This window comes from Leiobunum rupestre, chromosome 1 (assembly GCF_980474605.1).
Source record: "Leiobunum rupestre chromosome 1, qqLeiRupe1.1.hap1, whole genome shotgun sequence".
NCBI classification, from domain to species: Eukaryota; Metazoa; Arthropoda; class Arachnida; order Opiliones; family Sclerosomatidae; genus Leiobunum; species Leiobunum rupestre.
The window spans coordinates 44,642,069-44,714,157 of record NC_143384.1 but is presented as its reverse complement, the minus strand read 5'-3'; the positions used below and the strand labels follow the sequence as shown (position 1 = coordinate 44,714,157).

Below are 72,089 nucleotides of genomic sequence, written 5' to 3'. Positions count from 1 at the left end.
TTTCCAGTGTTTAGTAATCGAACACAAAGAGCGTTTTCGTTAGTGGTAACCAGCGATCTTCCCACAGCCAAGGTGTTCGATTGCCGAAACCCCTCCACGGGTTCAACAAGACCGAATGAATTCTTAAAAGCATCAAGTTTCAAACCATTTTCTATTCGTCCACGAACTATCATTTCATTTTGAGCTGGTATTTCGACGATTTCAACAATAGTTACACGACATATTACAGGATCGTTTGAGTGTTGAGATCGAATCAATGGTAGAGTAATATCACCAAATGCCAAAGTCTTTTCCCGAAATTCCAAAACTGCTCCCAAAGACTCGAGGAGATCACACCCAATAACGCAGTCATTGACCAATCCGTCGGCAATTAAAACATCCCAACGCTTTTTGAACGAACCTAATTCATATTCTACCTCTGTCACTCCTATAACTTGTATAGCTTCACCAGTGATCGAATATATTTTTGGTCTAGTTTCCTCATTAGGCTTATTGATGTTATCTAAGAGTCCAAGGTCACGAGCTAAAGACGCGTGAATAATACTGATCGAGGATCCGCTATCGATAAGACCAGACGATTTAAATCCGTTGATCTTCACTGAAACGTAATACGTCACTGCATTTCGACCTTTGACTTGACTAGCTTGATTTGAATTATTAGTTCGCGAATTTCTATCTTGCCAGCATACTGATCCGGGCGTCGCTGAAAAATGTAGCGATCTCCCCTGTTAAGATTTTCGTCAACTTGACGTTTAAAACATTATCTCTGTAGATGACCCTTTCTTCCACAATAGTAACAGGTTGGTCTCGAATTGCCATACTGCAGTTGCTCAAAACGCGGTTGATTCCAATTGGGAGCTGGGTAATACTGTACCTGCTCAACAAACTGAGGACCATAGTACGGTTGATGGTTTAAAGGATAAGATGATTGATGCTGACTGAATTGTGTCGCTTGCTCATACGGAGTCGCGTAGTATTGTGGCGGATGAATTTCGGGTGTATTGGCATTCATTTCCTGGCGAGACAATGATCCAGACTCTTGGCGGTATTTCTGAAGACGTAGTTCAGCAACTTCAACCACCAGTTTCGAGACGGTATGCTTCAATGATTCTATTTCATCGCTGGAATTATTCTTGGGTTCAGATGCGCTAACGGTTGGTCCTTGGATGGCATCCTGGCAATGGTTGTACGCGCCGTACGGACGAGATTCATTTCGTCGTAGTTCATTTAACGTTTCGAACCGCTTCGCAACCGACAAAGCTTCAGTCAAATCGCTTTGGTTTTCTTGAAATACTCGGTCTTGCAATTCCGGTCGAAGGCCATACAAAAATTGCTCCAGAATTAACGTATCGTACGCAATAACTTTTATTCCTGGCATGGCTCATTCTACCAATCGTCGAAGATCCTGACAAAAATCATCCAGGTGTTCTCCCGGCTGTTGAAATTTGGCTCTAAAACCTGCCACGTAAACTCGTTGTCGTTCCGGCTGAACGAAAGCGTCTTTAAGGGCATTAAGTAGATGAACGTACGATCCCTTCTGGTGCCCTGTGAGCCCATCATAAATATTGAAGGCTCTTCTTGTTAAAAATGTCGGCAGGATTGTTCTCTTCTTTCCGTCATTCCATTCATTATCGATAGCGCACACCTCGAAGTACTTTATCCGTGTTCCAAAATCACCATCACCATTGTACTTTTCGGGGCCGATAAATGGGGGCAGGATCAACATCGGGGTCCGGTTGTCTTCGTGGCATTGCTTCTAAAACTTGTTATGTGTACGTAAAACTTCCTAAATAACACGACTTTCCCACTTCTGCCACAAAAATGTGAAATTGTTTACGTGTGGGAAAAGTAAGACCAAACTATTTAAAACAAGCCTTTATTTTACATATCCAAAATAAACAATTTCATAACAACCGCGGGCGTTAACAAATATACTTTCAAAAACTCACATCTCGCGTCGCGTAACATTCTTGAACTAATTTAAATCTACTCTCACGTTTAATAATAATTTTGACGGTATTCCCATAGCCAATATTTTACAACGCTATCATTATTATCTGGGGCGGCTTTCTTGGTCGTTATAACAGGCCACGGGTCTTACCCTCAGACCTTTCACACCGTTTAGTGTCATCTAGTTTATTACCAATCTAGGTGTGCATTTGATGATAGACCCTTAAGGCCTTTTCACACGAGCCAACTTTTTGATCCAACTAGATGAGTCAACTTGAGTTGAGTAAACTAGTTGGTTCGTGTGAATAAAAGTTCGATGAGTTGATCCACCAAAAAAGTACGCCAGAAAGAAATGGATCACTGATCCATTTTTGCTGACTCAGCATTTTGATTTGAAAAGTTGGCTCGTGTGAAAAGACCTTTAGAATATGTTGTCAAGCTGAAGCGCTAGTTGGTGTAAGTGGGGTGGCGGAGTGGTTAGCACTTTCGCCTCGCAGCAAGAGGAGCCGGGTTCGATCCCAGCTTGTGGCACTGGGTGAAAAACTCGGAACTACTCCTTCTGCGTTGAGTTTGCAAGTCCTCTCCCCACTGTTTTAAGGGGTTTTCCCCCGAGATCTTCGGTTTCCCCTTCCATAAAAACTTGTTGAGGTTAACGGTAATAGTTAGTGTAGGGAGCTGTTGGCTCGAACGCGTGGCATGCAGGGCTTGCCACCACCCTCCTACGCATTGTAACCCGGCCACCTGAATTAATGGCTTCAAAAGTCGCTTGACGACTAAGGCCTAAGGTGGTGCCTTGGGTATTAGCCTAGCTGATTATTATTATCGCGATTTTGAAAGAAGATAAGATTGACGATTTTGCTGTAGTTTAAGTAAAAGCGTTCAATCTCTCCACATCAAGAGGTCGGCTCTCGGTAGCTACAAAAAGGGCCAATGGTCACATTTCACCCGCTTCTCGATTTCATTCTTCGTCGAATTTGCGTTATTTAAAATTGAAATTTTATTTGGCAGTGTCATATCTTTGTGTATTATATCAAATGCCTTATTTTTCCACTAACGGTATAACGCTGAATTAGTATCGCAATTTGTAGCTGGCATAAAGGATGAGCAACACTTTCTTCGTGCTTCCAACTATCAGTTAGTGTGGCACTGGCCAGGTTTGGAATAAAAGCAATCAGTTGTTTTGGAAGGATTCCACAAAGCTTAAAGTAATGGAAAAACAGCGAGGATCCCCTTGGTAGAAAACTTGGTAAGGTCAATAGCCATTTTTGCAATGCATGTGTCCTAATCGCTCGCTTGACAGTGAAACCAGTTTCATTGAGTTTTTGAGTTATTTTAGTGGGGTAAAGGAGTGTTAAGCACTTTCGCTTGTGGAATTGGGTGAAGACTCGGAACAACTCCTTCTGCGTTGAGTTTGCAAGTTCCCTCCCCCACTGGTTTAAGGGGTTTCCCCCCAAAGCTATACGGTTTCCCCTTCCATAAAAACTTGTTGAGGTTAACGGTAATAGTTAGTGTAGGGAGCTGTTAACTCGCGTGGCACAAAGGGCTTTCCACCACCCTCCTACGCATTGTAACCCGGCCACCTGGATTAATGACTTTAAAAGTCACTTGATGACTTAGGCCTAAGGTGGTGCCAAGAGTATTAGCCTAGCTGATTATTATAGGAGACTCTTTATTCTTCTTAATTCGAAGGAAACTTTCTTGACTAATAGGAGTTAAAAGATTATCCTCGACGGTTATTTGAGCTGCCATTGCTTTAGAGGATCTGCTCTTTTGTTGCGAGTTCTTCCGTAGACCCAACAACAACAGCATTGGCTGTGAAATATGCTTTCACATAATTAACGTAGAGTTGATAGATATCGTTGAAGGTGATTGGACGCTACCATACAACGTCAAAGCCTAGTTTCAAATTGCTCTGAAAATTATATACAAAGTTAACCAAACTATACAATTCCCGAACTATCATTAATCAACAAAATCTTAAGTTAACCACTGATCGTAGAAATGGAGGTACTGAAAATTTCCACCCTTTATATTAATATTAATATAAATATAAATATAAATATATTAACCCATGAGTTTTAGCATTAAAAATGGAAAAATGAAAAGACTAATATATCGATGATCAAATTTCTGAATATTTGTTTCCGTAGAAAAAATGACGAGGGCGTTACTCTTGTCGCTGGTATTGACTTCGATTGGACTGGTGTTGATCACCGAGGTCCCATTGTTACTCTTCGAAAAAGCGGATGAAGTTTTCAAAACAGTTGGCAACAAGAATGGACTGATTTACGCTGTGGTGACGATGGTCATGTTTTCGATATATACAATTATCTCGTCTAAGCTGAAACAATATTATTGCGCTGTCCTGACATTCCAGGGCGGCTGGATGTCGACTCTGATGGGTGTGCTTGTTACGTACTTCTCGGGCAGGGCGGTCATTCCCGACCCCTCTTCATTGCAGCCGATATACTGCCTCGCCATGTCCGTCTGTGGCTTCTTTGCCGTGTTATTGCAAGTAGCCTCACTGGGCTTCGAAGGCGCATCATTTTCTTTAATATGCATATCAATTACCGAAATTTCTCTCTCTTTTCTTTTTCAAGTGTTTTGGTTTCAGGAAGCTGCAGGGCCCTTAACCATCAGCGGAGCAGTCATCATTACTCTCAGCGGTGTTTCTTTGACATTCTTCAAATGGCTCAGTTTTCAACCGAAAGAGAAACGTCTATATAAAATGTTCCGTTTCATGAAATTATAATTATAACGAATAAAAGTTTAATGGATATCAGTAGTTTTTATATCGGTCTTAACAACGCTGGTCAGCAGTAGCGTACAAAAGTGATAACTAGTAAAACATTTCAGGCACGTACGAAGGTTATAATTATTAAAGTACATGGAATAACCACCACATTAAACTTTGTTTCAGTAAGCCACTTTGCTAAAATATCACATGCATGTGCACTATTAGGAAGACCCTTTACCCCGAAGTTTCTATGATCCAGATTTCTGTTGGTTTCGACCTTGATGGAGATGGTTGGAGCTCCACTTTTAAAGAAAGTCACCTTGTTTATTTAGAAATCAAAATATAAATAAAACAACCGTTCATACAATCATTCTTATTTATCGACGTATCTCCGACGATTTACTTATCATAAAAGTCGCTTCTGCAAATCAAAGTAAACTCCGAGCTATAAATGAACAGTATTCTAATACTGTAATATAGCAGCATTGCTATCGCAAACGGGAAAAGTCGCTTGAAGACTTGGCCCTCCAACATCTAATGCAATTTGGATATAAAATAAAAAATTGGAATGAATTTATCTCTGTGATTACAATTTACCCATTTAGTTTTGATACTAGTGACCAATAATATCTCGTTTTATCAGAACCCTAGCACTATTTATTCTTCTCAGGATTCAGTTATGTGAATTATAATTAGACTTGAAAAACTTTGATAAAATTATCATCCTTTACAATGCAGTCCATAGGAGGTTCCTTTTAACTTGAAAAAACTTTGACTTTTATACGCTGTTTTAATAAAAAAATAATGTAGGTATTATTATTAATACTTTACACTTCTTAGCATTCAAAAGTCAATTTATAAACTTAAAGGAAAATGATATTGTTTCGTTGCTATAGCTTCTCAGTTTTTAAATCTATTATAATAGAAAACTAAATATTAAAATTTTATAAATTACTCACATAAAATAAACCTAGATGGAACTATGCCGATAGTTTTTGAGTGGGTGGAACTTTAAAAGAAAAACTAGTAGACAGTAAAAAGATTTGTGACATCACAAATTCTACTTGGTTTCTACCAGACTTTACTAAAGTACTCTTTCATCCTGAATTAAAATTGAGAAAAACGGAAGGAGGTACTCAATAACGCTGAAGAAATGGACTCTTTCCCTATTTTATTGTAGCCCTCAAGCGTATAGAATGTGGCAAGCTGTTTTATGTCTTCCAACAAAACGAAAATTAGAGAAATGGCTGGCTCACGTGGACCCTGATTTTGACCATAAAAATGAAGTTTCAAAATAAAAAAGTCACTGAAAGAGTAGTCATTTTTCTTTTGATGAAATGAGTCTAAAAGAAAACTAACTTACGATCATGGATATAACATCATTGAAGGCTTCTTTGATTTTAGTCCAAATGTAAGATCAAAGCAGTGCGGTAATCAGGATCCCGTCTTTATGGTTACCGGTATAAACTTCAAATTGAAACCACCAATTAGTTACTTTCTTACAAAAGATCCTTGCCCTGGACAGACTTTAGAGGTTTTGCTTCAAGAATGCGTAACAAACCTAAGAAATATTGGGCTCATTGTCAAAGCTCTTGCTTGTGACCAAAGGACAGGCAATAAAAATGTGTTCTGAAGTAATAATAATCAGCTAGGCTAATACCCAAGGCACCACCTTAGGCCTAAGTCATCAAGCGACTTTTGAAGCCTTTAATTCAGGTGGCCGGGAGATAACGGTGGAAAAGAGGAAATTAATTATTAGACCAAAAAATGTTTTGAAGAGCTCATAAGCTAAAACGTAAACACATTAAATTACCCGCTTTTTCTAACATGAGAGTCATTTTAGCAGCTCAAAATTTCAGCCGTAGTGTCGCCAATGGCATTCAAACAGCGTGTGCATTGGGGTTAGACGACATGACATTAAACAGCACTTTCACCGCAGAGTTTCTTTTATACATGAATGACCCTTTGGATTTGTTCAACAGCACGACTCTTCATTACGAAACAGCCGGTAAGAGAGGAATGTCTGATAAATCAATCATTGGATTGGTTCAACACATGGAAGCCACAAAACTGCACATTTAAAAACCCCACATTGTATCGAAGGGTGGAAGCTCTGAATTCAATCTTTGCTATTCCTGTGAAAAGATCTTTAGTAGAATTTCAGTATTGAGTTTTTGTTAACTGGAAGAATTAGTCAAGATTTTTTAGGTAACTACTTTGGTTCTATTCGGCATAGAGGAAGAAACAGAGATCATCCTAGCTCAGAACAATTCCGGGCAGCATATAGAGCTTCATCAGTGAGTATATCTCTTAAGACCACCAGATTCAAATTTTATCGAGGATTTGGATTATTTCATTTTAAACAGTGATTCCTTTAAAGGACCAGCTCCAGGACTCGATGAAGATTTGTAGGATTTTGAAAATCATAGGGTCTTGTAAAGTCGAGGGGCAAGGCTTGGAAGACGACATAGAAATTTGCAATTCAATTGAAAGCCCAAACCTACTCAAAGAAAACGAACTTAGTTATATTTCAGGACATACTTAATCCACCACTGATTTTCAAATCACCAATGATCTTGCATCAGTAAACTCAAAAAATATCATCCAATTCTTGATCCCACCAATGTTCTTGCCTACTATAAGGCATGCAAATTAACGGCGAGCTCCTCTTTTGGGGACATAATTGTACCCACTGAGAATTTCCTGAAATTGGTCTCAGAGGCCAATGAGAAATTGGACAGCAGTTTTAAACTTCTGTCACACATGACAAATATTAAAAACACAAATGCAAAATTTACATTTTTTTGTTCATGGATAAAATATTTTGACTTTTGCCGTAACGTATTTCAATATTAAACAAGACATACGACGGTCAGAATACACACAATCCTTCTAATGTGTTAAGTTTGTTTGAGCTATTCACAGCAACGCCGGTATCACAACCAAAATATATCCACGGTCACATATATATATATATTTACACTTATTTGTTACTTCTAGTCATACTTTGAAAGCATCGAAGATTCCTTCGATCAGTGTCACTCTTATTTTTTACTTCTGATCCCACCTATTTGTTACTACTAGTCAGCCGTTGAGTGTCACACTTATTTCTTCTGGTTAATAATAATAATAATAATAATAATAATAATAATAATAATCAGCTAGGCTAATACCCAAGGCACCACCTTAGGCAAAGACTGGTTCGATCAGTTTCATACTTATTTGTTACTTCTGGACCTACGTTGAAAGCGCGGCGCACTCTGAACGGCCTTGAAAAACGCCACAGAGAAACCTCTATAAAAACGCGGATTTACAATGTTGGAAATTGCGGGGCTCCGTATACGCTGCCCAAAACACCTTACTTAGAATTAAAATTAAGGAACGTATTTGCAACTCTTGGTTATATGTAAACCACAGCTATTCAAAAATATAACTTTCATGAAATCGGACTTAAATTAAGGAAAGTTATGCCGACTTTCAGGCGCAAATATAAGTGTCACACTTATTTGTTACTTTTGGTCATATTAGAACGGCCTCCGATAAGTGGCACATTTATTTGTTACTGCAGGTCACACATTGTAAGCATCGCGTATTACTCCGATAAGTGTCACACTTATTTGTAATTTTGGGTCATATTAGAACGGCCTCCGATAAGTGGCACATTTATTTGTTACTGCAGGTCACACATTGTAAGCATCGCGTATTACTCCGATAAGTGTCACACTTATTTGTAATTTTGGGTCATATTAGAACGGCCTCCGATAAGTGGCACATTTATTTGTTACTGCAGGTCACACATTGTAAGCATCGCGTATTACTCCGATAAGTGTCACACTTATTTGTAATTTTGGGTCATATTAGAACGGCCTCCGATAAGTGGCACATTTATTTGTTACTGCAGGTCACACATTGTAAGCATCGCGTATTACTCCGATAAGTGTCACACTTATTTGTAATTTTGGGTCATATTAGAACGGCCTCCGATAAGTGGCACATTTATTTGTTACTGCAGGTCACACATTGTAAGCATCGCGTATTACTCCGATAAGTGTCACACTTATTTGTAATTTTGGGTCATATTAGAACGGCCTCCGATAAGTGGCACATTTATTTGTTACTGCAGGTCACACATTGTAAGCATCGCGTATTACTCCGATAAGTGTCACACTTATTTGTAATTTTGGGTCATATTAGAACGGCCTCCGATAAGTGGCACATTTATTTGTTACTGCAGGTCACACATTGTAAGCATCGCGTATTACTCCGATAAGTGTCACACTTATTTGTAATTTTGGGTCATATTAGAACGGCCTCCGATAAGTGGCACATTTATTTGTTACTGCAGGTCACACATTGTAAGCATCGCGTATTACTCCGATAAGTGTCACACTTATTTGTAATTTTGGGTCATATTAGAACGGCCTCCGATAAGTGGCACATTTATTTGTTACTGCAGGTCACACATTGTAAGCATCGCGTATTACTCCGATAAGTGTCACACTTATTTGTAATTTTGGGTCATATTAGAACGGCCTCCGATAAGTGGCACATTTATTTGTTACTGCAGGTCACACATTGTAAGCATCGCGTATTACTCCGATAAGTGTCACACTTATTTGTAATTTTGGGTCATATTAGAACGGCCTCCGATAAGTGGCACATTTATTTGTTACTGCAGGTCACACATTGTAAGCATCGCGTATTACTCCGATAAGTGTCACACTTATTTGTAATTTTGGGTCATATTAGAACGGCCTCCGATAAGTGGCACATTTATTTGTTACTGCAGGTCACACATTGTAAGCATCGCGTATTACTCCGATAAGTGTCACACTTATTTGTAATTTTGGGTCATATTAGAACGGCCTCCGATAAGTGGCACATTTATTTGTTACTGCAGGTCACACATTGTAAGCATCGCGTATTACTCCGATAAGTGTCACACTTATTTGTAATTTTGGGTCATATTAGAACGGCCTCCGATAAGTGGCACATTTATTTGTTACAGCAGGTCACACATTGTAAGCATCGCGTATTACTCCGATAAGTGTCACACTTATTTGTAATTTTGGGTCATATTAGAACGGCCTCCGATAAGTGGCACATTTATTTGTTACTGCAGGTCACACATTGTAAGCATCGCGTATTACTCCGATAAGTGTCACACTTATTTGTAATTTTGGGTCATATTAGAACGGCCTCCGATAAGTGGCACATTTATTTGTTACTGCAGGTCACACATTGTAAGCATCGCGTATTACTCCGATAAGTGTCACACTTATTTGTAATTTTGGGTCATATTAGAACGGCCTCCGATAAGTGGCACATTTATTTGTTACTGCAGGTCACACATTGTAAGCATCGCGTATTACTCCGATAAGTGTCACACTTATTTGTAATTTTGGGTCATATTAGAACGGCCTCCGATAAGTGGCACATTTATTTGTTACTGCAGGTCACACATTGTAAGCATCGCGTATTACTCCGATAAGTGTCACACTTATTTGTAATTTTGGGTCATATTAGAACGGCCTCCGATAAGTGGCACATTTATTTGTTACTGCAGGTCACACATTGTAAGCATCGCGTATTACTCCGATAAGTGTCACACTTATTTGTAATTTTGGGTCATATTAGAACGGCCTCCGATAAGTGGCACATTTATTTGTTACTGCAGGTCACACATTGTAAGCATCGCGTATTACTCCGATAAGTGTCACACTTATTTGTAATTTTGGGTCATATTAGAACGGCCTCCGATAAGTGGCACATTTATTTGTTACTGCAGGTCACACATTGTAAGCATCGCGTATTACTCCGATAAGTGTCACACTTATTTGTAATTTTGGGTCATATTAGAACGGCCTCCGATAAGTGGCACATTTATTTGTTACTGCAGGTCACACATTGTAAGCATCGCGTATTACTCCGATAAGTGTCACACTTATTTGTAATTTTGGGTCATATTAGAACGGCCTCCGATAAGTGGCACATTTATTTGTTACTGCAGGTCACACATTGTAAGCATCGCGTATTACTCCGATAAGTGTCACACTTATTTGTAATTTTGGGTCATATTAGAACGGCCTCCGATAAGTGGCACATTTATTTGTTACTGCAGGTCACACATTGTAAGCATCGCGTATTACTCCGATAAGTGTCACACTTATTTGTAATTTTGGGTCATATTAGAACGGCCTCCGATAAGTGGCACATTTATTTGTTACTGCAGGTCACACATTGTAAGCATCGCGTATTACTCCGATAAGTGTCACACTTATTTGTAATTTTGGGTCATATTAGAACGGCCTCCGATAAGTGGCACATTTATTTGTTACTGCAGGTCACACATTGTAAGCATCGCGTATTACTCCGATAAGTGTCACACTTATTTGTAATTTTGGGTCATATTAGAACGGCCTCCGATAAGTGGCACATTTATTTGTTACTGCAGGTCACACATTGTAAGCATCGCGTATTACTCCGATAAGTGTCACACTTATTTGTAATTTTGGGTCATATTAGAACGGCCTCCGATAAGTGGCACATTTATTTGTTACTGCAGGTCACACATTGTAAGCATCGCGTATTACTCCGATAAGTGTCACACTTATTTGTAATTTTGGGTCATATTAGAACGGCCTCCGATAAGTGGCACATTTATTTGTTACTGCAGGTCACACATTGTAAGCATCGCGTATTACTCCGATAAGTGTCACACTTATTTGTAATTTTGGGTCATATTAGAACGGCCTCCGATAAGTGGCACATTTATTTGTTACTGCAGGTCACACATTGTAAGCATCGCGTATTACTCCGATAAGTGTCACACTTATTTGTAATTTTGGGTCATATTAGAACGGCCTCCGATAAGTGGCACATTTATTTGTTACTGCAGGTCACACATTGTAAGCATCGCGTATTACTCCGATAAGTGTCACACTTATTTGTAATTTTGGGTCATATTAGAACGGCCTCCGATAAGTGGCACATTTATTTGTTACTGCAGGTCACACATTGTAAGCATCGCGTATTACTCCGATAAGTGTCACACTTATTTGTAATTTTGGGTCATATTAGAACGGCCTCCGATAAGTGGCACATTTATTTGTTACTGCAGGTCACACATTGTAAGCATCGCGTATTACTCCGATAAGTGTCACACTTATTTGTAATTTTGGGTCATATTAGAACGGCCTCCGATAAGTGGCACATTTATTTGTTACTGCAGGTCACACATTGTAAGCATCGCGTATTACTCCGATAAGTGTCACACTTATTTGTAATTTTGGGTCATATTAGAACGGCCTCCGATAAGTGGCACATTTATTTGTTACTGCAGGTCACACATTGTAAACATCGCGTATTACTCCGATAAGTGTCACACTTATTTGTAATTTTGGGTCATATTAGAACGGCCTCCGATAAGTGGCACATTTATTTGTTACTGCAGGTCACACATTGTAAGCATCGCGTTTTACTCCGATAAGTGTCACACTTATTTGTAATTTTGGGTCATATTAGAACGGCCTCCGATAAGTGGCACATTTATTTGTTACTGCAGGTCACACATTGTAAGCATCGCGTATTACTCCGATAAGTGTCACACTTATTTGTAATTTTGGGTCATATTAGAACGGCCTCCGATAAGTGGCACATTTATTTGTTACTGCAGGTCACACATTGTAAGCATCGCGTATTACTCCGATAAGTGTCACACTTATTTGTAATTTTGGGTCATATTAGAACGGCCTCCGATAAGTGGCACATTTATTTGTTACTGCAGGTCACACATTGTAAGCATCGCGTATTACTCCGATAAGTGTCACACTTATTTGTAATTTTGGGTCATATTAGAACGGCCTCCGATAAGTGGCACATTTATTTGTTACTGCAGGTCACACATTGTAAGCATCGCGTATTACTCCGATAAGTGTCACACTTATTTGTAATTTTGGGTCATATTAGAACGGCCTCCGATAAGTGGCACATTTATTTGTTACTGCAGGTCACACATTGTAAGCATCGCGTATTACTCCGATAAGTGTCACACTTATTTGTAATTTTGGGTCATATTAGAACGGCCTCCGATAAGTGGCACATTTATTTGTTACTGCAGGTCACACATTGTAAGCATCGCGTATTACTCCGATAAGTGTCACACTTATTTGTAATTTTGGGTCATATTAGAACGGCCTCCGATAAGTGGCACATTTATTTGTTACTGCAGGTCACACATTGTAAGCATCGCGTATTACTCCGATAAGTGTCACACTTATTTGTAATTTTGGGTCATATTAGAACGGCCTCCGATAAGTGGCACATTTATTTGTTACTGCAGGTCACACATTGTAAGCATCGCGTATTACTCCGATAAGTGTCACACTTATTTGTAATTTTGGGTCATATTAGAACGGCCTCCGATAAGTGGCACATTTATTTGTTACTGCAGGTCACACATTGTAAGCATCGCGTATTACTCCGATAAGTGTCACACTTATTTGTAATTTTGGGTCATATTAGAACGGCCTCCGATAAGTGGCACATTTATTTGTTACTGCAGGTCACACATTGTAAGCATCGCGTATTACTCCGATAAGTGTCACACTTATTTGTAATTTTGGGTCATATTAGAACGGCCTCCGATAAGTGGCACATTTATTTGTTACTGCAGGTCACACATTGTAAGCATCGCGTATTACTCCGATAAGTGTCACACTTATTTGTAATTTTGGGTCATATTAGAACGGCCTCCGATAAGTGGCACATTTATTTGTTACTGCAGGTCACACATTGTAAGCATCGCGTATTACTCCGATAAGTGTCACACTTATTTGTAATTTTGGGTCATATTAGAACGGCCTCCGATAAGTGGCACATTTATTTGTTACTGCAGGTCACACATTGTAAGCATCGCGTATTACTCCGATAAGTGTCACACTTATTTGTAATTTTGGGTCATATTAGAACGGCCTCCGATAAGTGGCACATTTATTTGTTACTGCAGGTCACACATTGTAAGCATCGCGTATTACTCCGATAAGTGTCACACTTATTTGTAATTTTGGGTCATATTAGAACGGCCTCCGATAAGTGGCACATTTATTTGTTACTGCAGGTCACACATTGTAAGCATCGCGTATTACTCCGATAAGTGTCACACTTATTTGTAATTTTGGGTCATATTAGAACGGCCTCCGATAAGTGGCACATTTATTTGTTACTGCAGGTCACACATTGTAAGCATCGCGTATTACTCCGATAAGTGTCACACTTATTTGTAATTTTGGGTCATATTAGAACGGCCTCCGATAAGTGGCACATTTATTTGTTACTGCAGGTCACACATTGTAAGCATCGCGTATTACTCCGATAAGTGTCACACTTATTTGTAATTTTGGGTCATATTAGAACGGCCTCCGATAAGTGGCACATTTATTTGTTACTGCAGGTCACACATTGTAAGCATCGCGTATTACTCCGATAAGTGTCACACTTATTTGTAATTTTGGGTCATATTAGAACGGCCTCCGATAAGTGGCACATTTATTTGTTACTGCAGGTCACACATTGTAAGCATCGCGTATTACTCCGATAAGTGTCACACTTATTTGTAATTTTGGGTCATATTAGAACGGCCTCCGATAAGTGGCACATTTATTTGTTACTGCAGGTCACACATTGTAAGCATCGCGTATTACTCCGATAAGTGTCACACTTATTTGTAATTTTGGGTCATATTAGAACGGCCTCCGATAAGTGGCACATTTATTTGTTACTGCAGGTCACACATTGTAAGCATCGCGTATTACTCCGATAAGTGTCACACTTATTTGTAATTTTGGGTCATATTAGAACGGCCTCCGATAAGTGGCACATTTATTTGTTACTGCAGGTCACACATTGTAAGCATCGCGTATTACTCCGATAAGTGTCACACTTATTTGTAATTTTGGGTCATATTAGAACGGCCTCCGATAAGTGGCACATTTATTTGTTACTGCAGGTCACACATTGTAAGCATCGCGTATTACTCCGATAAGTGTCACACTTATTTGTAATTTTGGGTCATATTAGAACGGCCTCCGATAAGTGGCACATTTATTTGTTACTGCAGGTCACACATTGTAAGCATCGCGTATTACTCCGATAAGTGTCACACTTATTTGTAATTTTGGGTCATATTAGAACGGCCTCCGATAAGTGGCACATTTATTTGTTACTGCAGGTCACACATTGTAAGCATCGCGTATTACTCCGATAAGTGTCACACTTATTTGTAATTTTGGGTCATATTAGAACGGCCTCCGATAAGTGGCACATTTATTTGTTACTGCAGGTCACACATTGTAAGCATCGCGTATTACTCCGATAAGTGTCACACTTATTTGTAATTTTGGGTCATATTAGAACGGCCTCCGATAAGTGGCACATTTATTTGTTACTGCAGGTCACACATTGTAAGCATCGCGTATTACTCCGATAAGTGTCACACTTATTTGTAATTTTGGGTCATATTAGAACGGCCTCCGATAAGTGGCACATTTATTTGTTACTGCAGGTCACACATTGTAAGCATCGCGTATTACTCCGATAAGTGTCACACTTATTTGTAATTTTGGGTCATATTAGAACGGCCTCCGATAAGTGGCACATTTATTTGTTACTGCAGGTCACACATTGTAAGCATCGCGTATTACTCCGATAAGTGTCACACTTATTTGTAATTTTGGGTCATATTAGAACGGCCTCCGATAAGTGGCACATTTATTTGTTACTGCAGGTCACACATTGTAAGCATCGCGTATTACTCCGATAAGTGTCACACTTATTTGTAATTTTGGGTCATATTAGAACGGCCTCCGATAAGTGGCACATTTATTTGTTACTGCAGGTCACACATTGTAAGCATCGCGTATTACTCCGATAAGTGTCACACTTATTTGTAATTTTGGGTCATATTAGAACGGCCTCCGATAAGTGGCACATTTATTTGTTACTGCAGGTCACACATTGTAAGCATCGCGTATTACTCCGATAAGTGTCACACTTATTTGTAATTTTGGGTCATATTAGAACGGCCTCCGATAAGTGGCACATTTATTTGTTACTGCAGGTCACACATTGTAAGCATCGCGTATTACTCCGATAAGTGTCACACTTATTTGTAATTTTGGGTCATATTAGAACGGCCTCCGATAAGTGGCACATTTATTTGTTACTGCAGGTCACACATTGTAAGCATCGCGTATTACTCCGATAAGTGTCACACTTATTTGTAATTTTGGGTCATATTAGAACGGCCTCCGATAAGTGGCACATTTATTTGTTACTGCAGGTCACACATTGTAAGCATCGCGTATTACTCCGATAAGTGTCACACTTATTTGTAATTTTGGGTCATATTAGAACGGCCTCCGATAAGTGGCACATTTATTTGTTACTGCAGGTCACACATTGTAAGCATCGCGTATTACTCCGATAAGTGTCACACTTATTTGTAATTTTGGGTCATATTAGAACGGCCTCCGATAAGTGGCACATTTATTTGTTACTGCAGGTCACACATTGTAAGCATCGCGTATTACTCCGATAAGTGTCACACTTATTTGTAATTTTGGGTCATATTAGAACGGCCTCCGATAAGTGGCACATTTATTTGTTACTGCAGGTCACACATTGTAAGCATCGCGTATTACTCCGATAAGTGTCACACTTATTTGTAATTTTGGGTCATATTAGAACGGCCTCCGATAAGTGGCACATTTATTTGTTACTGCAGGTCACACATTGTAAGCATCGCGTATTACTCCGATAAGTGTCACACTTATTTGTAATTTTGGGTCATATTAGAACGGCCTCCGATAAGTGGCACATTTATTTGTTACTGCAGGTCACACATTGTAAGCATCGCGTATTACTCCGATAAGTGTCACACTTATTTGTAATTTTGGGTCATATTAGAACGGCCTCCGATAAGTGGCACATTTATTTGTTACTGCAGGTCACACATTGTAAGCATCGCGTATTACTCCGATAAGTGTCACACTTATTTGTAATTTTGGGTCATATTAGAACGGCCTCCGATAAGTGGCACATTTATTTGTTACTGCAGGTCACACATTGTAAGCATCGCGTATTACTCCGATAAGTGTCACACTTATTTGTAATTTTGGGTCATATTAGAACGGCCTCCGATAAGTGGCACATTTATTTGTTACTGCAGGTCACACATTGTAAGCATCGCGTATTACTCCGATAAGTGTCACACTTATTTGTAATTTTGGGTCATATTAGAACGGCCTCCGATAAGTGGCACATTTATTTGTTACTGCAGGTCACACATTGTAAGCATCGCGTATTACTCCGATAAGTGTCACACTTATTTGTAATTTTGGGTCATATTAGAACGGCCTCCGATAAGTGGCACATTTATTTGTTACTGCAGGTCACACATTGTAAGCATCGCGTATTACTCCGATAAGTGTCACACTTATTTGTAATTTTGGGTCATATTAGAACGGCCTCCGATAAGTGGCACATTTATTTGTTACTGCAGGTCACACATTGTAAGCATCGCGTATTACTCCGATAAGTGTCACACTTATTTGTAATTTTGGGTCATATTAGAACGGCCTCCGATAAGTGGCACATTTATTTGTTACTGCAGGTCACACATTGTAAGCATCGCGTATTACTCCGATAAGTGTCACACTTATTTGTAATTTTGGGTCATATTAGAACGGCCTCCGATAAGTGGCACATTTATTTGTTACTGCAGGTCACACATTGTAAGCATCGCGTATTACTCCGATAAGTGTCACACTTATTTGTAATTTTGGGTCATATTAGAACGGCCTCCGATAAGTGGCACATTTATTTGTTACTGCAGGTCACACATTGTAAGCATCGCGTATTACTCCGATAAGTGTCACACTTATTTGTAATTTTGGGTCATATTAGAACGGCCTCCGATAAGTGGCACATTTATTTGTTACTGCAGGTCACACATTGTAAGCATCGCGTATTACTCCGATAAGTGTCACACTTATTTGTAATTTTGGGTCATATTAGAACGGCCTCCGATAAGTGGCACATTTATTTGTTACTGCAGGTCACACATTGTAAGCATCGCGTATTACTCCGATAAGTGTCACACTTATTTGTAATTTTGGGTCATATTAGAACGGCCTCCGATAAGTGGCACATTTATTTGTTACTGCAGGTCACACATTGTAAGCATCGCGTATTACTCCGATAAGTGTCACACTTATTTGTAATTTTGGGTCATATTAGAACGGCCTCCGATAAGTGGCACATTTATTTGTTACTGCAGGTCACACATTGTAAGCATCGCGTATTACTCCGATAAGTGTCACACTTATTTGTAATTTTGGGTCATATTAGAACGGCCTCCGATAAGTGGCACATTTATTTGTTACTGCAGGTCACACATTGTAAGCATCGCGTATTACTCCGATAAGTGTCACACTTATTTGTAATTTTGGGTCATATTAGAACGGCCTCCGATAAGTGGCACATTTATTTGTTACTGCAGGTCACACATTGTAAGCATCGCGTATTACTCCGATAAGTGTCACACTTATTTGTAATTTTGGGTCATATTAGAACGGCCTCCGATAAGTGGCACATTTATTTGTTACTGCAGGTCACACATTGTAAGCATCGCGTATTACTCCGATAAGTGTCACACTTATTTGTAATTTTGGGTCATATTAGAACGGCCTCCGATAAGTGGCACATTTATTTGTTACTGCAGGTCACACATTGTAAGCATCGCGTATTACTCCGATAAGTGTCACACTTATTTGTAATTTTGGGTCATATTAGAACGGCCTCCGATAAGTGGCACATTTATTTGTTACTGCAGGTCACACATTGTAAGCATCGCGTATTACTCCGATAAGTGTCACACTTATTTGTAATTTTGGGTCATATTAGAACGGCCTCCGATAAGTGGCACATTTATTTGTTACTGCAGGTCACACATTGTAAGCATCGCGTATTACTCCGATAAGTGTCACACTTATTTGTAATTTTGGGTCATATTAGAACGGCCTCCGATAAGTGGCACATTTATTTGTTACTGCAGGTCACACATTGTAAGCATCGCGTATTACTCCGATAAGTGTCACACTTATTTGTAATTTTGGGTCATATTAGAACGGCCTCCGATAAGTGGCACATTTATTTGTTACTGCAGGTCACACATTGTAAGCATCGCGTATTACTCCGATAAGTGTCACACTTATTTGTAATTTTGGGTCATATTAGAACGGCCTCCGATAAGTGGCACATTTATTTGTTACTGCAGGTCACACATTGTAAGCATCGCGTATTACTCCGATAAGTGTCACACTTATTTGTAATTTTGGGTCATATTAGAACGGCCTCCGATAAGTGGCACATTTATTTGTTACTGCAGGTCACACATTGTAAGCATCGCGTATTACTCCGATAAGTGTCACACTTATTTGTAATTTTGGGTCATATTAGAACGGCCTCCGATAAGTGGCACATTTATTTGTTACTGCAGGTCACACATTGTAAGCATCGCGTATTACTCCGATAAGTGTCACACTTATTTGTAATTTTGGGTCATATTAGAACGGCCTCCGATAAGTGGCACATTTATTTGTTACTGCAGGTCACACATTGTAAGCATCGCGTATTACTCCGATAAGTGTCACACTTATTTGTAATTTTGGGTCATATTAGAACTGCCTCCGATAAGTGGCACATTTATTTGTTACTGCAGGTCACACATTGTAAGCATCGCGTATTACTCCGATAAGTGTCACACTTATTTGTAATTTTGGGTCATATTAGAACGGCCTCCGATAAGTGGCACATTTATTTGTTACTGCAGGTCACACATTGTAAGCATCGCGTATTACTCCGATAAGTGTCACACTTATTTGTAATTTTGGGTCATATTAGAACGGCCTCCGATAAGTGGCACATTTATTTGTTACTGCAGGTCACACATTGTAAGCATCGCGTATTACTCCGATAAGTGTCACACTTATTTGTAATTTTGGGTCATATTAGAACGGCCTCCGATAAGTGGCACATTTATTTGTTACTGCAGGTCACACATTGTAAGCATCGCGTATTACTCCGATAAGTGTCACACTTATTTGTAATTTTGGGTCATATTAGAACGGCCTCCGATAAGTGGCACATTTATTTGTTACTGCAGGTCACACATTGTAAGCATCGCGTATTACTCCGATAAGTGTCACACTTATTTGTAATTTTGGGTCATATTAGAACGGCCTCCGATAAGTGGCACATTTATTTGTTACTGCAGGTCACACATTGTAAGCATCGCGTATTACTCCGATAAGTGTCACACTTATTTGTAATTTTGGGTCATATTAGAACGGCCTCCGATAAGTGGCACATTTATTTGTTACTGCAGGTCACACATTGTAAGCATCGCGTATTACTCCGATAAGTGTCACACTTATTTGTAATTTTGGGTCATATTAGAACGGCCTCCGATAAGTGGCACATTTATTTGTTACTGCAGGTCACACATTGTAAGCATCGCGTATTACTCCGATAAGTGTCACACTTATTTGTAATTTTGGGTCATATTAGAACGGCCTCCGATAAGTGGCACATTTATTTGTTACTGCAGGTCACACATTGTAAGTAAGCATCGCGTATTACTCCGATAAGTGTCACACTTATTTGTAATTTTGGGTCATATTAGAACGGCCTCCGATAAGTGGCACATTTATTTGTTACTGCAGGTCACACATTGTAAGCATCGCGTATTACTCCGATAAGTGTCACACTTATTTGTAATTTTGGGTCATATTAGAACGGCCTCCGATAAGTGGCACATTTATTTGTTACTGCAGGTCACACATTGTAAGCATCGCGTATTACTCCGATAAGTGTCACACTTATTTGTAATTTTGGGTCATATTAGAACGGCCTCCGATAAGTGGCACATTTATTTGTTACTGCAGGTCACACATTGTAAGCATCGCGTATTACTCCGATAAGTGTCACACTTATTTGTAATTTTGGGTCATATTAGAACGGCCTCCGATAAGTGGCACATTTATTTGTTACTGCAGGTCACACATTGTAAGCATCGCGTATTACTCCGATAAGTGTCACACTTATTTGTAATTTTGGGTCATATTAGAACGGCCTCCGATAAGTGGCACATTTATTTGTTACTGCAGGTCACACATTGTAAGCATCGCGTATTACTCCGATAAGTGTCACACTTATTTGTAATTTTGGGTCATATTAGAACGGCCTCCGATAAGTGGCACATTTATTTGTTACTGCAGGTCACACATTGTAAGCATCGCGTATTACTCCGATAAGTGTCACACTTATTTGTAATTTTGGGTCATATTAGAACGGCCTCCGATAAGTGGCACATTTATTTGTTACTGCAGGTCACACATTGTAAGCATCGCGTATTACTCCGATAAGTGTCACACTTATTTGTAATTTTGGGTCATATTAGAACGGCCTCCGATAAGTGGCACATTTATTTGTTACTGCAGGTCACACATTGTAAGCATCGCGTATTACTCCGATAAGTGTCACACTTATTTGTAATTTTGGGTCATATTAGAACGGCCTCCGATAAGTGGCACATTTATTTGTTACTGCAGGTCACACATTGTAAGCATCGCGTATTACTCCGATAAGTGTCACACTTATTTGTAATTTTGGGTCATATTAGAACGGCCTCCGATAAGTGGCACATTTATTTGTTACTGCAGGTCACACATTGTAAGCATCGCGTATTACTCCGATAAGTGTCACACTTATTTGTAATTTTGGGTCATATTAGAACGGCCTCCGATAAGTGGCACATTTATTTGTTACTGCAGGTCACACATTGTAAGCATCGCGTATTACTCCGATAAGTGTCACACTTATTTGTAATTTTGGGTCATATTAGAACGGCCTCCGATAAGTGGCACATTTATTTGTTACTGCAGGTCACACATTGTAAGCATCGCGTATTACTCCGATAAGTGTCACACTTATTTGTAATTTTGGGTCATATTAGAACGGCCTCCGATAAGTGGCACATTTATTTGTTACTGCAGGTCACACATTGTAAGCATCGCGTATTACTCCGATAAGTGTCACACTTATTTGTAATTTTGGGTCATATTAGAACGGCCTCCGATAAGTGGCACATTTATTTGTTACTGCAGGTCACACATTGTAAGCATCGCGTATTACTCCGATAAGTGTCACACTTATTTGTAATTTTGGGTCATATTAGAACGGCCTCCGATAAGTGGCACATTTATTTGTTACTGCAGGTCACACATTGTAAGCATCGCGTATTACTCCGATAAGTGTCACACTTATTTGTAATTTTGGGTCATATTAGAACGGCCTCCGATAAGTGGCACATTTATTTGTTACTGCAGGTCACACATTGTAAGCATCGCGTATTACTCCGATAAGTGTCACACTTATTTGTAATTTTGGGTCATATTAGAACGGCCTCCGATAAGTGGCACATTTATTTGTTACTGCAGGTCACACATTGTAAGCATCGCGTATTACTCCGATAAGTGTCACACTTATTTGTAATTTTGGGTCATATTAGAACGGCCTCCGATAAGTGGCACATTTATTTGTTACTGCAGGTCACACATTGTAAGCATCGCGTATTACTCCGATAAGTGTCACACTTATTTGTAATTTTGGGTCATATTAGAACGGCCTCCGATAAGTGGCACATTTATTTGTTACTGCAGGTCACACATTGTAAGCATCGCGTATTACTCCGATAAGTGTCACACTTATTTGTAATTTTGGGTCATATTAGAACGGCCTCCGATAAGTGGCACATTTATTTGTTACTGCAGGTCACACATTGTAAGCATCGCGTATTACTCCGATAAGTGTCACACTTATTTGTAATTTTGGGTCATATTAGAACGGCCTCCGATAAGTGGCACATTTATTTGTTACTGCAGGTCACACATTGTAAGCATCGCGTATTACTCCGATAAGTGTCACACTTATTTGTAATTTTGGGTCATATTAGAACGGCCTCCGATAAGTGGCACATTTATTTGTTACTGCAGGTCACACATTGTAAGCATCGCGTATTACTCCGATAAGTGTCACACTTATTTGTAATTTTGGGTCATATTAGAACGGCCTCCGATAAGTGGCACATTTATTTGTTACTGCAGGTCACACATTGTAAGCATCGCGTATTACTCCGATAAGTGTCACACTTATTTGTAATTTTGGGTCATATTAGAACGGCCTCCGATAAGTGGCACATTTATTTGTTACTGCAGGTCACACATTGTAAGCATCGCGTATTACTCCGATAAGTGTCACACTTATTTGTAATTTTGGGTCATATTAGAACGGCCCCCGATAAGTGGCACATTTATTTGTTACTGCAGGTCACACATTGTAAGCATCGCGTATTACTCCGATAAGTGTCACACTTATTTGTAATTTTGGGTCATATTAGAACGGCCTCCGATAAGTGGCACATTTATTTGTTACTGCAGGTCACACATTGTAAGCATCGCGTATTACTCCGATAAGTGTCACACTTATTTGTAATTTTGGGTCATATTAGAACGGCCTCCGATAAGTGGCACATTTATTTGTTACTGCAGGTCACACATTGTAAGCATCGCGTATTACTCCGATAAGTGTCACACTTATTTGTAATTTTGGGTCATATTAGAACGGCCTCCGATAAGTGGCACATTTATTTGTTACTGCAGGTCACACATTGTAAGCATCGCGTATTACTCCGATAAGTGTCACACTTATTTGTAATTTTGGGTCATATTAGAACGGCCTCCGATAAGTGGCACATTTATTTGTTACTGCAGGTCACACATTGTAAGCATCGCGTATTACTCCGATAAGTGTCACACTTATTTGTAATTTTGGGTCATATTAGAACGGCCTCCGATAAGTGGCACATTTATTTGTTACTGCAGGTCACACATTGTAAGCATCGCGTATTACTCCGATAAGTGTCACACTTATTTGTAATTTTGGGTCATATTAGAACGGCCTCCGATAAGTGGCACATTTATTTGTTACTGCAGGTCACACATTGTAAGCATCGCGTATTACTCCGATAAGTGTCACACTTATTTGTAATTTTGGGTCATATTAGAACGGCCTCCGATAAGTGGCACATTTATTTGTTACTGCAGGTCGCACATTGTAAGCATCGCGTATTACTCCGATAAGTGTCACACTTATTTGTAATTTTGGGTCATATTAGAACGGCCTCCGATAAGTGGCACATTTATTTGTTACTGCAGGTCGCACATTGTAAGCATCGCGTATTACTCCGATAAGTGTCACACTTATTTGTAATTTTGGGTCATATTAGAACGGCCTCCGATAAGTGGCACATTTATTTGTTACTGCAGGTCGCACATTGTAAGCATCGCGTATTACTCCGATAAGTGTCACACTTATTTGTAATTTTGGATCATATTAGAACGGCCTCCGATAAGTGGCACATTTATTTGTTACTGCAGGTCGCACATTGTAAGCATCGCGTATTACTCCGATAAGTGTCACACTTATTTGTAATTTTGGGTCATATTAGAACGGCCTCCGATAAGTGGCACATTTATTTGTTACTGCAGGTCGCACATTGTAAGCATCGCGTATTACTCCGATAAGTGTCACACTTATTTGTAATTTTGGGTCATATTAGAACGGCCTCCGATAAGTGGCACATTTATTTGTTACTGCAGGTCGCACATTGTAAGCATCGCGTATTACTCCGATAAGTGTCACACTTATTTGTAATTTTGGGTCATATTAGAACGGCCTCCGATAAGTGGCACATTTATTTGTTACTGCAGGTCGCACATTGTAAGCATCGCGTATTACTCCGATAAGTGTCACACTTATTTGTAATTTTGGGTCATATTAGAACGGCCTCCGATAAGTGGCACATTTATTTGTTACTGCAGGTCGCACATTGTAAGCATCGCGTATTACTCCGATAAGTGTCACACTTATTTGTAATTTTGGGTCATATTAGAACGGCCTCCGATAAGTGGCACATTTATTTGTTACTGCAGGTCGCACATTGTAAGCATCGCGTATTACTCCGATAAGTGTCACACTTATTTGTAATTTTGGGTCATATTAGAACGGCCTCCGATAAGTGGCACATTTATTTGTTACTGCAGGTCGCACATTGTAAGCATCGCGTATTACTCCGATAAGTGTCACACTTATTTGTAATTTTGGGTCATATTAGAACGGCCTCCGATAAGTGGCACATTTATTTGTTACTGCAGGTCGCACATTGTAAGCATCGCGTATTACTCCGATAAGTGTCACACTTATTTGTAATTTTGGGTCATATTAGAACGGCCTCCGATAAGTGGCACATTTATTTGTTACTGCAGGTCGCACATTGTAAGCATCGCGTATTACTCCGATAAGTGTCACACTTATTTGTAATTTTGGGTCATATTAGAACGGCCTCCGATAAGTGGCACATTTATTTGTTACTGCAGGTCGCACATTGTAAGCATCGCGTATTACTCCGATAAGTGTCACACTTATTTGTAATTTTGGGTCATATTAGAACGGCCTCCGATAAGTGGCACATTTATTTGTTACTGCAGGTCGCACATTGTAAGCATCGCGTATTACTCCGATAAGTGTCACACTTATTTGTAATTTTGGGTCATATTAGAACGGCCTCCGATAAGTGGCACATTTATTTGTTACTGCAGGTCGCACATTGTAAGCATCGCGTATTACTCCGATAAGTGTCACACTTATTTGTAATTTTGGGTCATATTAGAACGGCCTCCGATAAGTGGCACATTTATTTGTTACTGCAGGTCGCACATTGTAAGCATCGCGTATTACTCCGATAAGTGTCACACTTATTTGTAATTTTGGGTCATATTAGAACGGCCTCCGATAAGTGGCACATTTATTTGTTACTGCAGGTCGCACATTGTAAGCATCGCGTATTACTCCGATAAGTGTCACACTTATTTGTAATTTTGGGTCATATTAGAACGGCCTCCGATAAGTGGCACATTTATTTGTTACTGCAGGTCGCACATTGTAAGCATCGCGTATTACTCCGATAAGTGTCACACTTATTTGTAATTTTGGGTCATATTAGAACGGCCTCCGATAAGTGGCACATTTATTTGTTACTGCAGGTCGCACATTGTAAGCATCGCGTATTACTCCGATAAGTGTCACACTTATTTGTAATTTTGGGTCATATTAGAACGGCCTCCGATAAGTGGCACATTTATTTGTTACTGCAGGTCGCACATTGTAAGCATCGCGTATTACTCCGATAAGTGTCACACTTATTTGTAATTTTGGGTCATATTAGAACGGCCTCCGATAAGTGGCACATTTATTTGTTACTGCAGGTCGCACATTGTAAGCATCGCGTATTACTCCGATAAGTGTCACACTTATTTGTAATTTTGGGTCATATTAGAACGGCCTCCGATAAGTGGCACATTTATTTGTTACTGCAGGTCGCACATTGTAAGCATCGCGTATTACTCCGATAAGTGTCACACTTATTTGTAATTTTGGGTCATATTAGAACGGCCTCCGATAAGTGGCACATTTATTTGTTACTGCAGGTCGCACATTGTAAGCATCGCGTATTACTCCGATAAGTGTCACACTTATTTGTAATTTTGGGTCATATTAGAACGGCCTCCGATAAGTGGCACATTTATTTGTTACTGCAGGTCGCACATTGTAAGCATCGCGTATTACTCCGATAAGTGTCACACTTATTTGTAATTTTGGGTCATATTAGAACGGCCTCCGATAAGTGGCACATTTATTTGTTACTGCAGGTCGCACATTGTAAGCATCGCGTATTACTCCGATAAGTGTCACACTTATTTGTAATTTTGGGTCATATTAGAACGGCCTCCGATAAGTGGCACATTTATTTGTTACTGCAGGTCGCACATTGTAAGCATCGCGTATTACTCCGATAAGTGTCACACTTATTTGTAATTTTGGGTCATATTAGAACGGCCTCCGATAAGTGGCACATTTATTTGTTACTGCAGGTCGCACATTGTAAGCATCGCGTATTACTCCGATAAGTGTCACACTTATTTGTAATTTTGGGTCATATTAGAACGGCCTCCGATAAGTGGCACATTTATTTGTTACTGCAGGTCGCACATTGTAAGCATCGCGTATTACTCCGATAAGTGTCACACTTATTTGTAATTTTGGGTCATATTAGAACGGCCTCCGATAAGTGGCACATTTATTTGTTACTGCAGGTCGCACATTGTAAGCATCGCGTATTACTCCGATAAGTGTCACACTTATTTGTAATTTTGGGTCATATTAGAACGGCCTCCGATAAGTGGCACATTTATTTGTTACTGCAGGTCACACATTGTAAGCATCGCGTATTACTCCGATAAGTGTCACACTTATTTGTAATTTTGGGTCATATTAGAACGGCCTCCGATAAGTGGCACATTTATTTGTTACTGCAGGTCACACATTGTAAGCATCGCGTATTACTCCGATAAGTGTCACACTTATTTGTAATTTTGGGTCATATTAGAACGGCCTCCGATAAGTGGCACATTTATTTGTTACTGCAGGTCACACATTGTAAGCATCGCGTATTACTCCGATAAGTGTCACACTTATTTGTAATTTTGGGTCATATTAGAACGGCCTCCGATAAGTGGCACATTTATTTGTTACTGCAGGTCACACATTGTAAGCATCGCGTATTACTCCGATAAGTGTCACACTTATTTGTAATTTTGGGTCATATTAGAACGGCCTCCGATAAGTGGCACATTTATTTGTTACTGCAGGTCACACATTGTAAGCATCGCGTATTACTCCGATAAGTGTCACACTTATTTGTAATTTTGGGTCATATTAGAACGGCCTCCGATAAGTGGCACATTTATTTGTTACTGCAGGTCACACATTGTAAGCATCGCGTATTACTCCGATAAGTGTCACACTTATTTGTAATTTTGGGTCATATTAGAACGGCCTCCGATAAGTGGCACATTTATTTGTTACTGCAGGTCACACATTGTAAGCATCGCGTATTACTCCGATAAGTGTCACACTTATTTGTAATTTTGGGTCATATTAGAACGGCCTCCGATAAGTGGCACATTTATTTGTTACTGCAGGTCACACATTGTAAGCATCGCGTATTACTCCGATAAGTGTCACACTTATTTGTAATTTTGGGTCATATTAGAACGGCCTCCGATAAGTGGCACATTTATTTGTTACTGCAGGTCACACATTGTAAGCATCGCGTATTACTCCGATAAGTGTCACACTTATTTGTAATTTTGGGTCATATTAGAACGGCCTCCGATAAGTGGCACATTTATTTGTTACTGCAGGTCACACATTGTAAGCATCGCGTATTACTCCGATAAGTGTCACACTTATTTGTAATTTTGGGTCATATTAGAACGACCTAGGAAAATGCCAGAGAGAAATTCGCGGAAAGTCTCTATAACCACACGTATTTCCAATGTTGGAAGTTGATGGGGACATTGTGTGTGAATTTGTAGACCCCTGCACCGTTGATTAAAAACATAACAGGGGTTTAAAGAGCCCACGACAAGGGCGAAAAAGATATAGAGAAAACGAGAGTCCGAGCGGGAAAAACACCGGTCGCGTACCCGCGCTAGGGCAAAAATGAATAAATAAGAAATAAATAAATAAATAAAAAAATAAATATTATAATAAATAGGACGAATAATTTAAGACAAGATAAGTTATTGGGAAGGTAGGGGAACCAGCCCCTATAAGGAATATTACGAGTCGGGAAAGATAAGATCAGTATGGCTGCAAATAAAGAGCCCAAGTTCCCGAAGAGAAGACAGTCCCATCGGAGTAGAGACTAATGATGAAAGACTAGGAATTGCACGATCGACTATGCCTTCAGTGAGAGGACAGTAGCGAACATAATGGAGGGAGTCGGCGAACTCGGCCCCGCAGGCGCAAGAGTGGGTCGCGGAGTGGCCGAGCCCGTGAAGATAATTGGGAAGTTGATGGGGGTACTTATATGCTGTCCAAAAACCTTACTAAAGCCCAATTTCCATGCTCGCTGGTAGCGATAAAAATCGTCAAAATTCGTTTCCGCCACTCGCAAGCGTGAAAATAAAGCTAAAATATCTGTTTGAAACAGATCGATGCGGAAAGTGAAAAAGTGTATAGCTGAAGCGGATTTTTTCGATTTTTACCCGCTACCAGCGAGCATGAAAATGGGGCTTTAGAATTAAAATTAAGCAACGAAATTGCAATTCTAGGATATATGGAAACCACAGCTATTCAAAAATATAACTTTCATGAAAATCGGACTTAAATTAAGGAACGTTATGTTGACTTTCAGGCGGAAATATAAAACCACGAACATTGGGGTCCCGTAAATAACCCCGAAAACTATACTTAAATTTAATATTTACTGATATAACCGAAGTTGTTGTCAAATGAATCCTAACCTATCCAATAATATTTTTTTTAACGTTACCGGACTTAATTTTTAACAAAATATCAACCACACAAAGCCAAACTACCGAAAACGGTAAATTGGGCAAATGCCCAACTTCTTGGGCTTCGATTTCAAAACTTTATGAAAGGCTATCAATGGCGATGCATGTACATTCGAACGAGATATCATTGACTCTTCTAGCCCTAACCGTTGAAGAGATATGCGCGACACGGTGGCATCGGCGGTATCGGCTACACCGTACGAGAGACTAATACACACAAATCCTTAGGATTGTGTGTAAAAAGTAGCGCGCGAGCGAGATGGAAAAGCGACGGTTGGAAGAGGTTTGGAAAAGATTAAGCCGAAGTAGTTTTTTTCGTCCTAGAGTTTTTTTAATTGTTACTCAGTCGTGTTCCTTTACGTTATAATTTAACTTATTATCATCCTCCACTAGTCTGGTCATTTAAGTCAATATAATTGTTCCGCTAAAGCATCTTCAAACTTTTGTCTGCGTAAATATTTATTGTAGGCCTTTAACTGCGGTAAATAAATGGAAATAAATCACAGTAACATAAGTACAGTTGAGTAACTGCAATCAATACGTACATTGGAAAATTGTTAATTCAAAACGATATGGTTAAATACCAATAGGGTAATATCACATGTTCACTTCGTAGCTTTGACTATGGCCACCATTTTGTGCGGGTTTTTCTCTATGCGAAAAAGCATGGATGAAGTCGTGTCACGTGAGGCTGATATTACTGAATAAATTGAAAATGAGCTCACCCCTCATTTCTAAGAAATATTCACAACTGATTACAGCATTATTTTGATCATTTTAAACGCAATTAGACACGACTAATGATCCATATATCTGCCCTGCAATAAGATCTAATAACGCCGGAAGACCTCGTTATATGATAACTGATAATCAAGTAACACACTGCCGTAAAGGTCTATGTTTAAATTTTAAACAAAAATCAACGGTTCTAGGTGTAAGTATTAGTATATTGCACCGTCATGGTCAGTATCTGGACATAGAACCAATGGAAAATGTCAGTAATGAAGTATTGTTCAAACATATTTTGTACATCCTTCGACATTCCCACAATGTTGCTGAAACATACGTCATAGTAGGACTTAGAATTATGGGTTCTAAGGTGACGAATACGTAAAAGATTGTGTATATTGGACCCTGTTGGTGGAGCGTTGAGACAGACATACTATTAGAAGAAGAGTTTACAATGCTCGAGGAGCAAATGCTTTAAAGTAATATAATTTTTTTCGATATCTTTTAAAGGGAATATTGGTATAGCGATCTTTATGGAAGACCACAACAACAAACCACTGAGCAGTGCCAATAATGTATAAAGCCAAAGCGAGAATGGTGGAAAATAAAGCAATTGCGTGCACTGCAAACGGCATGAGGTTATATTCCCTTTAAAGCGAGCTTTCAGAAAACGTAACGTCCATCGTAGACAGTATACATACTGTTATATAAGTACAACTCTATATAAGTTTGAAATGCTCATGTTGTATGCTACTGATGAAGATTTAGTGTTCGGGACAAAAAAGTGCCCGACCTCTTCGGTGGAGAAAAGAGAACACCAGCCGTTATCTATGTTAAAAGTAGTTTTATGTGTCATATTTTCACTATTACATTTGAACGATGAGCAGTGATAGTTGGCACAAGCGTTTGTTTTGTAATAAATCTGCTATAGTTAAATATGAAGGTTGTTTTCATACACGAATTATGTATAATATTTATGACGCATTAATTATGATTCATTCGAAAATAATATTAACGTTCCGTATTTGGTTCAAAGTCTTTATGAAGGTAGGGAAACGCTTTTTTCAGTTGAAAGGTTTATTGTGAAACGTTCTCTCAAGGGTCTGCCCGGGACACGACTGAACAGGTAACTTATTTCTTTATATTTTCCACGAAACCTTTTACTGTTAAAAGTCGATTGAAAATTGTTACGAGTCTTACAGGAAATGAAGAATAAAAGTGCAATGTAAATCTTTTAGTTTGTATCAATAAAACAACTTTATTTCATTATGCAGCGCTAACTTTTTCTGCGTTAGTATCTTTAAAACCGATAAATTCATTGTTTTTATAGTACAGTTATAAGAAAAATTTAATTTACTAAGAGTTCGTCGAAGCCTATTCTTAATTTTTTTCTTTACCGTGTAAAGTCAGAGAACAATTCCACAGCCTTTAAATTACAAATGAAACAAGAGGTCACTGACATTTGAGTACACACAATCCTCCTGTTTGTACACTAATTTACTAAGCGCATTAATTATGGCAACCTACAATAAATATTTATAAAAAAAGAGCGGTTTCCCAACAATATATTAATCACCCTCTCCCAAAAAACGCACTAAGCAATAAAAACCCTCTCCTAAAAAATACCACCTTTATTTAGGAGTAATTTTACCATAAAGATAAACTATAACAGCACTTTATCAAACACCTTATCCATTAGTTAGGAACATTATTTCAATCACTATTTACATTTAAAAAAAGTTTGTTACTCTAATTTATTAAATGTTACTGTTACTGTTGGAGTTTTAATTTAAAAAAAATAAAAGTTAAGAGGCTTAAAGCCGAACAATTGTTTATGTTAATAGACTGTATGCCGAACCGCATTACTTAAAGTAATAAAGATTTTAAACTTATTTTATTATGTCACGGGTTTTTGTTCGCAAACAGCTTATTTATATGAACTCTACATTTACCGTGACATTATACAGAGTGTTAAAAATTTTAAAATTGCGTTCCATGGTTATTTTGTAATAATTAAAAGTTTTATAAAAGACTGATACTTCATGGAATTAAAAACATTTTTTTAAAAATTAGAAGATTTCGGATCGCGGTCCTTCCTCAGCTAGTCAATAATACATTATACAGAGTATTAAAAATTTTAAAATTGCGTTCCATGGTTATTTTGTAATAATTAAAAGTTTTATAAAAGACTGATACTTCATGGAATTAAAAACATTTTTTTAAAAATTAGAAGATTTCGGATCGCGGTCCTTCCTCAGCTAGTCAATAATACATTATACAGAGTGTTTTGAATTGCTCTGACTGGGCATTTTTTTTTCAGAAACTGCAAGAGATAGAGTTGCGAAATTTTCAGGGCATTAATTCTAGTGTGGGATCGCTTGAAATCCTAAATTTCAGAAAAATCGGAAATAATTTCTGGTTTTTGTTAAAAATATTTTTAAACCGGTAGGTGCTAGAAAAAACGCTTCAATCAGAAAGTTGTAGAGTGCTGTCGAAAATGATCTTTCAAAAAGAACACTTTTTCACGAAGATATGAGCTGATGAAAAAAAAACCAAGCTGTCCATAGGGGCAAATCACGTTAAAAAATTTAATACCTTAAAAAAAGTACATGTAATTTACCAAAACGCCAATTTAGGCCTGCAGTAGGCCTAAAAACGTATCAGTAGACCAACTACGCAAAAAGGTCAAGTTTTCAATTAGTATTTAATGTGAAATCTTTTTGTTTTCAACCATTCTCTAACGTTTAAGTCTTAACAACATGCCACTAAATCATTTTCGTGATCAGCGTGCTTTTATGGTCGAGTTATGGTGAAGCGAATCATAACGCGCATAGGGCTCACCGTTCGATATCCAGATAGAAGACAAAGCCACAACACCGTTCTTGGAGCTGTTCGTGACTTTCAGACTTACGGAATCGTCAATCCCAGATTTCGTGGATCAGCTCGTCAAGACATCAACATGGAAGACACCGTTCTAGCCTATTTTGTTGCGTATCCTCGAGCAAGCGTCAGAGGTGCAATCGACGATCTCGGATTATTGACGAACTACGTATGGACCACTCTTCACAATCACAACCTCCATCCGTATCGATCGACCCTCCACCAAGCTCTGCACGAAGGAGATATGGAACGTAGTGTCCGTACGGGGTCAAAATAAAGTTGGGGTCGGGGTCGTAGTCGGGGATAGAAAATTCTTGGTATTTATTAAGAATAGAAAAATTATAAAAATACCCCATTTTTACGGGTTTAGATTAGATAGAGTATCTTGTGTAAGCCAGCCTCTGAACCTAGTACTATTAGTAATAGTAACAATAGATAAAATCGGTAGATTTTAAAATAGAGGTCTGTAGCTTAGGCATTGTAATTGTTTAAATTGCGAAGGCTATTGGCCCCTATGGACAGCTTGTTTTTTTTTCATCAGCTCATATCTTCGTGAAAAAGTGTTTTTTTCCAATGAAACCAATTCCTTTGAACATTTTCGACAGCACTCTACAAATTTCTCATTGAAACGTTTCTTCCAGCACCTACCGGTGAAATATTTTATTTTACAAAAACCCGAAATTATTTCCAATTTTTCTAAAATTTAGGATTTAAAGCGATCCCACAAGTATATCCTGAAAATTTCGCAACTCTATCTCTTGCAGTTTCTGAAAAAATGCACAGTCAGAGCAATTCAAAACTCCCTGTAGTTTGATGATTTACTTACCCTGTACCTTCATTTATAAGCGCCACGTATCAATATACCATTCAACGTGTGCTTAAGTAATAAACATGACCATTGGTAAAAGCGTAAAAAGTAACCCAACGCTACAAAAACTAGCACCTGATTTAAGCTACGCGATTTCAGTCTTTGTCCGCCTAAGGGAAAATACCCCCTTTGCTCCAATACGTGGTAAACGTTAATAATGTGATAAACAAAAAATAGACCATGGACGGAATTAAAAATGGATTCGCAGAAATTGATTGAAATTCCAAAGAGGTGAAGGCATTTTCTAACGATTGATTCATCATTTACGCTTACAACTCCATCGGTCGAAGAGATCAGTAGAAAAATGCCAACATCCAAGAATTAAGCGCTTTTAAAGTTTTGGTTACCCTGTCCCAGAAATCAAGATTGGGCTATCAATTAGATCATATTCTGTCCAATAAATTGACGTATCATACAATAAATGCTCTGACTACTAAAATTAATCTAAATCTGGGGGCTCACTAGTCAATTTGACTAGTTAAAAATTTACCTAAATATTCATAAATAATTGCAAATATGTCGTATCATAAATTCATCGTACATCAATTAAAAAAATTGTGATCGGCCAAAGTCATGTAACTCAAGTGAACCCGAGCCCTCCTGCACGACAGGTGAGCGTTTTACCACAAAACCACCGATACATGTTTGATTATAGAATCGCGTTAAAGCAGCGAAAGCCCTAGGCCACAAGAATTTCGTGGATGACCATTTTTTCATAAATGAGTGTAAGAATGTTCAATGAAATTAATTTTTTAAAAGATTATACTTATCAGTTTTTAATTTTTTTATCAATATTTCGTTTGTATTACAAATTAATTGCTCAAATTTTAATCAACGTTATTCTTTAGAGGATAATTTATTAAAGGCGAATATTTTTAATGATAATAATTTAAATTATATTTTATCTTAGCACAAACTCACATTTAAATTAAATTTCATTTTCGCACTTAAGTGAAAAAGTCAGGTTTTACAAATGTGACCTTTTTGTTGCGCGGAAATATGCTATGATTTTATAGGTTAAACTTTCAACAAACCATAGTTTTTAAGAAATTAAAAAATCGACTAATAGAGTAAACATTCAAGGTTTATTTCGATATTTATTTAGTTAAAGTTCGTTACGCCTTAAAAAAGAGGTCGATCCCTTCCGATAATATTAATCGGAAATTGGTTTTATAGAAAAATACATAATAAATCTGATCTAAATCATTCTCTTAAATATTATTACCGGCACCTAAATTGGTTTTAGCATCAATTTTCCAAAGATTTTCACGAAGTACTAGATTTTAACGTAAATATTAATAAGCTAGGCTAATACCCAAGGCACCACCTTAGGCCCAAGTCATCATGCGACTTATAATGCCTTTAAATAGGTGGCCGGGTTACAATGCGTAGGAGGGTGGTGGCAAGCCTGCATGCCAACAGCGCTGCTTCCTACACTAACTATTACCGTTAAGCTCGATGAGATTAGATGAGAAGGGGAAACCGAAGCACTTGGAGGAAAACCCCTTTAATCATCTGGTGGTTTGAAACAACCATTTGGGTTGACAATCGAATAATATTGTGAAATTAGGATAATTTGTATATTAACCAAAACCTACGGGTTACGCATAAATCTTATCATAAGAGAGTAGATAAATTACATCATAAATTTTACGAGAGTTAAGTAGTTTTTCAATATGATATTCACGGATTGAAAGTATAACTGATTTAGTTGAATTGATTTTACGGGTTGATTGCATTTAATTTTGTAGGATAACGTTTTGAGTTGAGTTTGCAAGTTATCTCCCCACTGGTTTAAGGGGTTTTCCACCGAGCTCTTCCGTTTCCCCTTCCATAAAAACTTGTTGAGGTTAACAGTAATATTTAACTGTTGGCTCGCGTGGCATGCAAGTCTTGCTACCACCCTCCTACGCATTGTAACCCGGCCACCTGAATTAATGGCTTTAAATGTCGCTTAATGACTTGGGTAAGTATTAGACAAGCTGATTGTTTGATTATTATTACGTTAAACTAACCTTATTATCACTGTAAAATTAATGTTATTTTATCGTAAAATCAACATTTGATAGATCGTAAAATTTTAAGTACTATAATTCCTAGTCATTTTAAATGTATTCTTGTCTTAAATGTTGTTTTAATATAGCTATGAATTGTAATGACCAATTGTACAATTTATTTTACGGTAATTTCTTAGAGTGGATAGAAACAAATTTTAACGAGCTAAGCCTTTTGGAGAGCGAATAATAAATTCAGTTGTAGGCTAGAGATTTCTTCACTGTTCTCCAAAAATTGGGGAGTTTCTTCGTCCACTGTCGTTTGTCGCATACTCTCCGAAAGTGTCATCGGCCTGTCCTTTCTTGACTCTATGGAAAAGGCTTTCGGATCTGGTTCCATAGCGTGCGGGACTTCCGTGTCGGAAACGAAGTTCTGGATTACCGCCTCGTCGCCGGATTTTGCCCAGACATTCAAGGACGTTGGACATTTTGCCCAAGGTGACCTTCGTATTCCTCTTGACCCGTGCGACGAGAGGATCGTTCGGTTGACGATTCGAGACTGTCCTTACGAAATGCCCATGAAGGATTTAGTGGATTATTTTAGTTTATTCGGGCAGATCTTGAAACACCGTCTGGAGGTGTACGCGGACCAGCCTTCCGTGAGTACCGGTGTCCGTTTCTTGAAGATGCGCCTCGCTCCTGGAGGGTCGCTCACACCAAACATCGTAACTGTTCGGGGTTTCCGCTTCAGCGTCAACCATTCCTGCTCCGCTTCTGACGGTGATCTGTAGATGTGACATCATTTCGATGACTGACTGGACAATTGCTGCGAGGTCACCTATTGGAATTCTTTTGTCCCTCTGATGATAAAATGGTTGTGGGAATTTTTGTGCAAACAGTTCATGTTTCTGAATCCGTTATAGAATCTCAACAATTGTAAATAATTCTTTGTCGAGCAACTGAAGAAGCTTTGAAACGGTTGGTTTATTTGGAACTAATTGTTTCCTCGAACACTCGCTGTTTGGTTTCTGTTCTACCAATATTTCTTTTGGGATGTTTGAATAGGCAAAATCGGTTGACTTATTTGATGTAATATGTTCGCTTAATATTGACGTATTTTAATGGATGCCCAGACCCTAAAAAAGCGGTTTATTGAAAATTAAGGGAGTGAAACTTCAATTCGAAACTTAAAGGCCGAGAAGAGAGATTCTATTTTCTCGTGCGTTAATTTTGGCCACCGCAAAACTGAGCTTGTGCATTTCTTCAGAAGTGACAGCGTGGACAGCTTGACCGACGGCTCAGACAGTTTTTAAATAAAATATCGATAATGAGCATCACACAATCTGTCAGAGCTGTCAAGCAAGTTGTCAGAGCTGTCAAGCAAGTTGTCAGAGCTGTCAATCAATTGTCACTCATCAAAAAAATAAGTATAGGATGAGAGGGGGGGGGGGAAATTCACTCTCTTCTCGGTCTTTAATCGCAAGCCCTATTTCTAAAAATCTTCATAAATTAAAACGAAATACGATCTATTTAATGACAATCGAGATTCCAAGTTAATAACATTAGCCAAGCTGATTATTATTATTATTATTATTAATATAAATTTTGGGTAGTAAAATAGGCTTTGCAATGTTCTATGGTTAAAACACAAATAAAACTTAAAAATATTTAACATATAAATTAAACAATTGGGCACCGCTGACCTCAATTAGTAATTGATACCTCGCTTTTAATCCAGTTTACGTGACCTTTCTGTTAAAAGTGCTATGACCAAGAAAGCTTATAAGTTTATATTTCTTCTTGCCCTTTTTAACTCTTGCTAATAATTTTACTTTAAACTTTTTGTTTTTCTTTGGTATTTGACCTACTGTAAATTTTAAATAAAATATAAGACAACAAATTGATATGTAATCATGTTTTATTATGAGTACGATTGAAGTGCAATGGTTTTGTATTAGGCGTTTAATTAAAAAAATAAGGTCGTTCTATCGTAAGGTGATTTGAAACAGATGGGAACTAAACGCATCGAAGAGAGCCTATATTTTACCTTTTATTTAGAACTACGATTTTATTCAATTCTCTAGAAAATTATTTAAAAAATCTTTTAAATTCATCTTTGTAAATGTGCTAGTCTTTTGTAGCCCGAATTAAAAAGTTTGCATTTTTGTATTTATATCAAAGATAACACGAAATCGCTTTCAACATCAGAATATAAAGCTCGTTTAATTTAAACAAGGGACAAACATATTGGTTCCCAACCTGGGTCCAATATTAATGTCCATTACCCAAGTGCGATTTTACATTTTATTAACACAAAGCCATTAATTTTCCTTGAAATTATTCTTAGTAAATATACTTTCTTTAAGGGGAATGCGGTGATTTATGTAATTTTAGAAACAATTTCCTGGCCATTTGCGCTATAGTAGAATAGTTGGGTTGTTTGCTACTAAAACGTTTATATGAAATTTCAAATCTGATTAACCTTTTAGATACTTTAAAAAATTCCTTAGCTTGGATATCCAACTCAAAAACACTAATTTTTAGCCAATATTTAGAACCACATTTTAGGAAAATGACTTAAAGTGTTGGTTGCATGAAATTTTAGCTATGGCTTATTAATGATTCATTAGAAAGAGTAAACATTTTATAGCAAGTACAGAAAATTTAATCAAAATCGGTGAAGTGGTCTTTGAATTATTATAAAAAGAAGTCGAAATGGTGGAAATCGAGTTTTTCGGCGAATTTCCAGACTTCTAAAATTTTTCTCGGCACCCTTGACGTCAGAAAATGCGAAGCATATCATTGGCTAATTGTCTGTAATACATTTCTTTACATCTGGGATTAAAAGCAAGTTGATTTAACACCCAGGAAAAAGTCCTACGCAGTAGTAATTGAAATAGGCATACACAAGCCTACGTAGTAGAAAAACGATATGAAACCGAAGGCTCCTTGTAAATTCTTCTTAAAACGTCGGGTCACGCGCGCGTAAAAAAATATTTTTTATTTCAATAATAAGCCTAATATTATGATTAAAAACCTCTGGTTTGAAAACTTCTACAAGTAAACAAAATCCCTCCACTTCAGTTCCTTCTATTTTAGGAATAAAACTAGAGCTTTCATTTGCCCCAAATTGCTCGTGCTACGGAGGATAGAAATTCGCCGAAAATTTCAGTATTTTGGGGAGCGAAAAAGGTCAGTTTCGAACTCAAAGACAGTTAATACACTTAGGCTTGGAAATTGGTTTCGACAATGACATTTTTGGAAAGATAACGTCCTGGGCTTCAAAACAAGCCCACAATCATTCGTTTTTATTACTATCGATTTTTCGTGCAACCAACACTTTAATATAACTGGACGGAGTTGGTTTTTTTTAATGTTAAATGGGTATTAACTTAAAATCTGTTGAGGGTACATTTCCAATTTATACCTTTAATTATATTATAAAAATTTATTTATATCGGGGTTTAAAATAACATTATCGCCAATGTTGACATCGCCAAATAAATAAGGTTCTTTCACTCCCTTTAAGCTTTGGACACTTCTAAACATGTTAAAGCAAATTTCATTAAATTTACTTACTTTGCGGTGGGGATATGAAAGAATTAAAATTTGATGTTTGGTACTGTTCGGGGTATTATTAACCTCGGATATAAAAATAATCAATCGGTACAGTAAAGTCTGTAATGCGTGAGGCTAATGGAAAATTATTTTCTAGCTGGAAACGTCATCGCCATCTAGTGGGCTTTTACCGTGCTAAACATTCATGGGGTTTCCCATTAACTTTCCCTGGTTGGCGCAGCGAATTATAGACTCTTGACCAAAATGCAAGATCAAATTTGTTTCCAGAGTTTGGTAGCTCCAAATTGCGTTATATTTGTTCCAATTCGCCAGTTTCAATAATGTAGAGGTATTTTCAAATACCACAAGTACACTACCATAGTTTTCACACGAGCGTTTATTTTATCACAATTGGCCAAGATGGTACTTTTGCTCGAGACAAATTTTAAGAACGCGCAGCTTTATTGAGTGATAAATTTTTCCAACCGATAGATGGCCATAATGTTCTGGAAAATAGTAAATTAGAAAGTTTTGATTCCGGTTAAATCCAAATTTGGAAATTTTATCTAGTCATTTTTGTAAGGGATGAAACTTTTGTTTCTTAATTTCGCTGGCACTTTTTTGGGCATAGTAGACCATTAATTACGCCATGGACATATCTACTTAATGAGAAAAAACTACAACAGGACCTTTCTACCTTTCCTTAGCTTAATGGTAGTCCTTTCTTCCCAAATAATCATGAAGCCCCACGGCATTGCCTCATTTCTCCATTTGTATCTAAATGACACTGAGCGAAGAAAAATAATATTTAGTTCTTAAATCAGTACATAAAGGAATGAAGAACAAATATTTGTGTGTGCAAATGTCTTAAATCAGTACATGGAGGAATGAAGAACAAATATTTGTTTGTGCCAATTTCTTAAATCTGTACTTGGAGGAATGAAGAACAAATATTTGTTTCTGCAACTTTCTTAAATCAGTACTTGGAGGAATGAAGAACAAATATTTGTTTGTGCAACTTTCTTAAATCAGTACTTGGAGGAATGAAGAACAAATATTTGTTTGTGCCAATTTCTTAAATCAGTACTTGGAGGAATGAAGAACAAATATTTGTTTGTGCAACTTTCTTAAAACAGTACTTGGAGGAATGAAGAACAAATATTTGTTTGTGCCAATTTCTTAAATCAGTACTTGGAGGAATGAAGAACAAATATTTGTGTGTGCAACTTTCTTAAATCAGTACTTGGAGGAATGAAGAACAAATATTTGTTTGTGCAACTTTCTTAAATCAGTACTTGGAGGAATGAAGAACAAATATTTGTTTGTGCCAATTTCTTAAATCAGTACTTGGAGGAATGAAGAACAAATATTTGTTTGTGCAACTTTCTTAAATCAGTACTTGGAGGAATGAAGAACAAATATTTGTTTGTGCAACTTTCTTAAATCAGTACTTGGAGGAATGAAGAACAAATATTTGTTTGTGCAACTTTCTTAAATCAGTACTTGGAGGAATGAAGAACAAATATTTGTTTGTGCTAATTTCTTAAATCAGTACTTGGAGGAATGAAGAACAAATATTTGTTTGTGCCAATTTCTTAAATCGGTACTTGGAGGAATGAAGAACAAATATTTGTTTGTGCAAATTTCTTAAATCAGTACACGGAGGAATAAAATAATATATTTGTCTGCGCAAATTTCTGAAATCAGTACTAGGAGGAATGAAGAAGCAATATTTGTTTGTGCAAATTTCGGAAATCTGTACTTGGAGGAACGAAGAAACAATATTTGTTTGTGCAAATTTCTTATCTACTAATGTAAATCCGTCTCTCAATTGGGAATCAATTAGAGCCGGAGCTATAACGTTTGTTCCCTGAAACCGGTTCAGGGACGTTTCCATTTTGCAGATCACCATTATCAAAGCCAAGATCGACAATTCGAATGATGATATCTACTCGCAATTGGAAATTACAGAATATTATTACTTTTTGGAATTTAATATTTTGAATTTCAAGATCTTAATATTGAAGGTGAAAATCCATGTTTTTTTTTAGTTCTAGGTGAATCTTTTCTTCAACCTTGCACTAAAATGTTAGGCTAATTATTTGCATCATTTTGAAATAAAAAATACTGCTTAAAATCCTTTCGCTTTTTCAATTTAGAGATTATTGAAATGAGTATTTCTGCCGAGCTGATTCGCTATCGAAATAACCTAAACTACGATGCGACTACGGACAGAAGTTCTTTGTCTGAAGTTATATAAAACAGTAAAGAAAGCATCACGGCAACAAGCAACCGATATTTAGGACTTGTATTGGCAGTTATAAGTGGTGCTATGTTCTCTTTAACAGCTCTTTTTGTGAAAGAGTGTAAAACTATTTATGCAGGTGAGATTTAAAGTTTCTGAATCAACTTAGGAAATTGGCTGGCATCAGTGCACCAAAAGGTGTTAATTCTTATTGATTTACAATTCTAAACAATATTGAACCAAAAAACCCACCTTTTTACATTTAAAATTGTTCATCTCGGTCGCATTGTTCGAAGGGCTGGAAATACGATCCCAAACTTACAAGTAGATGAAGACAAATTGAATTATATTTTTGGCAGATTTTAGCGAATATATTTAATAAATGAAACCTTATTTCTAGGCGAATTAATGTTCATTCGACAAGCATTGATGACAGTCCTTTCACTTCCATTAGCTATCTTTTCAAGAACCCCATTCCATTTTCCCAGTTCGAAATGGCTGCTTTTTTTGTCCGGACTGACGATAGGACTATCGGCCTGGTTCCGTTACGAAGCCTATGAAAACTTGCCACTTGGACAGGCCAACTCTATTGTGTTTGGATCCCCAGTCATGGTTTCGTTGTTGGCAATATTCGTTCTCAAAGGTAGGCTTGGCATATCACCGATTGGAATCATCGTGATAGTCCTTTGATGATTATTTGTTTGGGTAGTAGCTGAATATCTGAAGGCTAAGTTTAAGGGAATATAACCTGCAAAGCAATCTTTATGGAAGACCCTTCAATTTTTCAAATTACCCTGTACAGTGGCGCCAAATTGTTAAAACCAAAGGCAAGAGTGGCCCAAGCTGCAAAAGTTGGTGTTCCACACCAAATACCTGAGGTTATATTCCCTTTAATAATGACTGCAATGCAAAAAAATGGTAAAACACACGAGAAGGTAGAAAAATCCATACGGAAAGTTAAACTCTCAACAAATTGAACATTAAAATAAAACGCGAGACTCGGATCAAATAGATTTTCGACTAAAAAACAATTAAAAGTTAATGACGAACCACAATTAGGGCGAAATCGGTCTGTTGTTGGAATTTCTGGCTATTTTATTTAATTTTTAGTTAGTTCTTGATACTAAGATATATTTGGTCCGAGTTTTGAGTCTTTTTTGTGCTCGAAAACCTATTGGTACGAGTAAATCTTTAGGCTTTAGCAGTTTTTTCCCATTTTCATTTGGGACCTGTTGTGATTAAGAGATAATTAATAAAATAACATAGATGTCGCCATAATACCTGCGCGCTATCTAAAAAGGTATCTAAGACGGCTGAGAAATAAGGAATTTGTTTAAACTGGACCTGTGCCCAGTAGAGCTTTAGTAGTTTAATTTCAAAACTGGCCACTGGCCACTTACCATTTTTAACCTTCAAAATCAGGCTTTCATAACTTATGGTCAAATTATCTATTCTTGACAATATGTGCTAGAAGCAAAGACCAAACAATTTTAGAGATTAATGTAGTATTTTTTTAATGAACTAAAATCTTGAAGGGAAAAAACTTTGAATTAATTAAGTGGTCACGAGGGCCACTAAGAAAAAAATGACAAGGGCGTTATTCTTGTCACTAGCGTTAACAACGGTTGGATTGCTTATGGCCACGGAAATTCCACTTTTATTCTTTGAAAGTGAGGAGCAAGTTTTCAAAAGCAATGGCAGCAAGAACGGACTGATTTACACGGTGGTGACGATGGTCATGTTTTCAATGTATACACTCATCGTAGCTAAGCTGAAAAAATACCATTGCACGGTCCTTACATTCCACTGCGCATGGATATCGACTTTGATGGGTGTGCCCATTACATATTTATCGGGAAATGCAGGTGTACCTGACCCTTCTTCATGGCAGCCGATTTATTGCATCGCCATGTCGTTCTGTGGCTTCTTGGCGACCTTATTGCAAGCGGCCTCACTACGATTCGAAGCTGCCACGTTTTCTCTAATTTTCGTAACCATTACAGAAATTATCCTGTCTTTCCTGTATCAAGTACTTTTGTTTCACGAAGCTGCAGGACCATTAACCATCAGCGGAGCAGTCATCATTACTCTCAGCGGTGTTTCTTTGACATTCTTCAAATGGCTCAGTTTTCAACCGAAAGAGAAACGTCTATACAAACTGTTCCGTTTTATGAAATTATAATTTTCTTTATATTAATAAAATAAACATTCTTATGGTTTAGTGTCAATGTCTGTCTTATTTAGGGAAACCGGTATACACTAAAAACCATAGGTTGAAAAATACACTGATTTTCAAAAACCCATTATGATCATTTGAGAACACATTAAAACGCAATGTGATATGAATATAATCTTAATTGCAAATGCGATGCAGTGTGATTTTAAATAATCTTGATTTGAACCTAAGGTGGTCATTTTAGTTTCAAAGCCAGCTTCTAGTTAAGCAATACATAATATAATAGTAATATAAAACTATAATGAACGATTTTTAAAAGACTTTCTTTTAAGATAGGTACCATTACTAATACAATTACTTTAACAACAATGTTATTACGCCCGTTTTCCACATTCATTTTTACCTCTCCGAGGGGACAAAGTCCCCTAGGAGGGTTTATACAACGACCGTGTCTGTCTGTGGGTCTGTGGGTCTGTCAGGCCTGCGAACGCGTTCGCATTTTCGGTGCAAAGTGTAATCACTGCGTACGCAGTTTCTCGAGATCTCTGCGTTCGCAGTTGCTAGTAATTAGAGAACAAAGTCGAAAAACCGTGTTTGCAAAACCACCGTGGGACGGTGAGCGTTAGCGGATTAATTTGCAGTTGGGGTTGGTTTGGTGGTTTTTTTTTCGTCAACGTTTGCCGTCACGACAGGTTTAATTCAGTAGTTTGGATATTTTGTTATTGTTATGACGTTTGTGGGTGTTGAGTTTGTGGTGTGTATGTACGGGTGGTAACTCTCCAACTCTTTCTTATTGACTTTTGGGACGGACCGAGTGCTGAGTGTAATGCTACCTCTCAACATCCAATGGCAGGGTTTCCACCAATTGTTCACGGTATTCGTCTTAGTATCAATTTGCGACCGCATCGGGCGGGTTTCGAACCCGAGACCGCCTGTTTGACAGGCGGACGTTCTACCACAGAACCACCGAAAGCGTATTTAATAGAGCATGAAATTTTGGTTTAATTGAAATAGAGCCAGATTTCGTGAAAGATTTAAATTATTGCATCGAAGAAATTCTAATTTAGCGATTTCTCATTTGATTAAAAACAAATGCGTCACCCAGGTTTCGAACCCGGGCCGTTCAGTTAGGCAGTCGAGCGCTCTACCACAGAACCAACGATAACTTCAAGCTATACTGCAAATAAGACACTCATTGTAAGCATAATAGTTAACAAAGTCTTGAATTTTTTTACGAATGAAATTGTGAAGGCCTAATGTGGTTTTTTTACGAAAAAAATTATAAAGACTTAATCTTGTTTAATATAATAAGTTGCTTTATTTCAATTTGGTACTTTTGTTTAGGGTTTTTTTTTAATGAATGGAGTTTAAGATTGTTTCTTCTATTATTTGACGTTTTATTTTTGCGGTTGTATATTTGTTTTATCTTTTATTCTTTTAAAATTATTTACTTCTTCCGCAAAATGGTTCATTTTTTGGAGGAACCTTTTTACTTATTTTTTGTGTATTAATGTTTTGAGAACCTTTACGTTTGGGAAAGGATAATTTTTGACGGAACCTTCAAAGTGTATACGTCGCATTTTCAAAAAATTTAATGGTCAAATCTTGTTTTAGCGCAGTCAGCAGATAAGATAAAGGGTAGAACCCGTTAGTTTTTTGTAATTTATTTAGTTTTTTCAGTCGTATATTCTTATCTATTACGTTTAGCGTATTGGTTTTCAAGCTTAATAATTCATTTATTAACAACATATCCAGCCGTATTCTGCGTGACCCCCTAGGCAAGAAGGGAACCGCCCTCTTGCTAAAGAAGCTCCGGTTGGCTGAAATGTTTGGCGGGAATTCTCTTGCCTTTGCTTTCTATTGGCTGTGGTTACGTCATGAGTGTTACGTAATATTTTGACTTCCGGCGCTTGTTCCGCCATTTTGGTATCATTTTTCACTATGGCGCTTCCCGAAGCTGTTGCTGCTGTCGCCGCAATAGCTGCGTTAGGCTTAGAAGAAAATGCAATTTATAGAAGAGACAACAGCTTGTAAAGGTATCGTCAAATTTTATATAACATTTTTATGAATAAAAAATCATGTGAGTTATTTCATTTCCACACCACCCTGAAGGTAGAAATAATGGTGTGTTTTTTACGAGGTATCCTATCCCCACATTCGATTTAAATAACTGAAATTGGGTTCAGGCCTAAATCCTCTGGCATCATAACCAGAAAAATTAATTTAACGCCTAATCTACCATAACAGGTGGCTGCAATTGACCAAAAGTGACTGCTAGCAATAGCTGGCTTATTGCTTCCGTCTTTCGCTCTTCACAAGCCACCAGTCTTTCAAGCGCATCAGCGAACCTTCTACAACTGTCGGCCACTACTTCAAGAGCTGAAGTATTCTTCTCTGAGGTATCAGCTACTCGGATCAAAGTGTCCCTTATTTCTTGCTGAGTTTCCTTTGACTCGACAATTTCAACTGCGAGCTTTTTTTCCTCAGATGCAAAACCGTCCAGAACATCACCAATTCTCTCCTTGAACACGAGAGAACTATAAGAAGAATATGGATGAGCTTGAAGTGGAAGTTTCCCTGCCTACGACTGATGACGGCCAAGCAGCCAGAAACTGCTAGTAGTGGATATTATAAAACCATCTCCCCGCCAGGTATTGCCCTTTTTTTTTGCAAATATTATTCATACTAATGTTATAAATTTTATCTGCAGATGTTTTTGATACCACTTCTGGCGAAGCACTCGGAACAGCTACAATTGGGGTGGTACTGGCTTCGTTGTGCTCTTAGAAGCTATGTGTAGGGCTTTGAACACTTTCACCATATTGACCATCATCGAAACCTATAACAACATTTGTATTACTATGAACAACAAGTCCAAATTGATAGCAATCTTACTGGAAATAGAAATTCCACTTGTGATGTCGTGCCACAGCATTAAATATCCTCTGAAAAGGATTGCTATCGCCGCCATTTTCTTTAGTTGATTGGCCATCTCTAGAAATGTATAATAGCTAAGGTTAATACGAATAATTCAATTTATTGGTAATTATTTATCAATTACAGGGCTATTTCATCCACAAACTGGAAGGTCTCTGGAGCATTCCTTAAAAAACATTTAAATTTGTAATTATTAGTGCTTTACACATATTCGCATGTTGTGCCTGTATTTAAATATTTTGGATTTGCTTATTTTTGCATGTTAATGTTTGGGCTGTATTTAATTTGTATGTCGTGCAATGGTTTTTAATCTTTTCCTTATTTTCAATTATTCAGTTAACCATTTTATTCAGCTTTTACCATTGTATTTAAATTTAACTATAGTGGCTTTAATAGTTGGAATGTAATTATTTTTGAGAAAGTACGTTACAAATATGAATGTTTACTCTGTACTTCCAGAAGCTGCTGCATCATATGCAGTGTCGATACCACCTGGTATTCCGGCATATGACACCTCTGCAAATAGAGCTTTTACCCTCTCTTCCAATGGAGTAAGTACTGGCAAATCAAATGCCGATCCTCCGCCAGTTTGTTTGATTTTCACATTGATTGATGCGGCTTTAGCCCGGAGACTAAGATTTTAAAGTATTCCACTTCTTGCGGTTGTCAGAGGGATTTCTTTATTGAGAGCCAATGCTGTTGACTGCGTCGGTTATTTCGATCCATAATTTGTGCTGCTGGGTATTCAGAGACCTTTATAAAATGCATAAAATAATTTTTATAGAGGTAACGCGAGAAATTTCTTAATTTCTCAAAGCATGCTTTTATTAACCAGAGCTTTCTTAATTAAGATATGTAATACACCTTTATGTTGTCGAAGTTCTGATAAGTTTCGTTAATCCATCTTTGATAGTAGGATATTGGTTTCTTTATAAGAAAAGGCTCTGCCTTTAACCTGGTGCTATAACCAAGGGTAAATGTTCTCAAGATTAATTTTTTTTAGCTTGTTATACAAATAATCAAAACCAACAAAAGAGGATGTTTTTATTTTAACATATAAACAAAATCCTACCATTAATTGTTACAACATACTACAGATTGATTTTGTAATAGTTTTTATTTTTGTTTGTTTATTATTGTATTACAAAGATTTAATTGGATTGAATAAATGCAAATTTAAAATAACAGCACCATTATTGCATGTTAATTCTATATTATTAAAAGAGGTTAAGTAATACTTAAACGTTAAGAGGTTATGTTTTACGAACAAAATTTGTTTAAATAATTTGAAGGTAATAAAAAAGGCTTGAATGTTTAATTTATGTTATAAATAATTCTAACAAAAAATATTATTTAACTTTTTAATTATTTTTAACAATAACAAATAGATGGCGAATAAAATGATATTTATTTTTAAGGGTTACAAATAGATGGCGAACTGAATGTAGATAATTTGTGAGGGTCACAAATAGATGGCAGGCCACTAAGCTGGGAACTGAAAATAAACAGACTATTAAGTTATTGCTTAGTCCAGGCCATATTAAATAGTCTATGAGTGAACTGCCTTAAGCTGAACTGAACTATCTATATCATCTTTGCGTCATAGTAATGACGTGTGATAAGCCAATAGAAGGGCCAAAGCAAGAAGGGTTGAATGGGGGGAGGGAGAACTGTTTCCTGTTTATTTCAGCCAACCGGAGCTTCTTAAGCAAGAGGGCGGTTCCCTTCTTGCCTAGGGGGTCACGCAGAATACGGCTGATCGAGTTGGTCTGGTTTTCAACTCGGTCGTAATTTATTTTAAACATTTTCTCGGCTGATTAAGATGTTTAATGCAGTTCATCAATTGGGTTCGTTTGTGTTTATTTATGAAGAACCCTAACTATTCCCTCTACGGTCATTTATTGATATACGTTTAGTCAAGTGGCTTTCTGTGCTTTGTGAATGGTAAGTTTTTCGCTTCTTGTTAATAAGTTTTTTGTTGGTGTGGATATTTGGATATCTACGATTCCTAATGCAGTCATTGATATCCTGGGTGTGCGAGTCATTATATGATATTGGAAATTGGACGGTTTTGGTCTTTTTCATGCGGTATGTGTCACAACGTCAACAGGTTCCGACAGTCTACGAGTCGTCCACTACCAGATATCTACGGTATCTTGATCGGGCGAACGTTGAAATAAAATGAGCGTTAACTATGCGGCAAGTATTTCGTAAGCGACAAAAATACAAATACCCTCTGTAGATATTTCTTTCATTAAAATTGGCTTCGTATTATATTTAACTGCTAAACTTGTACCGTAAATAGGGTTAAAGTCAATTGTGCATTGTTTTAGTACGTCTAACTCACTGTTGTAACTACTTAATTTATAATATTCTGAATAAATTAATCTCGGTTGTTTCGTCTCAATTATTTTAATTCAAATTAAAATTTTATACCGGGCGGGATTGAACCGGGATTACGTTATTAGTAAATAATTCTGAATTGGGGAGATATAACTTTGAGGGTCATCTCGAGAAATTAATACCGCTAGTTGTATTTTAATTTTGACTGTGTTGAGTTTTTGGGCGGTGTTGTTGGCTTTAATTATCATTTTTTCGTGTGAAGTGGTTTAAAGGTTTTCTGTGTTGTTATATCGTAAGCGATAAAAATACAAATACCCTCTGTAAATATTTCTTTTATTAAAGTTTGCTTCGTATTACATTTAACTGATAAAATTATTCTGTAAATAGGGTTAAATTCAATTGTGCGTTGTTCTAGTTCGTCTAACTCACGGTTGTAACTACTTAATTTATAATATTCTGAACAAATTAATCTCGGTTGTTTCGTTTCAATTATTTTAATTCAAATTAAAATTTTATACCGGGCGCGATTGAACCGGGATCACGTTATTAGTAAATAACTCTGAATTGGGGAGATATAACTTAGAGGGTCATCTCGAGAAATTAATACCACTAGGGACAATGCTTCCGAGGAGAGGTATATTTTGGCTTGCCAACTTGTTTATGTATAAAAGCCACCGCAGCCAAAATTTTAGCTAACGCTGAAACGCCGCTGTTGATGATAGATTTATAGAACAAGTGTAACTTCTACTGGTTTTTACCTCTCCGAGGGGCAAAGTCCCCTAGGAGGGGTTATACAATCACCGTGTCTGTCTGTCTGTCTGTCCTGCGAACGCGTTCGCATTATTCGTGCAAAGGTTAATCATCGCGTACGCAATTTCTCGAAGGGTTGGCAAAACCACCGTGTGGCGGTGAGCGTTAACGGATACATTTGCGGTTTGGTTTGGATGGTGTTTTTTCGCTCACCGTCGTGACGGTTTGGTGTATTACGTTTATGTAATGTTTATGCGTAGGTTGTGAATGTTGAGTTCGTGTTATGACGGTTGTGAGTGTTGAGTTTGTTGTGTTTGTGTTTGTGTTTTGATGGTTGTGCATGTTGAGTTCGTGTTATGTCGGTTGTGGGTGTAGAGATGGTGTCGGTCTGTGTTATGATGATTGTGGATGTTGAGTCTGTTGTGTTTGTACTAGAATGGGATTCGATAAATAGTACAGTTCGTTGGAATGGGATTTGCTCCAAGGGTGCATAGACGATTTATATTTAATATTCAGGTAAAAAACAATATAGTTTTGTTTCTCCTGTTTTGGTAGCATGCGCACTTTGCGCAGCGTGGGTAGTTATTTGGTATTTGCCTCTTCGTAAGAAATCACTTATTCCGAACAAACAAAATGCTTATCTTCTGAACGCGACCCCAGATTTTGGTGAGCTCGTCTTTGGTTTTGATTTGTGACAGTAATTTAATTTTTAACGGTTCTAAGCGGATATGAGTGTTACCTTTTATCTTGTCCCTTAATGCTGTAGCCTACACTCTTAAAAAAATGGTTTTTAATGGTATATTAAAGTTCTCTTTAATGTGTTTAATATACAGGTTGTTTTAAAAGCTTCTGTAAAGAAAACAGAAACAGGTCTGGTGGTTTCAAAATAAATGTTTTAAGACTTGGTCTCTGGTTGCGTAATATTGTTCATTTCAGATGGTTATTTTTTTAAAATCGTCTTCAACAATAACATTTATTTCCTAGACAATAATACATATAATACACGCAGGCTGCCTTTAAGAAAGCCATTTGAAGCTAAAAAAATACATACTTTACGCTCCAGACTGCAGACTCAAGTTTCTTTACTGACAAAGATCCCCGTAATTTTTTCATATTTATTATTTAACTAAATTGGTTAAACAATGTTTAACGTAAATATTACATTGCATTACCTTGTCAATTTAATATATAAAGAAAAGCAGTACATAATTTTATAATTTTGGCCTCCAGCCCGGTCTAAAGACCCCATTTTATTTTTATAGCTCCAAAGCATTGTGGTTTCTAAAATTGCAAACATTGGGTCTCGAACCGAGATTTCTGACCGCGTGGTTTCCAAAACCGACGACTTTATCAAGTGAGCCACGCCGTCCTCTTAGAAGTTCATACTTGAACTCTTAGCCTTGAACACTTTTATAGTTTGTATAGTCTGTCCAGAGATGCCGCTCTTGTCCGAAATTTCAGCGCGTTTTTTTGTTTGAATATTTCATCCTAGTTTGGCGGGAAGTTTGAATTAAACCCGGGTATCCTGAGGATGGGTTGGTTGGTTTCAAGCCCAGTTCACACAATACAATTAATTGGGCCACTTAATTGAAGCCAACTAATTGCAAGCAAGAAAATTGTACAGTGTGAACAGAAAAAGTTGGAACAATGGTGAAAATTTTTCTGTTCACAGTATTCAATTTTCTTGCTTACAATTAGTTGGTTTCAATTAAGTGGCCCAATTAATGGTATAGTGTGAACTGGGCTTAATTCGATAAAACTCTTTTTTTGGCCCCCTCACACGTGCCGTCAATTTCCACCCCCTACGACCAACCCCCTTATAGGGAGAGTGACCGATAAACAAAATTGGTCTTATTCGATAGAACTCTTTGACGCGCACGCAGTGCCGTTAATTTCCGCCCCTCCGACCAGCCCCCTTAAAGGGAGAGTGACCGAAAAAAAAAGTTGGTTTCATTTGATAGAACTCTCTGAAGCGCACGCAGTGCCGTTAATTTTCACCCCCTCCAACCAACCCCCTTAAAGGAGAGTCACCAAATGGTACGATATCGTACGCCACGAAAATTGTAATACGCCCTAAAATTTGCACTGATTTCCTATTTCCTATAAAACAGATCCGTCGCCAGTATGGTGCTCTAAAGTGTTTCCTCTTTGTGACCCAGTCCAAAGCACATTTGCCCCCGCTTATAGCCAATGTCAAGGGCAGAGTTTTATCCCCGGATGTTTCCTCCAAAACGAAACTAAAAGTAGACAAAAACCTCTGACACCTCGCAAACACGTGGAGCCAACGAAAGACAACCTTTCTGACGCGTGAATCTCGTCATCATAGCAGGGAGCACTTTTTTGAGGAAAAATTCATTTCTTCTTCACCAGTACTATCACACGACAGAGATATTTCACTTCGTTGCTCAGGTTGTATATCAACAAGTTCTATCAGCGCATTAGCTCCAATTTGAGAAGAACATGGTTGTAAACTAATTTGAGATGGGAAATCTTCATCATTTGTTATCCTAATGAACTCATTGTAAGGCAAGGGGTTTGGATTTTCCTGAGTTGCTCCAGCACGATTAACAAAATGCTCTGAACAAACATATCTGTATTTAAAAATAAAAAGAGATAGAGGAGGACCTCTTATTACAAATCCTATTAAGCTTAAACAGCATAATACATCTTTCAAAATAAATAGCTTACCTATCGCATGTTATATTGTTGCCTGTAAGAAAGTTGGATCTATTACAAGCCTTGATCCAAATTTTACATTTAGGAAAGGGAACGAATGTTAGCACCTTTCATATACGATCGATGAGAGTCATTTCTACACCCGGAGTATCAACAATTTCCACATCATATTTAAAACAACTTCAGGCCTAACCTTACAAAAGCGATTAAGTTAGCAGCCGACATACTATAACTCTAATAACCTTTTAACCCTTTACCCTTTTAACGGAACTACAATGATGACGTTACAAGCATGCACATTTAGGATTTCCGTCCCTATACTATAAAAACGGGGGAAGAGAATTTGGGGATCAGAATCAGAATCAGAATTTTAATTATTTTTTTGTTGTACAAAAATATGACATTAGCGGGCCAAGTTCCTATCGCCGGTTTCACAGCAATTCTACCCAACAGGACCTCTCCAGGGGTTTAGTGCTCCCTGATCATAGCTTCCACAGGTTGGACACCTTCTTTCCTCCAAGGGTCAAGTCTCATTTTTCGCGCTGAACGATACCCTTCCGCCACTGTATTTCAAATATTATATTAATTATATACCTCTAAACTGTGTGCAAGTTTCCGCTCTCTCAGGTAACGGACCCGGATGTTTAGACCCCGTTGTTTTTCCCCCGCCGTTTATCCCCGAGGCCAGTTCGACCCCGACCACTTTGACCCAAGCTTTAATTTTATTATCTTCTTATTTTAGGTTTTTTTTATTTTCGGGGATATTCTTTTTTAGGTATTTTTATTTAATTTTTTAGGTGTGACAAGCGATGTAGTTATGAATGCAAAGCTCGGCTACACACAACACTCTCGGATGGCGTTCTATCGGTAATTAACAATCACTCACACGGCAGCTATGCGGCGCAAATCAAGACCAACACTACGAAAAATTCATTCGCGGAGAAGAACCCCCCAAAAAGCGTCGTAAATATATTGAAACGGACGAAAAAATTCTTAAAATTGTGGTCGATTATAAAAATCGCACGAACTTGGAGTATTTGAGAGGCCTAGCCTATAATTTATTTATGGACTAAACATATTTTATATATTTGAATAAACGTATTTATTTTTAATTAAGTATTTATTAATTGTGGATGGGGTCAAACTGGCTGGGGTTCAATCATCCTAGGGTTCTTAACGTCCGCGGTCGAAACGGTGGGGTCAAAACGTCACGTACCGGTCAGGTAAACAGGGGGCGCAATGTTTCAGCACTGTCAGGTCTTTTGTATTGGTTTGCCAACCCGCGTATCCTGAGGGTGGGCGGTGCCCACTCTTTAACATAGGATGGTAAATTATATATCAAACAATAGGAAATCACATGAGCTCAACAGCTTTTATATTAGTTTGCACACAAGGGTCTCCTGATGGTGGGCGGCATCCACTCTTTAACTTAGGATGGCAATTTATATATCAAACGATAAGAAATCACGTAGCCTCAACAGCTTTTGTGTTAGTTTGCCTACCTGTGTCTACTAAGGATGTATGGGTTTGCCCACTTGAATACTCCGATGTGTAACTAATATTACGGCCTGGGCCGACTTGTTCTTTCCCATTTTAACAGGGTGGGTTAGACTAAAAGAAATATATAGATTCGCCTATTTGTTCGCTCTATGTATTTTCCAAAAAACTATTTAATCTAAAATTATGAAATTTTCTTTGCATATTTATTAGTATCGGAACTCTTTAATTTGTAAAGCCTGAAGAGTTTGAATAAGATCTTTGCAGATAATATTGTGAAATAGGACAATTATTCGTAAATCCATGAAAAATAAACAAACTGGTCAAACTTTTCGAAAGGGAAGACAGCAAAATTTTTAGATTATATCGCGGTTCTTTGAATTTGACAAACGTTATTGTAATAAACTTTAAGGCTTTATCAGGCATGTTGTTATTTTAATATCAAGTAACGTTAATTGGTGATGGAATAAGTATTAACTAGTTAAAATATGTTATATATGGATAAAACATGTTTATATGGTCAAGTGCACGCGACGTCTCGAGCTGATGAGCACGTGCAGGCGCCCTTGCCTGTAATATTTTAAATTAGACCTGTAATGAAATGGCCGACTTCGTAAAAGAGTGTATACGGTCTTGGAGAGAGCCTTTCATACTTCAAAACCCCATAGTCTTTGTATTCCGTCAACCAGGGTTGGCATTGAACCAGCCATACCGGTTTAAACCACCTGGTTAAACCAGATATAGCCACTTGAAAAAATCCAGATAAAAATATTCCAATATTTTACTAAAATAATAGCTTTTATTTAGTTTAGCTTTGGTTTCATATTTAAACAAATTGGGGTAAGTTGAAATTATCGTCTAATTGAGGGGGACAGGGGTAGGTTTAAAGTTCAAAAGTTCGCTGCCTCGCTTCGGTGATCGATCGGCGCGTCCAAAGAATTTAATTATTTAATAAAGTTATTTTGCTTACTTTGTTTAGTTCCTAATAACAGCGGTCAATTTCCTACTGAGAAAGTGAGTGACATAAGTAAAAGAGGCTGTTTACCTTTCAGCCGGCTTTAACCACTGGCTTTTTATCTAATGTGTAAAAGTACTACTAAATGTTTTGCCTATAGGTCCACAAACCGTCTTTGATTTAACAAATACACCCCTAAACGTATTTTACACAGGGCTCACGTTCAGTGTAGCCGATGCTGCCGCCGCCGTAGTCCACATAGCTCTCCAAGAATAAGGCTAAGTAGCTAAGGCTCGGTAGCCCGCTATGAATTTTGCCCATTTTAATGATTTTAGGTGATGTCCCACTTTAAAACTAGATATTTTTTTATATTAAATCAGATTTGACAAATAGATTTCCATATTATTTTTAGAGAGTACAGAAATTAATTTAACTTACGAGGAATTAAACAGACAATAATTAATTCTTTCTTTTCTTGAGATAAATAATAAAGAGGCAAACATATTTGGAAACCGTTGAATCGATAATCACAACTGAGAGCAGCTCAGATTCGCGTGAATCCCTCGAAGGCATAATTCTGATCAACGCGTGTTTAGAAGATACCATTCTTTTTGACATGAGACTTAAAATAATGCAATATCTACGAGCAAAAGGTGGAAGTAATGGTCGTGTTTGGATAGATTTTCGTCCTTGTTCCAAGAAATAAGGACATCGATTCATTTCAGCCATACAAATCGGTCTTACATAAAACACTATCAATTGCTTCTGCAAAGTACCGTTATCGATTAAAAAACGCATTTTCTAAATACCGCTATACTGCTTAGAAATCTTTGTTTGCAAGAGACATTTTTCTTATGTACAATTTCCGTAGTATGCAAACAGAAAATGTCAGAAATATATAAGAAAAATGTCTTATATAAGACATTATAAATTGCTGCTGCAACGTACCGTTCAGATATAAATACCGCTTCAAAATATTTGTTTTTGTTCTTAACTTGTAATTGATTGACTGTAAGAAACGTATTTGTGAAATCTAAGCAAATACACTTATTGTTCTTTATAATAAAATGGCAGCTCTCACAAATAAGGATATAAAAGAGTGTATACCTGTTAGGTATGAGACTCTCTAAGCACGGTCAATTCGGCAAAACAAAGGAGTTCGAGTAGTAAGCCTTTGTCCGTGTAGATTGGGGAAATGTCCCGATTGTATTTTATTAGTATTAATTCGTCCATCACGAGCCAATATGGATGTAAGAAGAAACTTTCTTTGACAACTAATGTGATAAATACACGTTGGGACCGTTCAGTACATCTCATCGATGGCACCAGCCTATTACTGCAAAGTCATTAATTAGTAAATATTATTTTGGACACTTTTTCCTCCCAGAAAATCTAACAGCAAACGTAAAGTAACATTATACGTCACCGAACTCGTTGTTTTTTTTTTTACTTTCCTAGAAAACGGATTCTATACAACGACTGTAACGGGACGCCGAGGTTGTCAAGAATGTCAATGAAATAAAAAGGCGCTGTCTGCTGTAGCTCGGTCACGCCACTAGCGGAGAAATGTTCTTCTTACATCCCCATTGGGGTTATATTTAGAGATTTCACATCAAGGTTAATGTAACTTATCGAACCAGGCCGAAAGTTTAATAGAACTACAGTTGCACCTATCTCAGATTTGAGTTTATATTTGATTTCAAAGAAAGTAAGTTTCGTGCAATTATTTAAGTAAATTTTAATTGGCTAGTACGTTTAGATTTTATGTTTGAAAAAGTCTTTAGTTGATTTGAACGCTTTAGATAAAAATTTAAATGAATTCATTAGTAATGTCGAAGGTATTTTTGTCTTGTGGCGTATCCCACTTTATAACCAAATTTCCATTTTCCGTAATTTATTAATCAGAAGACACTAAATGGCTTTCAAGAGTCAATTGTCTCCAGGGGCGTGTTTATTTGACTTAGGGCCTCTAGACGCAGTGCGATTTTGGGGCCCTGGGTTCAACAAATGAAATTAAGAGAAAACTAAAAGCTGAAGTTCGATATTTTTAATTTAAAAAGAAGAAAAAGTGTTGAAGTAAAGAACTGAATGTCAATCAATAATTTATTTACTAATATTTTTCATTAGTTGATTCTAATTTTTTTACGAATGTATCAATTACATCGTTAAAGTTACACTTCTCCATTTCAATCGATTCAATATGGAAAACAACTAAATTTGCAAGTCTTTCCGGCGCTTTAGAATTTCTTAAGTAGGTATTTACAAACTTTCCTAATGGATTTTTGGGTGCTCGGCCCACAATTCCGCCGATGCCGCCGTTTTCCACATAACTCTCTAAGAATTTGGCTTAGAAGGGCCAGGGATATTTCAATCGAAAGATAATATCATGCCCTCGGTACCCTGCTATGAATTTTGGAGATCAGAGGCCCACAAATTGGTCATTTGCCGATTTTAGTTCTCAATGGCGATATTTGACTTTAAATCTACATATTTTTTAATAAATTAAGAAATGTTTTTAGTACTGATGATTTTTGAACAACGTTTTCGGTTGCACTATGAAGTTATGACCTATTCGCGGGACCTCATAGCCCACGAACGCACTATTGTGATATTTGAATTTCTTACCAATTGATACAAGCGCCACGTAACTCCAAAAAACATTTGCGTTTCACTACTTTATTTCCAAAGTCAAATAATTGGAAAAATTCGGTTTGTCAAAAATTAACTTAAATGAAGGTGTTCGCGTTTCGCTACTTTATTTCCAAAATCAGGTAGGCCTAACTCGAAAAATTCGTTTGCTCTAAATTTAATTTAAATTAACGCTTTTGCGTTTCACCTAGTAGGAAAATCACCACTGAATCGTCTCACTAAAGAATACAAAAGCACCAATACAATTACTTGTTGGAAAGTCAAGGTCTCTAGATATAACGTTTGCAATGAAATCTTCGCTTGTTATTTTAATTTTGGCGTCCAGATCCCACCAGACGAACGGCGTTGAAAACCTTTAATTTGACTCTGACCTTCCAAAGAAAATATATAGAGAGGAATAGCAAGTCTAGCCTTGACAACGCTTTTAAAAGTATCTCGAGTTTTAAAGCTAAGGGTTTGCGCGGGTTACTTCCGTTTGCGTTCGTATCTTTCTATTGGACGATTAAGAAAGAAAAATTGTTTATTTGGTATAGCCTTATTGGCTGTGATAAGTCGTCTGCTTGTTATTTAAACTTAAAAGTTTGGTTCGTCGGTTTGGATTGAAGCTGATAACGTATTTAAATGAAGGAACAATAAATATTTCATATTTAATTTTAATATTGAATACTTACCAAACAATCTATTTCACGCGTTGCACGAATAAACTAAGAGGTTGTAAGGTATAATTATGGGAAAAATATGATTTTATGGACCTTGTAATTCTAAATTGAACTCTAAGACAAAAGAAGTGAAAGGGGCCAGTGGAGTATTCTTTATTAAATTCCCTTCTCCGAAAACTGAACAAGAAAAATGTAAACGATGGGTCATGGCTTGTGGCCGTAAAAACCTCACAATTGACAATATCAAACCATGGAGCTATATATGTTCGAGGCACTTTGAAGGGTTTTGTGGCCCAACAGTCAAACACCCAGACCCAATACCCTTAAGCAAAGTTTTATCCCACCAGGACTTGGCATGTCAAATTTCAAGTATTGACTCATCCATGAAAATCATTAAATCTGGTTGCGCTAAACGTCGAGAATTGATTGTTGAAACGGTAAAACTATTAGTATCTGCAAATGTTAAAAATGGTGTAGCTAAATAATTTAACTCTCTCTAGGTACCCCTAGAAGTACTACCGTCACCACCACTAGAAACATCTGTCGACTTTAAAGCGCTAATCCCACCACATGGTTGGGCCATGGAAATGATTGAAAATGGTATTTCATTTTATAAGCTTCAAAACAATTCTACACACATGAAGTGCACTTTTACAAAAGGTGTAAGTGAGTCTGCATCTCAGGTGCTTGTTTCATTGGATATTTTAGGGAATCAATTTGCAACTGAACAACTTATTCCAAATTCGGTTTTACAATCTAATGGTGACATATTAAATTTACTTTTTAAACTCGACTCTGAGTACATTGTGTGTCCTGGAAACCCTGATGTAGATTTAATTCAACTGTATAAATCAAAAAATGTAACTGAAAAGACCAAAAAGAGCTATTATTGTGAAAAACGTAAATCAATTCACAGTATTAAATGCCAGACCATGATTAAAAAAAAGGGAATGAGAAAAAGATGTCCTGAATGCACATTGTATAGATCTACATTAAGAAAAATAAAACCAGGGGTACAACTGAAGGCGAAAAAAATAACTTTACGTTCAAAGAAACTTTTGCTAAAAATAAACAAGACCAATCAAGATAAAGATGCGCTTGCTGCAATTTTGAAAGAGAAACTAGAGAACCAATCTACGAATTCCTACACTGCAACTTTTCTGCAACAACAGCTCAAAGCAATGACTACAACAAAGTATGGAATGCGATGGGATCCAGAGTTTCTTATGTGGTGTTGCTACATTAAAAACAAGTCAAAGTCATGTTACGATGCTTTGAGGAAATCTAGATTGATAAATTTACCTTCGCCCCGTACACTATATAATCATAACCATACAATAAGCAACCAATCTGGTTTCAGTGATGAAAAAATTTCTGAAATGGTTAAAGAAATTCATCTCTATGATCTACAAGAACACCAAAGGTATTTTATTCTTTCTCTTGATGAAATAGACGTAAAACCAGATGTAGTGTGCCATAAGAACACCGGACAGTTGACAGGGTTCAAAGATATTACTAAGGAGCACAATAAACTCGATGACAAAGAGAGACTGGCAATGGGAATAGACACTCCACCCTTGGCAACTCATGTGTTGCAACTAATGCTACGAGGCATAACTTCAAAAATTAAACTGTCTTTCGCTCATTTTCCTACAGCCACTACCTCATCAGGCAATTTATATAGTATTATATGGGAAGCAATCAGGCGTTTAGAGTCTTATGGATTTAGGATCCTTGCTATTGTGGGAGATGGAGCATCTACGAATCGTAAATGTTTTAAAATGAGCTGTGAAATATCTTCGGACCTATCTAGTACTAATGTGCCTTACTACACGGACAATCTTTTTGCACTGGATGAAGAAAGGCCAATTTTTTTTCTCTCTGATGCGCCACACTTAATCAAAACTGTTAGGAATGCTTTGTTTTCATCGACAAGAAAACTATGGAAAAATAATGAAGAGATTTCTTCTAAGGTTTTTTTGAAACTATATTATAAGCAACTTCGTGCAAAAGGACAATTTAAACACCTAGGAAAATTGACATACGCTCATGTTCACCCGTATGGTCACCTAAAAATGAAGGTATTACATATTGAAGGGCAAGAAAATTGTTAAATAAATTAATCTCAATCATCTGGTTTTTAAGGTATTTTTAGCTACTCAACTATTGAGCGAATCTGTTGCCAAAGGAATTGAATGTTTGCTTCCGGATGGGAAAATTAAATACAAAGAAACTTTGGAATTCATTAGGACTTTTGACAAGTTATTTGACCTCTGCAATGTTAAAAACTGCTCGGAAGGGTCAAGAAAAATGAAACCAAACAAGAAGCCCTATGTAAATCTTGATGATGACAGATTAATAGTTAGTAATTTTAAATAAGGTTTTCTCTACTCCGAACTAGTGTAGTATAAAATAATGAAGACTTTACAGCGTTTTCATGTACATTTAAGGACTTTAATAATTTTTTTTTTAATAAAGTCCTATAGTGTATGTCAAATTGTTGTAAAGTCTCCTTATTTTTAAAATAATTTTAAAATCTAATATTTCCCCCTTCTCATTTAATTTTCGCTAGTGGCTACAGACAGATTTCATCAACTATTTAGATAACTGGCAGCTTGAAGTTATGAATAGACCTGGAAAATTTTCCCCAACTGAGCGTTCTAACATGTTACTTACTAAAGAAACGATTGAAGGTTTAAAAATGACAGGTAGTTCCTATTGGCACATTATATTAGCAGATTATTTTCCTTTGAGGCCCTAGGGGCCATATTGTAATGAGGACTTTAATGATAACTTTTTGCTATACCTTGATAGTGGTTTATTATAGTTTTTCTTCAATTTTTAGCTCTTTCCACTGTACAAATTGTAAATTTCATGCTCAAGAAAAACGCTTCATTTGTACTAACTCAGCATTTGAACCAAGATATTCTGGAGCAGGAATTTGGGCGACATCGTGCCGCAGGAGGAAGAAATACCAATCCTTCAGTCTGGCTTTATCAGTGTAATATTGATAAACTTAAGCGTCTTAAAGGAGTTGTGTTGGATGCAATAAATGGAAACACAAAAATCCTTTAAAACAATGTTTTGAATTTATTACATTTAATAAAATAATGTCCTTTGGTAAAATACGGAATATTTGTACATATTTGTAACAAAATTCATAAATTAATCTTTATATTATAATTAACTAAAAATAATTATAATAATAACAATAGTACTTATATATTAAGATATTTTAAAGTATAATATCCAGCTCTGTACCTTTACATTTTAAAATAATGGAATCTTTATAAATATGAAGTTATACGTAGTAATAGATAAATAGCAACTTATGTATAAGGTAAATAAATTTAAAACCACTTTAGTTATGTGAACAGAGCGCAGATCTAGTTGTATTTTATTTAAAAAAATTTAATACGTAACCAAAGTTATTTAAACTTATTTACCATATATATATATATATATATATATACCAGTAGATAGGACTAAAATCTTATTTGAATTTCAAAATACATAACTATAAGTATTTTACTGGCATCTATATATTTAGTAATATCGACATACGCTTTAGTCAAAACAGTTAGTGGAAATGATAATCACAAGTATTGTAAGTATAAATCCGCATCAGGATCGTCAGTAAGGAATTGTAAATCATGAGTAACGCTTGTTGATGGTAAATATTTTACACGTAAGTCTGCATTGGAATAATCAGTCAGAAATTTTAGATCCTGAATTGAATTTGATGCAATTTTTTTATTAATTTCAGCTCTTTTCTTTTTAACTGGCGAATTTTCTTTACCCACTAATATTTTTCTTGTAATTCCATGTTCTTTGTTTTTTTCCTTAAGAGCATTTCTGAGAGCTTTTTTACACCTTAAACTTTCTTTGGTGGCACACTGATAATGTTCTTTAATTTCTTTGACAAGACATTTCCCACGAGTGTTCAAAAAAATGCTTAATAGTTTTGCAAAGTATTTTTGATTGGAATCAATACCTTGTGTTAACATTTCCCAATCTTTCATCACAGTGTCATTTTTTAATATCTCGTTAATGGTTATTTCTTTTAAATTAACGTGTCTGGTACGGGATGGCTCCAATTTATAAAACTTATCAGCAATATCTTTTATTTTTATAAATAAATTGAAACATTCATCCGAGACATTAACCAGGCCTCCTTTTGATACAGTTTTTGTCCAGAGCTCGGATTCACTCTCATTAGGTAAATTTACATCCTTGGTGAGCGCTTCTACAATACTGCTAGGACAATTTCCTTTTGACAACATCCTTAAGACAAATCCAGCCACATAGCGCAAGGTGTCATTACGATTTTCTACTTGATTTGCATCAATACTAAATTTCTTGTGGGGTAAACCAAGTTCACTTTCTTGAGCTTCTTCTTTTGCTTGTTTTTTCTCATATTTCTTAACAGCTTCTGCAACCCCAATTTCATAGAAAACCATTAGTTTTAAAAATAAAACCTGTATGAACACCTGAATGATGAATTTTTGATTTATTTGTGGTATATTGGAGATAGAAGGAGACATTTTAACAAATATATTTCTTAATACATTATCTTTCCTTTCTTTTACACAAATTTGGTGTGAAGCTGCTAAGTAACACTCCCTTGTTTTACTGTGACTTAACTGTTCTACTTTTATAGATTCCATAAGGTATGATATTACCATAAGAGGTTGTAGTTTATAAGCCACCATGACTTCTCTAATTACATTGTCTTGTATATTTATATTATGCTCCTTAGACATGGTGTCAATCGTACATTCCAAGGTTTCAAGTATAATGGTGTTGAAATCTAAAAAAAAAACATTATTATAGCTAAGGCTTAATAGTTTCAAAGGAACATTTCGCTTACCATTTATATTCTCCATTTAAGCTCTTTTTCATTTAGTTAGAATGTATTGTGAAGTAACTAATATAGGATATAATAAATATATATAATATAATTAAATTTGCATAAATATTATAAATATAAGAAATACATATAATAATGACGACTTGACGAACAATGTCGATTAATGAGTAGCGCCCGAAGTTGAGTTGAGGGGAAAAAAGGAAATGGATTAGAGATTCGTCACCGTAGCGTCACGATTTCGTAGCGGAAGTTAATAGCCCTAATATACCCCAAGACGGAAATGGCTCCAGCTTGCTATTCCTCTCTATATATTTTCTTTGGACCTTCTCATTAATTTCTATGAATTGCAGAAACTCTCTCATAAGCCCGCGATAGGGAGCACGAAACTTTCCGTGAGTTGATTAATTAACCTTTCTATAAAGTCCTGGCTAAACAGGCCTAACACACAAAGTCTACTTAGCGCTACTTCAATGGGACTTGCAAACTAATTTACTCTTTGGTTTAAAAAAATGTGCTTATGCTCATTCCTATTTGATTGGTACTTTCTGAAGCGTCACCTATAAACTTGGTTTTCAAAATATAGCTAAGGTCGCCTACGTGAAGATAGTATATTTCAAAATACATGTATAGTAGGTCCATAACTGAACTATTTACAAAATCAATGAGACCTAGTTCATTAACTATTTATAACGGTTTGTATAAAACTATAATCGTTAAATGAGTAAGATTTTGATCAAAAATAGACTATTTATCCAGACAACTAGATTGGCAGGTTTGCCAGATAATCCTTTTATGAGCCTCCCTGCTTCATGAAAAATCAGGCCAAACCTTCTGCCTCTATACGCAAAAATAAATAAGTACAAAAGTAGCATTTCATAGAATGGTCTGTTGCAGAATTTGTTGATTCCGAAAATTAACTAAGCCTTTGAAAAATAAATCTTGAGAAATCGATAATTGATGCTAACAACGTAGCGGACGAAAGGCAAGCTTAAATATCAAGAATTAGTTCCTAAAAACGATGTAGATGGCAGCATTACCTAATCACGGGACCATTTCAACCTCCCGACTTTAAAGTTTTCTTTCGTTCTCGCAAAACGTGGCCCGGCTTGTTTATTTTATTTATAGGTGCATATATTGTTTAAATCAAAATATATTATCTACTCTGTTTAGATTTACTCTTTTACCTTAAAAGCACAGTAAACGAGTTTCAATAATCAGAGTCAACATAACTTGGCAGTGAAATAAACGTTGGCACGTGTTTAATTCTTGTCTCGCTCAAAGTACCACCTTGGCCAACCGAGACAAAATAAAAACACTCGATAAAATTACTGAAACTGTCCGTACTAGTGGTACTCGAACATTTCTGAACATTATCGATAGGTGGCGGTGCAACTATTGAAACTGGCAAATTACTGAAAGCAGACAAGTTGTTGACTGCAGTGACGTAATTACTGCAGTCAACAACTTGTCTGCTTTATTTAATTATGGTGTTAAGGTAAAAGAGTAAATTTAAACAAAGTAGATAATATATTTTGATCTAAACAATGTATTTGATACAATGTGATTCTAATATTAGCCATTCTCTTTGAAATGTTTTATGGTTGTACAAAGGAGTTTAACTCAGTAAAACACTTAGGACGCGCAAGGTCTAGCATATTACTTCAGAGCACATCACTTGTCGATAAATAAGTCCAGTTTATGACGTTTATGGGAATATAATTACAGATCTTGCCCGTTATTTGATTTCACTACTTTTATGCCCTAGAGTAATATCCTAAATTTTATAATTTTTTGAAATATTTCATGCCTTTGAAAATTTGTTTTTGACCGGTAGCTGATCTAACAATTTGTATGAAAAATGGCCATGGGAAAGTTGTAGAGCATACTTTAAAATGTTTGTTCGATCGAAAAAGGATAATTGGGCCCTTAGCTACATGAGATCATGAAAAACTAAACAGTTCATCGTAGGAAGCAACAGGGTTTTAATGGAGCTTAACGCAAGTGTCAGCTTGACGTCAAATAGCTGTTTTTCAACAGATGTCACCGTTGAAGTTTACAACATGCACGCAGGGCATAGCCGCTTGAGGGTTTAGGAGTAAACAAACTGAACGACGTTATAAATAACGAACTAGTAATTTATTAATAATGGCATTAAAAGAATATTTACAAACTATATACGGTTAACGAATATTACTAGATTAGTGCTAGAGTGACATTACTGCAAAAACTGCAGAAGCTAGATGACACACCTTAGTCAAATGACTGGCGGTTTTATATACGGTCGAAATATTATCTCTATAGGAGATAACGGAAAGATAAGATTTCGTTGATAAAAAAATATCTTCATTGCTCTTTTTTTCAACAGTCACTAGCGTCGAAATCCAAACCAGATGCTTAAGCTACGTTTTGACCCAAAATTCGCGACATAAAAGTACCCCTCGCGTTGATTACCTCGATTATATATTTTAAGATAACTTAAACTATAGTAATTTTTACCTCAATTGGATATCGTTTGATATTGTTGCTTACACTTTTCAAAAGATGAGGAGGGTCAGAGAATAAATAAATTTCCTCTTTACCACCGATATCTCCATACTTCAGAACACATTTTTATTGCCTGTCCTTTGGTCGCAAACAACAGCTTTGACAATGACCCCAATATTTTTTAGGTTTGTTACGCATTCTTGAAGCAAAACCTCTAAAGTCTGTCCAGGGCAAGGATCTTTTGTAAGAAAGTAACCAATTGGTGGTTTCAATTTGAAGTTTATGCCGGTAACCATAAAGACGAGATCCTGATTACCGCACTGCTTTGATCTTACATATGGAGTCAAATCAAAGAAGCCTTCAATGATGTTATATCCATGATCGTAAGTTAGTTTTCTTTTAGACTTATTTCATCAAAAGAAAAATGACTACTCTTTCACTGACTTTTTTATTTTGAAACTTCATTTTTATGGTCAAAATCAGGTTCCACGTGAGCCAGCCTTTTCTCTAATTTTCGTTTTGTTGGAAGACATAAAACAGCATGCCACATTTTATACGCTTGAGGGCTACAATAAAATAGGGAAAGAGTCCATTTCGTCAGCGTTATTGAGTACTTCCTTCCGTTTTTCTCAATTTTAATTCCGGATGAAAGAGTACTTTAGTAAAGTCTGGTAGAAACCAAGTAGAATTTGTGTTGTCACAAATCTTTTTACTGTCTACTAGTTTTTCTTTTAATGTTCCACCCACTCAAAAACTATCGGCACAGTTCCATCTAGGTTTATTTTATGTGAGTAATTTATAAAATTTTAATATTTAGTTTTCTATTATAATAGATTTAAAAACTGAGAAGCTATAGCAACGAAACAATATCATTTTCCTTGAAGTTTATAAATTGACTTTTGAATGCTAAGAAGTGTAAAGTATTAATAATAATACCTACATTTTTTTTATTAAAACAGCGTGTAAAAGTCAAAGTTTTTTTCAATACTACTTTGGCTACATATAATAAAGCTACAATTAAGAAATTCTCGAAATACATTTCCCTAAACGTATGGTCCCATATAAACGTGGAAAAGTGCCAAAGCCATTATTTAAAAATAGTTTTCTACAATTCTATACACTTCTATACTAACATAGAGTTATATAAATACTCACTGCAAACAACGAGAAAGAGAAAATTATAATTCACATAACTGATTCCCGAGAAGAATAAATAGTGCTAGGGTTCTGATAAAACGAGATATTATGGGTCACTGTTAACAAAAATAAAAGGGTAAATGGTAATCACAGAGATCAATTCAATCCAATTTTTTTATTTTATATACAAATTGCATTAGATGTTGGAGGGCAAAGTCTTCAAGCGACTTTTCCCGTTTGCGATAGCAATGCTGCTATATTACAGTATTAGAATACTGTTCATTTATAGCTCGGAGTTTACTTTGATTTGCAGAAGCGACTTTTATGATAAGTAAATCGTCGGAGATACGTCGATAAATAAGAATGGTTGTATGAACGGTTGTTTTATTTATAATTATATTTTGATTTCTTAATAAAAAAGGTGACTTTCTTTAAAAGTGGAGCTCCAACCATCTCCATCAAGGTCGAAACCAACAGAAATCTGGATCATAGAAACTCCGGGGGAAAGGGTCTTCCTAATAGTGCACATGCATGTGATATTTTAGCAAAGTGGCTTACTGAAACAAAGTTTAATGTGGTGGTTATTCCATGTACTTTAATAATTATAACCTTCGTACGTGCCTGAAATGTTTTACTAGTTATCACTTTTGTACGCTACTGCTGACCAGCGTTGTTCAGACCGATATAAAAACTACTGATATCCATTAAACTTTTATTCGTTATAATTATAATTGCATGAAACGGAACATTTTATATAGACGTTTCTCTTTCGGTTGAAAACTGAGCCATTTGAAGAATGTCAAAGAAACACCGCTGAGAGTAATGATGACTGCTCCGCTGATGGTTAAGGGCCCTGCAGCTTCCTGAAACCAAAACACTTGAAAAAGAAAAGAGAGAGAAATTTCGGTAATTGATATGCATATTAAAGAAAATGATGCGCCTTCGAAGCCCAGTGAGGCTACTTGCAATAACACGGCCAAGAAGCCACAGACGGACATGGCGAGGCAGTATATCGGCTGCAATGAAGAGGGGTCGGGAATGACCGCCCTGCCCGAGAAGTACGTAACAAGCACACCCATCAGAGTCGACATCCAGCCGCCCTGGAATGTCAGGACAGCGCAATAATATTGTTTCAGCTTAGACGAGATAATTGTATATATCGAAAACATGACCATCGTCACCACAGCGTAAATCAGTCCATTCTTGTTGCCAACTGTTTTGAAAACTTCATCCGCTTTTTCGAAGAGTAACAATGGGACCTCGGTGATCAACACCAGTCCAATCGAAGTCAACACCAGCGACAACAGTAACGCCCTCGTCATTTTTTCTACGGAAACAAATATTCAGTAATTTGATTATCGATAGAAGTCTTTCCATTTTTCAATTTTTATTGCTAAAACTAATGGGTTAATATATTTATTATTGTTATTATATAATTATATATATATATATATATATATATATATATATATTATATGGAAATTGTCAGTACCTCCATTTCTACGGTCAGTGGTTAACTTAAGATTTTGTTGATTGTTGATAGTTCAGGAATTGCTTTGTTTGGTTAAATTTGTATATAATTTTCAGAGAAATTTGAAATTAGGGTATGACGTTATATGGTGGCGTCCAATCACCTTCATCGATATCTATCAACTCTACGTTAATTACGTGAAAGCATATTTCACAGCCAATGCTGTTGTTGTTGGGTCTACGGACGAACTCGCAACAAAAGAGCAGATACTTTAAAGCAATGGCAGCTCAAATAACCGTCGAGGATAATCTTTTAACTCCTATTAGTCAAGAAAGTTTCCTTCGAATTAAGAAGAATAAAGAGTCTCCTATAATAATCAGCTAGGCTAATACTCTTGGCACCACCTTAGGCCTAAGTCATCAAGTGACTTTTAAAGTCATTAATCCAGGTGGCCGGGTTACAATGCGAAGGAGGGTGATGGACAGCCCTTCGTGCCACGCGAGCCAACAGCTCCTTACACTTACTATTAACGTTACCCTCAACAAGATTTTATGGAAGGGTAAACCGAAGAGCTTTGGGGGGAAACCCCTTAAACCAGTGGGGAGGGAACTTGCAAACTCAACGCGGAAGGAGTTGTTCCGAGTCTTCACCCAATTCCACAAGCGAAAGTGCTTACCACTCCGCTACCCCACTGAAATTACTCAAAAACTCAATGAAACTGATTTCACTGTCAAGCGAGCGATTCATTGCAAAAACGGCCATTGACCTTACCAAGTTTTCTACCAACAGAAACCTCGCTGTTTTTCCATTACTTTTAGCTCTGTAGAATCCTACCAAAAACAACTGATTGCTTTTCTTCCAAACCTGGCCACGCTAACTGATAGTTAAAAGAATTATGTAATGAAAATGCAAATTAAGCTTGGAAGTACGATGAAAGTGTTGCTCATCCTTTATGCCAGCTACAAATTGCGATACTAATTCAGAGTTAAACCGTAAGTGGAAAAATAAGGCATTTAATATAATACACAAAGATATGACGAAGGATGAAATCGAGAAGCGGGTGAAATGTGACAATTGGCCCTGTTTGTAGCTACCGAGAGCCGACCTCTTGATGTGTAGAGATTCAACGCTTTTACTAAAACTACAGCAAAATCGCGAGTCTTACATTAACTAGCGCTCCAGCTAGACAACATTTTCTAAGAGTCTATCATCAAATGCACACCTAGATTGGTAATAAACTAGATCACACTTAACGGTGTGAAAGGTTTGAGGTCAAGACCCGAAGCCTGTTATAACGACCAAGAAAGCCGCCCCAGAAGAGCTGTTAATAATGATGGCGTGTCAATGTAAAAATGCGTGTGACACTTGTTGTGGGTGTCGGAAAACTGCCCTATTTTGTTCATCCTTATTCAAAAGATGCGTGGGTATGACATTGTACGGATATTCTCGCATGGGAAAGAGGGCTAGGTGGGCTGACTGGGGAGGAGTGCCTCGAAACAAAACTAGCTTAGGGCCCGCCCGTAGGGTGGGCTTCTCGGCTAGTACTACAATATATAGGCAAACCTACCTTTGAGAAAAAATATTGCCAGCAAGGAAACTAAAACTGTGGAGCAGAAAAGAATAGAGTTCGCTGGTCCAAGTGGCATGTTCTCGTAGGCTTCGTAGTTGAACCAGTTCGTAATTCCCATCGATATAGCAGACAAAAAGAGAAAACATTTCGAACTCGGTAAATAGAATGGGGTTCTCGAAAATATCGCCAGTGGAAGTGAAAGAATTGTCACGAACATTTGTCGAATGAACATTAATTCGCCTGGGAAGAAATAAGAAGGTTGGATTTATTACACAGCTTCGCTAAGCAGCTTAATTTTAAATCTACCAAATAAAATAATAACTAACACGTCGACATCTATAGTTGTGCTTATGTTCTATTGTCGGCACTTACAAGGAGACGACCCGTTCAAACTCGAGGGATTGGTAGACCTTCGTGTAAATTGAAAAATCCTAAAGGGAATTTATTCAATGGGCAACGGCTTTGCCATGGCAACGAAAAATGTTTTTGACAACATAAATTGGAAATTTTTCCTATTTAAGAGATATCGGTTCATTTTCACCCATTTGGTTCAAATTGATCAAAATGTGATAAATTTTGATTTTTTTTTAGGTGTTATTCAGTACAAAACTAAGCTTTATTGGAACATTTGCTAAGCTTTAGATACTACTTTGGTATAAACATACACCTTCCTTGACAATTTGAATCTATTCGAATATTTCCTTTAAGAGCGTCCGGTTTGTCGCTTTTATAAGTGGACGACTGTATGGTTCAGAAAATTACGCAGCACTAGGCGTACCCGAGCTAATTTTTTTCAGTTTTAGTAATTGTAGTGTAGTTCCGACCAAGCGTGTTTTTAAAATATAGCTCAGTCAGGCCACCAGTGCCAAAAATTTCTTTTTAGATCCCTATTCTGTAGCACTTACGAATTTCTTTATTGATTTTACTAAGAACCTCACCTGCGTAAATAGTGCTACACTGCTTTACAAAGAGAGCTGTCAAGGAGAACATAATTCCGCTTAATAAAGCCAATGCCAGTCCCAGAAATCCGTTGTCCTTGTGTCCGATGCTTGTTAACGGTGTGGATTCTTCCTTGCACTTCATTTCTGACAAAGAACTTATATCCGCAGTCGCATTGTAGTTTCGATTATTGCGATAGTGTAGCAGCTTCACTGAATTATTCATTTAACTTCGTTCTGTATTAAAATCAAGGTTTTATCAAACAAGGACACGTTATGCTGAGAGACTGGAATCATGCAGTTTTGAAAGTGCTTGAAAAACGGTTTTTAAAGGGTATTAAAATCACGGCCGGTAACAGTGGAAGAATAATTGTTGAAATTTAGGGATCCACGAAGACGTCTTGGAGGTATTTCAATACCTTTCCTAGCTGACTACCAGTGGAAATTTCGTAGAAACCACCTCGAATCGACAAACGGCTATTATGTGATCGTCACACGAATCGGTAGTAATTGGAAAGTCACTGAGGGCAAATTGTCCTACGTCCTTCAAGGTCTGGGCAGACGCATTCGATACGCAGACAGATCCGAAAGCTTTATTTTAGCGAATCACGAATGGACGAACTCGATGACAGCGGAAAAATAGACGAAAGTAAAGTCCAATTTTCAACTCTATCAAGCTTTGGTTGAAATTTTTGGGTTAAATATTTCGTTCTAGTCACCTATTTGCGATGTAGAAAGGAGTGATTATGTTACGACGGCTCGTACCGAGCATTTATGGCAGGTGTCGATGTTGCTTTACCTTTGCTTTATTTTTGCGATTCAGTTTTCGTTCGTGTACTTCAGTTAACATTGACCTGTACCGTTTTAGAACTCTGTCTGTAAATTTCACATTCGAAAATTAGACTATATCAACCCAGTCTCTCAAATCTTTCTTCTCTTGCTTGTCTTATTTACGCGAAGTCATAATAGAGACACTTGCCAATACCAAGGATTCACAAATAAAATAATAAATAAATAAACAAACTCGGAAATTGACGGCACAGTGTCATCTAGATTTCTTAAGTTTACATTGCTATGTAATTATCAATAGCGTTTTAAAGCAAGTGTCGGCTCAACGCTAAATAGCTTTTTACCTCTCCGAGGGGACAAAGTCCCCTTGGAGGGGTTATACAATCACCGTGTCTGTCTGTCTGTCTGTCCAGCGAACGCGTACGCAGTTTCCGTGCAAAGGTTAATCATTGCGTACGTAGTTCCTCGAAATCTCTGCGTTCGCAGTTGCTAGGAATTAGCGAACGAAGTCAAAGGGTTGGCAAAACCACCGTGCGACGGTGAGCGTTAACGGATTAATTTGCGGTTGGATTTGGTTTGTCTCAATTATTTTAATTAAAAATAAAATTTTATACCGGGCGGGATTGAA

At 37.1% G+C, this 72,089-nt stretch overlaps 1 long non-coding RNA gene across 1 annotated transcript; it reads left to right on the top strand.

Moving 5' to 3' along the window:
- Positions 1-41,684: 41,684 nt before the first annotated feature.
- Positions 41,685-42,017, top strand: LOC149963057 (uncharacterized). The gene is made up of 3 exons (XR_016480769.1): positions 41,685-41,699; positions 41,857-41,884; positions 41,961-42,017. It is a non-coding gene; the product is annotated as an uncharacterized LOC149963057 (long non-coding RNA).
- The last annotated feature ends 30,072 nt before the right edge of the window (positions 42,018-72,089 follow it).